This window comes from Nelusetta ayraudi, unplaced genomic scaffold, assembly GCF_046127955.1.
Source record: "Nelusetta ayraudi isolate G7.1 ecotype Tasmania unplaced genomic scaffold, CSIRO-AGI_Nayr_v1 ptg000237l, whole genome shotgun sequence".
In the NCBI taxonomy this organism is placed as follows: domain Eukaryota; kingdom Metazoa; phylum Chordata; class Actinopteri; order Tetraodontiformes; family Monacanthidae; genus Nelusetta; species Nelusetta ayraudi.
This window is the reverse complement of record NW_027466286.1, coordinates 1-50,638: the sequence shown is the minus strand read 5'-3', so window position 1 is coordinate 50,638 and position 50,638 is coordinate 1. Positions and strand designations below refer to the sequence as shown.

At 44.0% G+C, this 50,638-nt stretch overlaps 5 protein-coding genes and 1 long non-coding RNA gene across 8 annotated transcripts; 3 read left to right on the top strand and 3 right to left on the bottom strand.

The window, feature by feature from the left end:
* The first annotated feature begins 469 nt into the window (after nucleotides 1-469).
* Nucleotides 470-22,464, top strand: LOC142882188 (semaphorin-3F-like). 2 transcript variants are annotated; one of them, XM_076016764.1, is made up of 17 exons: nucleotides 470-626; nucleotides 737-799; nucleotides 3,766-3,885; nucleotides 5,314-5,403; nucleotides 6,381-6,474; nucleotides 7,479-7,598; nucleotides 9,538-9,677; nucleotides 11,993-12,107; nucleotides 16,522-16,591; nucleotides 17,896-18,040; nucleotides 18,213-18,435; nucleotides 18,780-18,868; nucleotides 19,054-19,095; nucleotides 19,629-19,786; nucleotides 19,929-19,996; nucleotides 20,152-20,285; nucleotides 20,535-22,464. In XM_076016764.1, the coding sequence occupies exons 1-17, from the start codon at nucleotides 537-539 to the stop codon at nucleotides 20,961-20,963; spliced, it is 2,190 nt and encodes a 729-aa protein (XP_075872879.1). In that variant the 5' UTR covers nucleotides 470-536; the 3' UTR covers nucleotides 20,964-22,464. The 2 variants fall into 2 exon arrangements, with proteins under 2 accessions (XP_075872879.1, XP_075872880.1); XM_076016765.1 differs by lacking the exon at nucleotides 5,314-5,403.
* A 2,842-nt stretch (nucleotides 22,465-25,306) lies between these two features.
* Nucleotides 25,307-27,927, top strand: LOC142882192 (guanine nucleotide-binding protein G(t) subunit alpha-1). Its single transcript, XM_076016770.1, has 9 exons — nucleotides 25,307-25,436; nucleotides 26,191-26,233; nucleotides 26,317-26,458; nucleotides 26,543-26,700; nucleotides 26,815-26,943; nucleotides 27,023-27,152; nucleotides 27,237-27,390; nucleotides 27,505-27,721; nucleotides 27,798-27,927. Exons 1-8 carry the CDS (start codon nucleotides 25,331-25,333, stop codon nucleotides 27,693-27,695), a joined length of 1,053 nt encoding a protein of 350 aa, XP_075872885.1. The 5' UTR covers nucleotides 25,307-25,330; the 3' UTR covers nucleotides 27,696-27,721; nucleotides 27,798-27,927.
* Nucleotides 27,928-28,528: 601 nt separating this feature from the next.
* On the bottom strand, nucleotides 28,529-36,198 carry LOC142882189 (ER degradation-enhancing alpha-mannosidase-like protein 1). Its single transcript, XM_076016766.1, has 12 exons — nucleotides 35,287-36,198; nucleotides 34,659-34,731; nucleotides 33,968-34,071; nucleotides 33,248-33,419; nucleotides 32,950-33,133; nucleotides 32,675-32,849; nucleotides 31,752-31,872; nucleotides 31,488-31,658; nucleotides 31,030-31,103; nucleotides 30,852-30,948; nucleotides 30,471-30,659; nucleotides 28,529-30,324 (listed from the first exon to the last, which is right to left on the bottom strand). The coding sequence occupies exons 1-12, from the start codon at nucleotides 35,757-35,759 to the stop codon at nucleotides 30,235-30,237; spliced, it is 1,923 nt and encodes a 640-aa protein (XP_075872881.1). The 5' UTR covers nucleotides 35,760-36,198; the 3' UTR covers nucleotides 28,529-30,234.
* A 671-nt stretch (nucleotides 36,199-36,869) lies between these two features.
* Nucleotides 36,870-41,499, bottom strand: LOC142882191 (ADP-ribosylation factor-like protein 8B-A). Its single transcript, XM_076016769.1, has 7 exons — nucleotides 41,364-41,499; nucleotides 38,859-38,939; nucleotides 38,707-38,780; nucleotides 38,496-38,589; nucleotides 38,327-38,394; nucleotides 37,958-38,028; nucleotides 36,870-37,768 (listed from the first exon to the last, which is right to left on the bottom strand). The coding sequence occupies exons 1-7, from the start codon at nucleotides 41,484-41,486 to the stop codon at nucleotides 37,719-37,721; spliced, it is 561 nt and encodes a 186-aa protein (XP_075872884.1). The 5' UTR covers nucleotides 41,487-41,499; the 3' UTR covers nucleotides 36,870-37,718.
* A 42-nt stretch (nucleotides 41,500-41,541) lies between these two features.
* On the top strand, nucleotides 41,542-45,336 carry LOC142882193 (uncharacterized). Its single transcript, XR_012925750.1, has 2 exons — nucleotides 41,542-41,658; nucleotides 42,956-45,336. It is a non-coding gene; the product is annotated as an uncharacterized LOC142882193 (long non-coding RNA).
* On the bottom strand, nucleotides 42,589-46,052 carry LOC142882190 (tumor necrosis factor receptor superfamily member 3-like). 2 transcript variants are annotated; one of them, XM_076016767.1, is made up of 7 exons: nucleotides 45,915-46,052; nucleotides 45,438-45,563; nucleotides 45,198-45,329; nucleotides 44,281-44,386; nucleotides 44,126-44,196; nucleotides 43,864-44,004; nucleotides 42,589-43,419 (listed from the first exon to the last, which is right to left on the bottom strand). In XM_076016767.1, the coding sequence occupies exons 1-7, from the start codon at nucleotides 46,030-46,032 to the stop codon at nucleotides 43,268-43,270; spliced, it is 846 nt and encodes a 281-aa protein (XP_075872882.1). In that variant the 5' UTR covers nucleotides 46,033-46,052; the 3' UTR covers nucleotides 42,589-43,267. The 2 variants fall into 2 exon arrangements, with proteins under 2 accessions (XP_075872882.1, XP_075872883.1); XM_076016768.1 differs by lacking the exon at nucleotides 43,864-44,004.
* Nucleotides 46,053-50,638: the final 4,586 nt, after the last annotated feature.

The following is a 50,638-nucleotide window of genomic DNA, read 5'->3' as shown; positions in this document are numbered from 1 at the left end:
CGTTGAAAATGAAACGCACTGTACGCCTGGTACAACCTGTCATAACCACATTTAGACTCTCCAGAACACCATAATGGCAGGATGTAATTTTAGCTCTGCAGACGTAAAAAAAAAAAAAACAGAAAGAAGAACAAAAAAAAAAATTGGGAGAGTCCTGGAGAAGGGCTGATTTGAAGCTCCATTATCATGGCATGAGTCATGATTTGATTATTAACATGTGTGGTTTGAATTTTTTTCTTTTTAAATAAATAAAGAGGAAATCACCTGTGGGGCAGACAGAGTGAAAGAGCTTTTGTTAACCAGAGGGCAACTCTGAGCCAGAAACAAGCAGCCGCGGTTCGTGTTTCCCAATTCTTATTGTGTATTTTTCTGCCTCAGGCACAGAAGAAGAAAAAAATAATAATGAAAGAAAATGAAAAAAAAAAAAAAGATTGATGCATCCTTCGCCTTTCTTTTAATCAACAGAGTTGAAGTCCACCGGCACCGCTCACCACTTCTCCTTCCTGCTCAACTCCACCGACTACCGCATCCTCCTCATGGACGAGGACCACGACCGCATGTACGTGGGCAGCAAGGACTACATCCTCTCGCTGGACCTGCACGACATCAATAAGGAGCCGCTCATTGTAAGATACGGCTCTCACAAGCCGTAATGGTGGCGCTAATAGCTCAAGGTTCTGAGGCTATCAGCGACTAAACTTGTCTGTTTTTTGTTTTTTTTCCATCCTCTGGTCAGATCCACTGGCCCATCGCCACCCAGAGGAAGACGGAGTGCATCCTGTCAGGGAAGGACACCAACGTGAGTATTTCATCAGTACATAAGTACAATATTATGTTATTACACGTAATAACATGTAATTACACACTTTTAAGGCCCTTTACAGAACTGTCTTTTTTTTGTTGCCTGGATGTGACTATCTGCTCAAAATGCAAATGAAGTGCTGCAAAAAAAGTGCCACATTTATATTTTAAATTCAGACGAATTTAGATGAATTTTGGATGTTTTGTTTGAACTCTCCCCAAAAGCTTACGAATCGCATTATCTGGATCTCTCAGCCTTGTTTGACGTACAAATTATTAAGCAATGATAATGACCATGTTGTGCAACAGCTGGAAAAGCGTCTCCTGCTTCCCCACAGACGACCTAAAACGCATGCAGAACCAGCCGAGGTTTCGTCTCCACTCTTGTGTGAGGGGGGGGGAACTCTCCCTCTTTGCCCCGACTTTGTGAGAGGGGATGCAGCCAAAACCTCAAATTGTATTTAGTTCACTGGTTTTCCCATCGTTCTGTTGCTAGCCCATGTCCCAGCTGGTCGGAAGAGATTTTGATCCGTCGTTTTGCACGTGAAAAAACGCTTCGGAATTAGTTCCAGGAATCGTGATTATTTAATGATGAATGTTTCAGCCCTGCTAATTAAACCTGATAGCTGCACCTAAAATGTATTTTTTTTAATGTGTTTTTTTGTTGTTGTTTTTTTTAATGATGATGTCGCAGAAAAGGGTTATAAAGATGTTGCCATGTAAGCCCTACACTCACTGTTTTTTGTTTCTGTCAGGCTTACTGCAAATCCAACAGCAACCCCCCCCCCCCCCCCGATTAAAGCCACTGTCTCTACCTGAACCCACTTTGACATCTTGCTCGCTCAGACACCCTCTCTCCTGCTGAAAGTCGCCCCGCGACACTCTCGCTTCGCGTTTTGGCAACAGCGTCGTTCTTGTGACACATGTGCCTCCGCGTCCGTGATTGCTGATTGCCGCAGCTGCCACCAATTAAGCTCCGGCGGTGAGCTTGGAACACGTTCAGCCGCCGGCAGTCACCCTCAGCGACAGTTTTAAAAAAAAACAACATTTCCCCGTTGCCACATCACCCCACCAACCCCCCACCCCTCCCTCCCCCCCGCTGCCCGTGCGGCGTGCGTCCCTCCTGGAAGCGACAGATTTCCGTCTCGTTCGCCTCGCCCGGAGTGGTGGGGACAAATGACGACAAATGTATCGTTTGGACGCTAATTATTCTGCCCTCGGTTGGTCCAGGCGGGCGAGGAAAGAATGAAATAATCCGGGAGCGACAGGCTCGTCTGAAGTGTTAATATGATTCAGACGTTCGAGACGCGGCAGCCACCAGCGCGGCCCCCACAAAGAAACCCTTCATTAAAATTCACTTAAAAAAAACAAAAAAAAAAAAAACGGATCCTTTGCTTTTGATTTTGTTCACACATATTCTGACCCCCCCCCCCCTTCCTCCTCCCTCCCATTCCCTTCTTTTGAAACACACACACACACACACACACACACTCACACACACACACACACACACTCCTCCCGCCCATGTGAGCCAGCGACGGCTAATAACGCTGCTCTCCCCTGCTGGTAGGCAGCGCAGGCTGCTGTTTATCCAACTGGAATGTTCATTTATGCGTGTTTGGTGACCCGCGCCTTTCCCTCCACCCCACCCCCACCCCCGCCGGCTACGAACGGCCTCCGTACGTGCCCCGCCGCGTCCTCTCCCTTCTGCGTTGTGCGTGCGCGAGAAGAGGCGGATTAGAAATTTCATCACTAGAGTGAGAAATTTAGAAGAAAAAAAAAAACAGAATTGGCGGCGCCTCTCTTTAGGGAATGACGGATGAAGACAATTCCAAAGCAATTCGGCGGGGGGGGGGGGGGTTCATACAGGGGGAGGTGGTGGTGGTGGTGGGGGGGGGGGTCAGAGGCAATCATCCCCGCCGCGCTCGCTGTGGGGGAGCACCACTGCTGGGCTGAATAATACGCACGCACACACACACACACACACACACACACACAAACGCGCAAACACACACACATGCATCCTCTCGAACCTTTGACTCGTGCATCTGCCGTGTTGCCAAGATCTGCCAAAATCCCCTCCCATCCTGCATATCATTTTTTTTTCTTTTTTTTTTTTTTAAATGCTCGGTACATCCTTTATTTTTTGGCCAGCTGTCACGAGCAGCCAGCAAATCTTAACAGATATGACGAGCGCGTACATGTTGCACCGGTTGGGGATTTTTTTATTTGGGTGGATTTTTTTTTTTTTTTTGGCAAAGGCAGCTGGTCGGACCAAATTTTAAAGAACATATAAATAAATAAATAAAAATAGGCCAGATGAAGAGAGCTGCAGACCTCTGTTCCGCCTTTTTAAGGAGAATCTGCCTTTCCAAAAATAATTGCAATTTAGGAGATAATGAGATTTCTGGAAAAGCCAACAGCGTGTCTTTATTTTGTCTCCGACAGTAATTGGATTTTTAATTCCGTCGCCTCTTTTTTTTTTCAAAACTCGGCAGCCGGCCGGCTGCGGCCTGACCAAACTGTTTCAAGTCAAACACAACACAACTCGGCCCGGCTCTCACCCACAATCCTCACAGCAAACACGTCCGAGGCGCGGCTGTTTCAGCTCTCCGCCGCGCGCCTCCACCGTGTTTGGAAACATTTTCCTGACAGTGTGGTCTGAAGCGGCCGAGGAGGGAGACGCGCGCGGAGCTGCCAGGCGCAGCCGAGTGAACACGGAGCTGATAGATTTAAAGCAAACAGATGGCTGCTAACAATCGCTGTGTTTTTCGTGGGGGGGGAGGTTCGTTTTTTTTTTTTTTTTTTTTTTTTTTTTTTTTAATAAAGTGCAGTTGCCAGAATTGTCAGAGTGATTTCATTTCGTCCCTAATCTCCTAATCTTTTTTTGTTTGTTTGTGTGTGTGTGTGTGTGTGTGTGTGTGTGTGTGTGTGTGTGTGTGTGTGTGTGTCTCCCTCCCTCAGGGCGAATGTGGAAACTTCATCCGTCTGATCGAGCCGTGGAACCGCACCCACCTGTACGTGTGCGGGACGGGCGCCTACAACCCCATCTGCACCTACGTGGACCGAGGACGCAGGTCGCAGGTAACCCCCAAAGACGCACCTTTGACCTCTGACCTCTCCCAAATCCTCACAAATCTCCGGCTAAGAAAATCCTCCCGGCTGCCTCACACTCTGGGCCTTCCAAACTCTCTTCCATCATTTTCCGCCCGCGGCATTTTTTTTTTTTTTTTTTTTTTTTTCATTGATTGACCGTTTCACAGTCTGGGAGACTCCGGAGGGGGGGAGGTTGCTCGCGGCCAGTCTGCTGCAGATCACTGTTATTATTGCTGAAATTGCTGCCGGCGAGGTACCTGGCCGCCTCTTGCTCGGTTATCATTTAGCCTCCAATCTTCTCTTACTTTACTTTTGGGAATGGACCCTTTTTAAAAAAATAAAATAAAATAAAAAGTGTGCTGCAAATCTCACGTCGCGCTGACTCGCTGGAAATCACCCCCCCCCCCCCCCCCGCCACCTCCAACCTGTTTATAGGCAGCGTGGCCTGTGGCCCGTCTTCCTCTTCTTGGCTGAGAGCCTCTGAAAAGCCATCATTACTGATGGAGCCTCTCATCCATCATCAGCCTTGTAGCTCACCCCTCCCTCCCTCCCTCCCTCCCCCCCGCCCCCCTCCTCTCTCTCTCTCACTCTCTCACTCCCTTCAGCAGGGCGAGCCACGCAGGGCGAGCTGCAGCAGCTGCCCGCCCTGCCTCGCCTCGCCCTGCCCGCCCGCCCGCCAGCCTGCCGCTCACTCGCTCACTCGCTCGCTCGCTCGCTCGCTCGGCGCACTCGCATTTTGCGCTTGTCTGTTTAGTCTCAGCGCTGAAATGAAGGGGTTCAGATTTCATCTCAAAGGTCACGTCCGCCCCCTCCCTCGTCCGTCGTCGTTCCGGCCGTCTCTCCCGCTCACGTCACCTCGCGCCGTAAGGATCTTAACCCCCCTCCAGTCCAAGTGTAAACACCGTCCCTTTGTTTAGAGACGGCGTTCGCCCTCTCCCAAGCTCTTCGGCCGCCGGTCGCTCTTCAAGTTTGGCCGTTGCAGATGTTGCGTCCACGGAAATTTATCCAAAGTCCCCAGAATGGCCGTCGCCAAAAAGAAATACGCCCTCGTGTTCGTGAATTCGTCGAAATGCCATTTCCCTTCACTGTGTCTGATACGGAGATGAACGTGACGCATGTTTCATTCCACTTTCCTCCTTTGGTTTTCTCCCCTGCGACTGCATGACTTTTTGCACAGCGGCTGCACGTCTCCATGCACGAACATCAGCCAGCAGGACTCCCCGACTCCTCCTCCTCCGCTGCTGCTCTGACGTTCTTTTCCCCCACTTTGCAGACGCTGCTTCTTTTCTTCATCACATTCCCCCCCCCACCTTCTCTTTGAGGCATGGTTGCCATCAGGTTAAACTGGTTTTGTTGTGGTAACGATGACGATGGCTCCCCCCCCCCCCCCCCACTGTGCCGTGTCCTCTGTTTTAGGGCGCCCACTACCTACAGGCACCCCAGTCTGGAGGGAGAACCAGCCGAGCGGCAGACTCCGGCACTACGTCAGAGCACCTGGAGGTGAAGGTGGGCTGAAGTGGAGATTTTTCAAGACAGGCTCACTGCTTTCGTGCCTGCCGCCGATTTCTCTTTCCAGGGCAATAAATCACTGCGGTTCTGTCCAAAATGGAGGGACGTTTTTTGATTTTGTTGCAGATTAATCAACCGTGCTGCCTGCCAAGCGAGGGAAACAAAAAAGACTTTAAATACCCTGTGTTTTGGGGGAAAAAAACACTTTGTTCAATCACTCTTCTCATGCCAGTACGTTCATATTCGAATCACAAGCAGATGTGCAGCAATTAATGTGCATTTAGCACAACAGCAGAACTCCATTAAACTCTCGTATATCTCATATATACATTTATACTCATTATTCCGTGGTGAGCTGCTCCCACAGCAGCAAAGCCGACCCAAGGAGCCTGCTTTCAGGTGGATTTATAGGTGTTTTCAGATAGCGACGCCCCAGCATATACTCACATATTTTAAGGCACAATTTGTCTTTTTGATTTAACACATTATTCTGTTTTAGCTCACATATTTCTGTCGGACGCAAGCGGTCGAAGTTTGAAGTGCCTGACAAACAGACAGAAATGTCCACGCAGAAGCCGAGCCAGTGTTGACACAGATGTTCAAGATGTCCTCTTGCACTGAGGGATAATGAGTTCGTCTTCACTAACATCAGAAGCGCGGTTGGACGGGTTTTGGATTGCTCTCAGCGTTTTCCGCCACCTCCACCGTCGCAGAGATAACTGGCTTTGTGTGCTTTTTTTTTCTTTTTTGTTTTTTTTTTTCTCCCCCTCAGCAGATCCCGTAGTGCTGTGAGAGTTTTTCAGCCGCAGCTCGCCATCGCCACCGTGTCCCTGAAATGATCGCGTTGTCAGTTCTGATGTGCTCAAAGTGCCTTCTACACAGGGGATTCAGAGACCAAACACCCACTTTCCCACAACCAGGGGAAAAAGAAATGGCATTTTCTAACGACGTCCCTAAATCTCCTGCTGTTTCAGGAATACATCTTCCGGCTTGAACCGGGCAAAGTGGATTCTGGGAAGGGGAAATGTCCCTTTGACCCCAAACTCAACAGTGTCTCTGCTTTGATCAGTAAGTGTGCAAAGGCAAACGGCTTGGCTTGTGTCTAAAAGTTCATCAAAATGTCATAAAAATAGCAGTTTTATTACGCTTTATTAAAGGAAAGATTGTAACCTGAGAATATAGTAAGATATTATGTGATCCCTATATTTGATTTTTAATGCACTTGACTTTCTATTTACTGAACCCTTTTGCATGTTAGTTATAAATTTCACTTGGTATCAAATGTTTAAGTCTTAAGCTAATTATTTTATGTAAACTTTTTTTTAACCAAAAAAAAAAAAAAATGTTGCAAGCAAGAGACTTTTTAAACTGATTTATCCAGAGATTTATATGTAGTTCCTGACCTTTTCTGCATGTGTGTGTGCTAAGTGTGTGGCAAGGGATCGCGAGCAAGGCAGGCAGCTTTTATGCAACGGCAAGTCAGCTCATTTCCTGCTGACCCAAACAGAACAGAAAGAAAATCAGCTGCAGGTCGCCGTCATTAACATACCACACTGAGAGTAACGGGGGACGCAGGAATTTCCCTGGTTTGGAGTGATGACATTTAAAACATCACCCTCCTCTGCCTTAACAGGCCCGATTGTTTGCCGATGCTACAGGGGCAACACAATCAAGTGCGACTGACTCATAATCTCAGCGCCATGAATCTACCTGTCCTCTGAAATTACACTGATCTGTTGAGTGATTCAAATATAATTGCGGCAGAATTGCCAGGTCAGATATTTAAACGAGAAGGTGACATTTCCACGTAGATAGGATTCGAGAAGTGTGATTTATTCTGGCCTCGAGCTTTGTTTTTGTTTTGTTTTTTTTACTGGCAAAATGAATTCTCATGCAGGAGATGAAAACCCCTATAAACACAGCTGCCGTCTAAGTCGCCACCCAGGCTGTCAGTGCTGGGAAACGCCGAGGCGTTTTGATCCAGTGCGTTTGGCAGCGAGCTTCTTTCTCGAACCTGAGAGCGTTTCACCCCTGTAACACCGCGTCTTCTCTCCTGTGTGACTGACTGGCAGATGGGGAATTGTACGCCGGAGTCTACATCGATTTCATGGGGACGGACTCGGCCATCTACCGCACACTGGGGAAGCAGACGGCCATGCGCACTGATCAGTACAACTCCAGATGGTTGAACGGTAACGTCCAATTTTCACGATGCATTCTCCATTTTAAATGCATCGCTAATGTCCGGATGTTGCTGTTGATGCGATGTTACCTTACTTTCCCATGTGTTCATAAACTGGGTACACTGAGGTGGAAGATTTAGTGAAGCCTTTGGATTTATTCCCTGTGTTCATCTGGTGGAAAGCGGCCAGAAAGTGCTGCAAAATGGGCGGTCAAACTTGAAAGGGGATCATGTTTTGTAACAGCAAATTTAGCTTGGTAGCGACAACGTACGGCTAACTTTATGGATTGACCGACATTAGCCAAATGGCTGCCCTGCAGGCTGAAAGCATTTCAAAAACCTCTTTCAGTGCAAAAAAAAAAAAAAACATCCAATACTGATTAAAGTTTCATCCCTGCAGCGTACATGCTAGCTGCTTAGGCTGCCGCTAGCTAGTTGCTTTCTTGTTTCTCTATTTACTAAAAAGGTTTGGATGGTATTTTGGACCGACTCAAAATTGGCAATGTATGTATGACAAACACGTGGTGTCCAACCTCTCTTTTTTCCCACCACTACTCACACCCGGTGTTTATTTGCCATTTAAAGGGTTTGTGCCCGCTCGAAAGTTCTGCGTGCAAAAATGCCAGTTGTTGAGTCAGAGTTCAGCAGTGTAGCGTGGTGGCAGATGGGGGGGAAAATGTCAATAAAGACTCAGGGGTGGTTCCACTGTCTAATGATCTGTGGTTGCGCTGCTGTGGCGCTCTGAGTTGATTTTGCCAGGCTGACGATGCCTCTCCCCACCACCACCACCACCACCACCACTGTTGCTAGCGCCCAGATTTTCCTCTGACCCTGTTGCCCTGACAACAGTCCCCTGGCGATGTCAGGCTGAATGGAGACACCTGAGTCCTGCTAATCAGCCATGTGGAATCCCTCTGATAGTTCCCCCCCTCCCCGCGTTTGCAGATCCCTGGTTACCCCCTTCCTGCTCTGCTTTTCTTTTGGGTTTTTTTTCCTCCTCGTTTGAGACTCTAGTTGGCCGCAGTGGGGAGGGGCGCTCTTTGTTCCGTGCCCAGCAGTGACCCAATAAGGCAGTCAGTGGGAGCGCGCCATGGTGCCATAATGACAACTGTCACTAGGAAGATTTTGAAGGGGTGGGTCAGCCAAAGTGCCGTCTGAAGCCCCAGGCCACTATTATTTATGTCATCACGGGCGTCGTGGAGAGTAAACAATGGGTCGCCACGTTCACTCTAATGGCCTGAAGTTTGTTTTTGTCCACTGGAAGCATTGAAATGTGCCACAGGAGTCACATACCTCCACACATTTGACCCAGTATTTTTTTTTTTTTTTTTTTTACGGTCCACTGCTTTCAGGGGCGGTAAGGACACGTGTAGAAAAAATGAGCAATTTCTCAGCGGGAACTTGAACTTAAATATTTTTGATTTTCTTTGCTGTGACAAATTCTTCCACTGTTACTTGTTCAGATGCGCAGCACAGCAAAGAAACTCTGTGCAGAAAACACCAGGGAAGAAAAGTCACTTTTTGCCTGAAACCAATGCTAAAAAAAATAGAAATTATCTTTTTTTAAAAAGAGTCATCATTGCTTTTTTGTTGCCTTGATATTTAATCGCAAGTAAGTTCAGTGTCTTTGACATTGAAATAACAGAATAAATAGCCATAAACATGAGAACATAAAGAGGTATTTTTTATGTATGTCTAGTTTAATACTCTGAGTTATGGTAAAGCACTAAGTAGAGCCAAAAGTCAGCCTGCAAGTCTCTCCAAAGAAGGCCAACTCAATGTTTGATTTAATGACTTGGACTTTCAGAGGGTTTTTCTGTTCTCTTTTTCTTTTTCCCATTATTAAAGATGCTCCCTCCAGACAGACTCGCCATCCCTTGAGGCGGCGTGCGAGCGATGAAGCCGCAAACGCTCAGCCCGTTCATTCTCTCTTCCCCTCCCCCCGCCAGATCCCACATTTGTCCACGCGCACCTCATCCCAGACAGTGGCGAGAAGAATGACGACAAGCTCTACTTCTTCTTCCGAGAGAAGGCCTCCGAGGTGGGCCAGAGTCCCATGACCCAGTCCAGGATCGGCCGGATCTGCCTGGTGAGTTTATCACAGCAGTCGGCGAGACCTGCCGTTGATCATCGGCGCTGAAAGGTTTATACGTTCCCCATGATGGTCAGTCACGGCCCTGCGTCTTTCTCTCAGCAGGAAGTTTCCCACTGATAGCCAGTAATTGCCGAGCACCAAATTGTAACGCGCACCAGCAAAGAGGCAGAAAACAAAAATCTGCGCTGTCCGCCTCGGCGGCTAAGTTTGGATCCGGCGTTCTGTTATTTCAGCTCCTCGGGATGAAATGGTCGAGTGAAAGAGTTGCGAACCCGGGGCAGGCCTGCCGGTGCGCACCGTGGCGCCGCTGCCTGAAGTGGCACTTTAATAGGGAGCGATGTGCAGATATGAGCTATCGGCACAAAAGAGGTGTTTTTTGAAAGAGAAAAAGGCCTTTTGTTGGCATTGTGCTACGCCTCGCAAACTCTGTGCTGTTAGGCAGGAACAACTGCCACGATCGGCAGCGTAGTTTGGCGTGTCGCTAAACCTTTTCAAAGTTTCAGTCCCAGTCAAAAATACATTTTGCTAGGAATAAAAAGAGTGCAGTCATTTTGCAGCTCTTTCAATATTAAACTTTTTTTTGGCCCAAATTTTGGCATTTCAGTCTCCAAACTCCAATCTTCTTTCGACTTGGTTCGCACTGAAAATCCTGCCCTTAAATTGATACAAGGTTAAGAAAAAATGTTGCTGTGTCACTGTGGCAAATCTGAACCCAATCTGCCATACACAGGATCACAACAAATACAATTCAACAGCTGTCACCAAATAAGAAATATTTCTCTCACACTAATTGGAAGAGCTTGAAGAGGAGTCGTGACATCATTAAAAATAGGTTTCCCCCTCTGGGAACCTTGAGTGTCCCAAATATTATGGCAGTTCTTCCAGTAATTGTTGACATGTTTGATGCCGGACAGACCGACGGTTCGCAGCGCCGGCACTGACTGGCAACCTGAGACTCTTGCGGATTTAACGAGCGCACATGTTGTTTGCGTGTGATGACATAATCCCCCCCCCGTAGTAGCTGTTTAATTGTAGTAAGACCATTGTTTGAAATTTGAACTCACGTCTTGCGATCGCGGGGATGATAGAAGCCCTGTGCAGTAAATGAGGCTGTTCGGCCCGTTGTAGAGATCTGCCAACAGGCAAGCTCCAGATGTTGTCGAACAACTGCTGGAAGTACAGTTTCTCCCAGGAATTTCCATATGTATGCCAGTTCATAATGTCATATAGACACTGTTGCCCAAAAAGTTGAAATGTTTTAGTTTTCAGCCACAATCCTCTGTTTGTTCCCGTCAAAATGCATCAATATTCACTTTTGACCTGATTTCCCAGCTGTGAAATGGCTTTATGTGAAATGGCTTTGTACATGCAATTTATTTGAAGCCATTTTATTGCAACTTTATGGGCAACAGTGTAGATTTATGCTGTATATATGGATTGATATATTTCACCACAAGTATCTTGAGGCATGTGCATGAATGATACCTCAATACGTCATATATAAAAGGATGCAAATGCGTGAAATGGAGTGAAACACACGTGCGTGCATTAACTCTATTAAGTCGCTAAAATAAACAACTGTTTATTCATCATTCATTGACAACAAGCATTTACTATTCACATAAAGAGGAGGTGCATTTGTCGGGATGCCACCACGTGTCTCCTGTTGCCCAACACTTCTTGAGGATTTGGCAAAGGAAATATTTTAGATCACACCAGAAAGCCACTCGTTCCCCTAATTTGACTGCAGTTTAATTTTTTCAATAGCAGAAGTTAAAGTGGCAACATGACCCTGGGCATACATGTTAAATTACCGGGTGTTTACGAGATGCTTCCCCACCACTAGATGTTACTAAATGTCATTCGCTGGGCCTTTAACTGGTTCATTTGAGTATAGTGTTCATTCATTCATTCATCTTCTATACCCGCTTATTCCTATACAGGGTCACGGGGTCTGCTGGAGCCTATCCCAGCTGTCTTAGGGCGATGAGTATAGTGTCTATTTGAATATTTTAGTTTTCAAAGGTGTTTGGATTTTACAGGGTTTCAACAAATAAAAATCTGTCACAATGTCTAAAGCTGTCCATGAGAAACCAGTTTTCCCGCCTTAGAGCTGAATCACTGAATAAATGTTTCAAGAGAAAACACATCAGCACGTCCCCTCCCTGGTGAGAAGACCACCTCTGTGTTTTATCAAGCTGATGTTCACAGGGCCGTCACCACCTCGTTGCCCGGTTGTCTCAAGCAGCCGCTTGTTCAGTTTGCGGTTCGGCCGTATCGCTGACCGCCGTGTCATTCCTCCCCCACAGAACGACGACGGCGGACACTGCTGTCTGGTCAACAAATGGAGCACGTTTCTGAAAGCCCGACTCATCTGCTCGGTGCCGGGAGCCGACGGCATCGAGACGCACTTTGATGAGCTGAGTGAGTGCGCAATTTATTATTTCCCTGTTTGAGATTTCTCCCATCGCGCTTGAACCCTCTCGGAGCGTCTGCGCCGCTTCCTTTCTTTCATCTCTGGACATTATGAAGCGGATCCCCCTCGCCAGGCGGGTGCGTGGTGTGAGACTGAAGCGTCAAACGTCCAAGCAAAATATTTCAAGTAATTAATGTGGCCTTTTTTTTGGGGGGACACGTAATTAAAACGTCTGCGACCTGATGGGAAAAGGGAACAAAAAAATGGCAAATGGACGGCTGGGAATTCTTACATGAACGCCTTTAGTCCATTTTCAAACAGAGGCCTCCAGATGGACTCGTTGTTGACAGATTCAGTATCAACAACTTTCCCCATTTTCAAGGTTCTCACCATTTGACCTCCATTTGCGTCGCATGCTTTCGCCGTGATGTTACGCCGCTAAGACTCTCAGCATTAGCATCGAGGCAGATTTCAGGGTTTTTTTTCTGCAAAGTGTGAGCCAACGGCTTATAGTACCATCGACACACACACACACACACACACACACACACACACACACACACGCACGCACCACAACGTAGTATTTATAGAAGTACGAGCAGCAGCAACAGTGGGAAGGATCCCACGGAGGCTGCGGCTTTAGATTAACGTGTCAGTGACTCGTGCATGTAAAGCCTGACATGGCGCTTCCTTTGAACGTCAACATGGCTCCTACAGGTAAGATCCTTCCTGCCAGCGTTCCGAGCAGCGTGCGCTGCAGAAAACACGCACCAGGGAGAGGAGGACGGGGCGGGGGAGGGGTTGGTGGTTGCGTGCAGGCGGCACACACACACACGCACACGCACACGCACGCACACACACGCGTGCATACAGAGAAATCAGAGTACTGAGCAGCTGGTATCTGTCCGAATCCCTGTGAATCATTGCGGCCTGTCCGTCACCAGCATGACTGACAGGATTATGGGGGGATTTGTCGTGTGCTTGAAATCATAATGACTGCGGTTATGAGCAGCAAGTCTTTTGCGACTTTTCTCTGTTGCATCGCTGCAGCTTAAAATGTCCCCCTTTTTTTTTTAATTTTTATTAAAAAAAAAATTAAAAGAAATAAAAAAAAGAGAAAGAAAAACAGCTTACAAAATGCTAAATGCTTCACTAACCTTGCAGGTCTGAATGCACAGCATAACAATGTGGCGTTGTAATTCATCATAAGTATTGTTTTTCTAATTAAGACTTAATGATGCTCTGTTGAAACACTAATGTGTTGCTTTTCAGAATAAGGGCTAAAATTAATTTTGTAGAGGAAAAAAAATATTAATTTTGTTCATTATACTCATTATAGTCAATAATGAGTATAATTAAAAAAAAATCAAATATGTCAAATTCACCATAACATTCAGGCCAAACTCTGGCCAAATGAAACTTTGGCTGTGTCTGCTTTTAAGAATGTGCCAAAATACACATTCTGGGAAGTCAGTGCTTTGTGATGTCACGTGGGGCAGCAGCGCTACCTGTCCCAGGTTAGCGACACAGAGAGCAGCCAGATGTTCGTTGCTCACCCTGAGACCAACCTCACAGTCCAGACACGTGAGAGGTACGACACAGCATCAGTTGTACCCTTCAGTTAAAACTGATCGTGAACTGAACTGTGTGCCCGAAACTATAAAGCAAACATCATCATCATGCATTTTGCACACTTAAAATTCTCTCTATCATTTTTAAGTAGACGTTGGAAATGGTTTTCATTAGATGCTAAAATGGTTCCACACTTGTTCGGCACATTTTGACTGATTTTCATGCACTCATTATGAAATCATTATTTCATAAAAACGGGTTATACTGGAGTTGAATGCAGAAAAAATGAGCAGGTGACCCCAAACTTTTGAATGGTAGTGTGTGTGTCTATGTAGTGTGTATACAGTATATAGCTGGTGTTTAGTTCCATGTATTAAAAGTCAGACAAAAGTCAAACAGAATCCCGCTGCACGGACATCGGCCCTTCGTCGTCTCCACTGATATCGTAATTTGCACAGAGCTGGAAGCCGTCAGCGAGCGTGACACGAGAGCACTCGTCCGTCAGCGCTAACCGCGCTGCTATCGCTCTGTCGTCACGGCGGCGGGTCAGCTGCGGTTGCAGCGCAGACGAGCGCTCACCGTGAGGTCACGGCGTGTCCCGAGGTGCAGCGAAACATCCCACAGCTCCTCGGGCGTTCTCTCGTCCCTTCCCCTCCCCTCCCTGCTCTTGTCTTCCTCTCGGCCCGCGGGCTTTCTAGGTTAAGATTTTTTTTTTTTTTTTCAATCTCCGTCTCCAGTCCCGCCGGTTCCTCGTGGAACCCGAGCGGAGGCTGCAAAGCATGAGAAAACTGGAGAGTGGGGAAGCAAATAAATGACGACGTCTGCCAGACGGCAACTGCAAGAAAGAAATGCGTGGGCGATAAAGTTTTATTGCCACTGCTGAAATGTAATTATGCAGTGAAACATTGCATTTTCATTGAGGTATTTTCTGCCGCCGCCGACCGCAAGAGAATCTAAAAAGCATGTTACGATATGTAGCCGCAAAACGTCTCCTCCGTGCAGTTTTCTGGCCCTTGTCAATCATCACCGTCCGAAGCGGACTCTCTGAATGCATACGCCGTATGTTGGAAGTATATATTTTGCAGTCGGGGGGGAGCCGGAGACGCAGCCGAGTTATGCATACTGAGTGCCTAACCTCCTCCACTCAGGGACTCTCTGCTCCAGTGCGTCGTGCATTTGAACGCGCTCCTTAAAGCCCGGCCTTATTTCTGGCGTCTCTTTGTGTTCCTCCCCGGCGCTGACAGCAATCAGGGATGTTTCTCCGCTGATGCGACGCCAAGATTGCCTTAAGGCCTGTCTGATCTGACACATCAGAAACAAGAGTTGCGGTGACACGTCGTGTTCCAGCTCTCCGCTGATTTATTTCTTTTCTCTCTCTCTCTCTCTCTCTCTGTCTCTCTCCCTCTCTCTGTCGTTCGGCAGACGGGGAGGCCTGTCAGACTGGCGTCAGAGGGGTTATGGATTTTTGCTTTGTTTGCCAAAAGTTAATTTTTTTCAGCTGTTACCTTTTGTCCCGCCCCCCCCCCCTTTTCAAGACGCGTTTGCGGCCCGTGAAAAGTTGTTTGCCTGAGATGATTTTTTTTTTTTCTTCCCCCCCCCTCACCAGCTCATCACCTTCCGACTTTCTGGTCTTAAAACTTTGCACTCACTCACGGATTAATTCTTCCACGGCCGTTGACAGCAGATGCCTGTCGCACCATATATGTGTATATTCGTAAGCAGGCATTTTTATTAAAAACCTGTCCCTACTCGTTTTATATTCATTTTTGCTTTTTGTCCATTTGAAACACGCTACCTGAGCGCTGATGGCTTCTGGTTCGTGGCATTAAACCTGCTCTTAAATTCATCTTTTAATCTTCCGTCCACATCGTTTCCTTCTGTCGCTGAAGCTGGATGATACGCAGGCTTTGAAAGTGCCTCAGCCCTGAACTCAGTGGATGCATATGGCTCCCATTAAAGTCGCCCTGCACCAAAGATCTCTATTTTGCTTCCATTCCCCACTGACACCAGAAACTGCCGTCTTAGCTTCGCAGGAGTTTTGATTCGGCTTCTCTCTCGAGCTTCGCTGACCACAATTCACTTTCCCTGCTAGAAAGGAAGCAAAACGTTTCACAATGTGCTGACGTTGAGTTATGGGGGATGCAGTGGGTTGCGGATAATAAAACCCTTGAAATTATTATGATTTTATGAGGCACTGACACCAATATTGACGCACCTTGTTAATTTTTCCGTGACTCTTTGGCACAACAGCCACAAAAAAAAAATACTTACTTACCTACCTAATTACGGTTTTTATCCTTAATGAAGATTATTGGTTGTGTTTCTGAAGTAAGATTTATTGCTGTGAACGATGTGACGCTGGGTCTTGTCACTGCATGTTGCAGACGTTTGATTTTTCCATCAGCCGCACTTGAAAAGTTTTCACGAGCACAAAGACGTTGGTTGTCTGGTGTGTGCGAAAATCAGTTCATTTTGAACAAAATTTGAGCCAAAGTGATGGGACAGAAGTGCTCAGAGTGAGTTGTCCACTAAGAAAATCCTGCACTGACATTTTTATGTTCTCATTTCTATGTGAAAATGTCGTCCACTTGAGATTAAACTGTTGGTGTGGCACCAGCGTCATCCTCCAGCAGCAGCTGTCACTGTTTAAAACTCACAGCTGGACCTCCTCTTGGCCTTTTTCTGTGGTGGAGCAACTTGGAGCTGATTAACTGGGCAGGGTCGCATATTGGCAGAAGTACTGTTCAGTAATCAGGAACCATCTTTTCCCCCTTTTGCCTTTTGAGGTGTTGTCGCCTGTGTTGCGCGACGTGATGACTAAGTTCCCTAAATTCTGCCTCCGTCTCTCAGGGAACGTGTACATCCAGCCGACGCAGGACACAAAGAATCCTGTCATCTACGGCGTCTTCTCCGTATCCGGGTGAGTGACTGACAGCTGTCTCAGACTCCTTCTTTCAAGGTGTATTTTGGGTTTCCTCCTGCAGCGAGGCACTCGGCGTTCTCTAATGTGTGTGTGTGTGTGTGTGTGTGTGTGTGTGTGTGTGTGTGTGTGTGTGTGTGTGTGTGTGGCCCTGTCAGTTTTGCGACAGTTACAAAGAAGCAAACAGTGCAGTGTGGAGCTCAGCGGGGATACGCCCTCCTCCTCTGAGTGACACCAACTCAGTCTCCAGTTCCTGATAGGCCAGATTTGAAAACGAGCTGCCATAATGGGCGGAGCTACGTGGTGGCCAGTGGCGGCTGTAGGGATAATTCAACTAAAGGCCTGACACTTCTATATTGTCCTCCTTGAGGTGTAGCAACCGCAATTTGACAGCTAGCCAAACTCCATTCACAGAGACATGAGAGTCGGGATATAGCGTTGAAGCTCCTTTAACGCAGGCTCCAGTTGCATGATGATGTGCGCATGGAGGTTGGCTAGCTGTCAAATTGTGGTTGCGATATATATGGATTTTGTTCTTTTTGGAAATAAGGCAGTCCAAGAAGAAATTTTATGTAACACTCACTCTGACCCTAGGATAGTTGGAACAAACCCATACAAGTTTAGAATTAATATTAACATTGGTGAAGATTTGCTGTCTTCTAATTCATAGGAAAACATTTAATAAATACGAAAAAATGCCTGTAGCAGGTTAAGTCATGTAGTCGTTTCAGTTATCTACTTATTGCCACCCCTGTATGAGTCGTGACCTCGCCCTGTGGCCTCCTCCCCCCAAGGAAAGTTTTTTCTGGCTCTGCCAGCGGCTGCCACAGCCGGAAGGAGAGGCGAGCCAAGCTACGATAAACATGTCCAGATTAATGCATATGAGAAACAAATACTGTTATTGTTAGCGTCTTCTTTTAGGCTCCGGCCGTGTTTAAACCCAAACTGATGAAAACACACGCGGCGCTAATGATAGAGGCCAATGACAGGAGTTACAAACACAGCACACCCACCTCACAGCAGCAGGAGCCTGAACGGAACGCTACGCTGCTGCTCTACTGCCCCCCCCCCCCCTCTCTCACCAACGTACGTGGGTGTTTGTGTGTCAGTGTGTCACACGGCTCCGCTCGGCCCCGACCCTGGTGAGCCTGGAGCGCGTGTCGTGACTTGTCATGTGTAAAACGTGAGAAGGAGGTGGATTGTGCAAGCTAGCAAGCAAGGGATGAGCCATCAGAGCAATTATCCAGGCGAGGGCTCGATCTCAACACCTTCTCTCCTTCCCCCGCCTCCCTGCTCGACTCCAGGGCCGTGTTCAAAGGCTCGGCGGTGTGCGTCTACTCCATGGCCGACATCCGCATGGTCTTCAACGGGCCCTTCGCACACAAGGAGGGGCCCAACTACCAGTGGGTGGCATACACCGGGAAGATCCCCTACCCACGGCCTGGCACTGTGAGTGTGTCTGCGCTAGCTAAAATTATTATTTATTTATTTATTTTTCTTCTTTTTTTCTTTTTTTTTAAAACCCCTTTCTAAAACATGTATTTTAGTCCAAAATGTACGCAGAAATGACGCATTTGACTCAATGTGGGGTATTTTTTTCACGTCTTCTAATTTTCACCAGTGTCCGGGCGGCACGTTCACCCCAAACATGAAGTCCACCAAGGATTACCCAGACGAGGTGATCAACTTCATGAGAAACCACCCCACCATGTTCAACGTGGTTTACCCGGTGCACAAGCGCCCCCTAGTGGTCAGAACCAACGTGGACTATGAGTTCACCACCATCGCCGTGGATCAAGTGGCGGCGGCCGACGGCAACTACGAGGTGCTCTTCCTGGGCACAGGTTAGTGGTCGAAGTGAAAATGTGTCGTCTTACTATTATTATTTCTAAGGTTATTTTCATTTCTTCTCTTCTTGCTTTCATCGTTCTCATTCCGTGCACTATTGCCACACCCGCATTAACTCCTGCACCTGCTTTTCTTCTTTTTCTTGTTGCCTCATCTACAGTCCACAGAGAAAAAAAAAAAATAAGTCAAATTTCTTGTTTACATGTAGAGACTTGGCCAATGAATTTGTCTAGGCCTCTGATCACTGAGCTATTGTGTCAAAAATGAAAAGCTTTGAAGCAGATTGACGCTAGGGCTATGATAAAATGTCCGTGATTAAAAGATCCTGGTGTTTTTGCAGATCGAGGTACAGTCCAGAAAGTCATCGTCCTGCCCAGAGATGATTTGCAGACAGAGGAGCTGGTCTTAGAGGAAGTGGAGGTCTTTAAGGTCAGATCCAATTTCTTTGTTTTGGGTTGTTGTTGTTGTTGTTGTTGGTTGTTTTTTTTGGGGGGGGGTTTGCATTGTATCATAATGTGTGACTTTTTTTCAATGAATGTTTTAGGGTTTTTTTTTTGGACTGGCACATGATACCTTCTACTTTTTAAACTTGAAGTTGCTCTCTTTGCTGGCAGGTTCCCACTTCAATCACAACCATGAAGATTTCATCTAAAAGGGTGAGTTGCTTTGAGGTGTTGAGGACCAAATAGTTCAGTGAAACAGAAAGTTGATGATGGCGGTCAAATGTAATTTAATGTGAGCAATATCATAATAAAAAAAAATAAAAAAATTCTATTAGTAATTCATTACTCCTACTGACTACTTTTTGTGAAGAGGGTAAAAAATGAAACTAAATTCTCGCATTGAACTGAATGTGTGGCAGGGAACATTACCTTACTGAAACTAGCAGTTTTAACCTGGACAGAACAGTGCATGTGCAGACGGGAGCATGTGGGTGATTGTTTGGACTAAAAGAAATTGCACTTGGACTGATTCTTAATACAATACACCGCAAATGCATTGGGACGTCCATAAACATTATCCATCATTGCATAGACACAGTGGCAGTCTGAGGAAATCCTCACTGCCAAATGGCTGCTGTTGAGAAACGATGAACAGATTGCTCTCCGGTGAAATAAACCTGCCACCCAGCACATGTACGTTATTATATCCAATCATGTCTATTTTCTGATCTTTGCCTCTGTTTCAGCAACAACTGTATGTGGGATCAGTGTCGGGCGTGACCCACCTGGCTCTCCACCGCTGTGACGTGTACGGAGAGGCGTGCGCTGACTGCTGTCTGGCCAGAGACCCGTACTGTGCGTGGGATGGCAAATCCTGCTCCAGATACTCCAACTCACAGAAGAGGTAATTATCAATCTACTAATAAATATATACAGTATATTATTACTTTTAACATAAATGTTTGACAAATTATTATTATTGTTTTTTTTTTTTTTTTAAGAGAAATACAATGACACATTTTTATTCGTTTTTATTTCTGTTTCAGGCGGAGCCGTCGGCAGGATGTGAAGTATGGCAACCCGATCCGACAGTGCAGAGGCTACAACTCCAACAGTGAGTGTCAATAACTTTGCATTGCCCTCATCTAGCACACACCCAAACCAAAGAAGAGTATATATCATATTTCCTTTGTGCTGTAGTGTGTGTATTTATTTGGGCCAGATATCGTGACTGCACACCACAATGTTATATGCCTCATGTTTCTCCAGCCAATAAGAACACTCTGGAGACAGTTCAGTACGGGGTGGAGGGCAGCACCACCTTCCTGGAGTGTCAGGCCAGGTCGCCTCACATGTCTCTCAAGTGGCATCTGCTCAAGGAAAACAGCGACAGGAGAAAAGAGGTGAGTAGATTAAAAAAAAAAATGCTAACCAGAAATTCGGAATTTGGAGTGACTAAAAAATAGACAAAATTTAGACAGTGTGAAGTAAACTAACACAAGATCCACAAAGATTATCCAGAACAGCACATTTAGCCCTCTGTTTACTGCTTTCCCACAGTTTTGTTGTGGGAAGCCATTTGGCAGAAGAAGTCATAGATGACCAGCATGTGTACATCTATCCCTGTTAAGACTTTACGTTTGATCTTGCAGATCCGCTCAGAGGGCCGCATCCTGAAGACGGACCAGGGCCTCCTGATTCGCTCCCTGCAGTCGTCCGACAGTGGCATCTACCAGTGCACGTCCACGGAGAAGAACTTCAAGCACACGCTGGTCAAGCTGCAGCTGGTGGTCCTGTCCAGCCGCACCGTCAACAACGTGCTGGTGGAAACGGGCAGCCCGGCCCTCCCGCCGCTGCAGTCCAGCACCTGGACTCCCAGCGCCGGCCAGTACAAGGACCTCCTGACCATCCTCAGCCAACCCGAGATGGGCCTGATCAACCAGTACTGCCAGGATTACTGGCAGCTGGGCGAAGGCGGCCTCGGCGACGGCAAGGCCAAGACCTTGAAGGAGCTGAAGGAGCAGAAGAAGCCTCGCAACCGCCGGCATCACGACGAGGAGACGACCCCGGCCGAGACATGAGGAGGCGGATTTCCACACGGCCCCCTGAGCCCCGCCCTCGACCCCTCCAAACCCCATGTCTACCTTTTCACGACTCGCTGCAAAAAAAGAAAAAGAAACCTCGGTGTAGGCGGGAAAATGACTCCAGATAGAAAAAAAATCAAATGATCCGAACGGACACGACACACAACTGCAACCAAAAGCAGCGGTTCTGTACAACTGCTGGGGGGGACACACACACGCACACACACACACACACACACACACACACACACACACACACACACACACACACACGCACACAATATTTATTGTAGGTTGTAAAAAGTAATTCTTTGTACCTATCTAGAAAACATGTTTTCTTTTTGTGAATAGGTAAATCTGTGAAAATATTGTCGTCCTTATTATATTATTGTTAGTGTCATTGTTTATCACAATGTGTTATTATGTTGAGAATATCTTTATATTTGGTGTTTTTTTGAGAAAGCCCCGTCAGCGTGCTGGTGGACGGGGGAGCGTCTGCACGAGGACTTGGACCGAGGGACGCCGAGAGCGTTTAGAGACTGTGGAAGGCAACCCATCCCTCGACTGCAGGCAGTATTCAGTGTCTAAAGCTACAAGTGGAACCTCTCAAACTCTTCCCCTGACTCCGGAGACATTTTCTTTTTTTATCGGGCTGAATGACGGGGGAGCGGAGGGAAGGAGGCATTTTAATGGGACCTGACATGGATCGAACAAGGAAATGCACCCCCGGACTGCCGCTGTGACGTCGTGTCAACGTTTTATTTTTTTGTTTGTTTTTTTGGTGGCCAGTAAAAAAAAAGAAAAAGAAAAACCTTCATCCCTTCACGTTGCGGTCCAGTCTGACCTCGGGTAACCATTTCACCCACCGCACGCAGTTCTTCCAAAAGTCAGTCGCCGCCGAGTGTTTTTGTTGTTGTTGGGTTTTTTTTTTTCCTTCCTCTGTGAATATCTCATCTTACCGTCGTGTCCTCGACAAAGGCAGTGGTTGGGCAGAGGGTGGGATGATGGCGTTGTGTGGGGGTGCAGGTGAAAGGGTCACCTAACGACACAAATTTAAGAAGAAAAAAAAAACATTGCCTCATTTTTTTTCTCCTTTTCGAGATTAGAAATTCCAGCAGGCAGCTACAACACAGAGTTTGTGATCGTTTGTGATGAATATTAAATATTTAGAGATAATGAAAAAAAAAAAAAAAGCACCTTCTGTTGCCAAACTAGTCATCCTAATAAACGGCGAACGAGCCACCTTTATCCGTGGCCAACTAGACAGTATTCCGATTTTCAGCTCTTTCAGCGTGGACTCCACATCCAAAAAGTTGGAGGAGTGCAATCTGCACCTCCACTGGATCCCACCAAACTGCGCTGAGCCCCAGCGACCCGATTGACGGGCCGCTGCGGCAGGATTTTCACGGCTGCTTTTGTTTTGTTTTGTTTCGTTTCGTTTCGCCAGCCCAGTTCTGTGCCCTCCGGCCGCCCGTGTGTGCCGCCGCCGCCGCCGCCGCGGAATAAAATTGTTCTCACTGCAGTCAGAAAAATAAGCATCGTGAACAGAACCACTAAGACGTGCAGATCAACCACCAGAGCTGAAGAGAAAAGCGTGTACCTAATCTGTGTACCTAATAGTCTTCAGCGGTTGGCTTTTTTTTTTTTTTTTTTTCTTGTGCATGGCATGTACAGTGTATGTATATGGTATTTGTCTAAAATGGTACGTTGCTGTGGATGTCAGTGAATGTCTTTCTTGTCGTGGGAATATGGAAGGGCTGATAGCAAGGAGGACGTGCTTCAAACCTGGTGGAAGCACAGAAGGGTCAGATAGTGATTTTTACTCATTTTCTTTTCTTTTCTTTTCTATTCCCTCTTTCCCTTTCTTCCTCTTTATTTTCCTTCCCCCCTTTTTAATTCCCTCTCATTCTTTCCTTCTTTCTTTCTTTCTTTCTTCCTCCCTACCTTTCTTTCGCTCTGCTCCTCAGAAAAAAAAAATCCTTCATTTTATCCTGTTTTGCTTTTTTTGTCGGGCGAACTTTGCTCTGGGTCATGACGATATATGTATGATATAATGCACAATTTATGTTACTGCAATGACTTGTAAAAGAATATTATCTTTTCTCTTTCCCATCAATGTTGCTGACTAATAAATTAAAGCTCTATATTTTATAATAACAAAGGTTTGCTTCTCTTTGATAAACGGTTAGCTTGTAAAGACAAGGTGGCGGCAAAGCAGTGTGAAATCATCTGCGACAAGAAAATATTTTGCCCTGAAGCATCACTTCACTGCTTCATACGGAAGTGGATTAGGGCCACAAAAAGAGAAAAAATTCAGATTGAAAAAAAAAAAAAGGTTTCCAATTTGAGAATAAAGTTGAATTTTCAAGATTAAAGTTGAAATTTTGAGAATAAAGTTGACGTAAAAAAGAGAAAATTTCGTGAACGTGAAGTAAGTCAAAATGTTGCGAATAAAGTCGAAAGGCTCTGTTGTTGTTGTTTTTTGCTTTGCTATTTTAAGCTTCAGCTTTTTTTGACGATTGCATTTACTACAGGGTAGTTTATATGTTGACAGTGGTAACGTCGTAATTAGGGATGGAGACCCAGCGATAGACCAGCTCCTTCATAGGCAACACGGTTGTGCATTGGTTAGTGCTGTCACCTCACAGCAAGAAAGTCGTAGGTTCGAACCCGGGCCTTTCTGTGCGGAGTTTGCATGCTCTGCATGTGTGTGCGTAAATCAGTCCAAAAACATGCTAAACTCTAAATTGCCCAGAGGTGTGTGTTTGTGTGTGAATGGTTGTCTTTCTATGTGGCCCTCCAGGGTGTCACCCTGCCTTCGCCCCATGACAACTGAGATAGGCTAGCAGACCCCGCAACCCTGAGTGCAGGAAGAAGCGGACATAGAAAATGGATAGATGTTTATTTCTAGTCAGCCTTTGTCCGACAAAATGCTACAATACTCATCAAATTTGGAAAGCAGGTTAGAACTGGCGCAAAATCTCAGAAAATGGGAGAGAAAATAGCTCTAAAATCGGCTCTATAACGCCCCCTACATACAGCCCGAAACACTAATATGGCCCTAACTGCCACTAGGAAGGTCGTAAAGACAAAAAAAACCATGCGTTAGTCTCATCAAGACCTACATTTCATACACTCTGACATCTGAAAAAATGTTAAATATTATGTACAATGTTCTTGTGTTCGAAAAAACAAAAAAAACAAAAACAACACTCTTTAAAACCGCAAAGGTCCCAAACCATAGGTGTAAGTGGCTTTACATTTTGTACAAGACAGACAAGTCCTTGATGATTTAAAAGTGGTTTTAAATGACACCGTGTGTGTGTGTGTTTGTGTGCGTGCGTGCGTGCGTGTGTCTGTGTGTGTTTACTCTATAAAATGTAAAAAAATAAAATAAAATAAAATAAAAAATAGTTGTAATAATAATTTTAGAAACTTTTCCTTTACCCTATCATGGTGACACTTTTATCCCACAATGATCCAGCAACACTTAACCCCAGGCAATAATAATACTGAACAATAACAACACTAAAAGCAAAGTTTTTTTGGCCACTAAACTTTCTGCATGTTAAAAGTCACCGTCTGTGTTGGGAGGCCGTGGAAGAGGACGACTTCCACACAAAGTTGGTATACATTATTGAAAGTAACTAGATTAGTATCCTTAACAAGCTTCAGATTAAGGTCAGTAAGATGTGTCATGGGAGAGTGCAAAGCTCTTTAAGCACTTCAGAGCTCACCCCTCAGTCTCAACATATCCCAGTAGAAATATTAAAATAGCTGTCAACCTCTGCTGACGAGCATGGAAGAGGTTTCCTGCTTCCATCCACTTCCTGCGATGTTCACTGTCAACAAAGTAGACCAAAACATATCGCTTTTATTTATTGTTCAAGTCCTTTGCCCTCCTGATTAGTAGTAGCATTAAATTTCCCACTACTGAGACGACTTCTAACCCAATTTCCCATATAGTCATCGTCTCTCCGAATCGTCTATGTTTGCTGTTCCACTTCTGAAGGCGCCATCCAGAGATAAGCGCTTGAGCCGATGTTCATCTTCCGCTGAGGCAGCAAAGTCCGCCTAAATGTTAGATCACTCCTACATCTCCTTGCACCTTCCACTCTGCCCTAAACATCCCTGTCCTTGCTGCCTATTGGCTCTGGTCGGTCAGGTGGGCAACGGATGCCCAAAATCCTCTTCTAAGACAGGAAAACACCCCCACCGCTATCCAGTGTGCTGATCCATCAGCCGCGCACTTGACGCCACCGGTGGGAAAGTGGGAGACCTACTGTGAGACCAACTTCTAGCTTCTTTTTTCTTTGCCACTTGGGTGCCGAGCAGAGGGGTCTCGAGCCGAGAACAGTAGGAGGATGGGGGCTGGAGCAAGCGCAGAGGAAAAACGCTCCAGGGAGCTGGAGAAGAAGCTGAAGGAGGACGCTGACATAGATGCGAGGACTGTGAAGCTGCTGCTGCTAGGTAAACACAGCCGAGGTGGTTGCAATGATGGGGGGGGAACTCGTAGTGGTTCAAGGGCCCCATAAGGACCCATGGCGAGGCCTTTGGAAGAAATAATATTCAACATCATCCATTGATGGCCAATAACTGGGGGGGCTGCTTTTGTTCAGGCTGGGTAGGGTAGGAAAAGTTAATATTTGATAGATTTGTAAGGTATAAACACACAAGGATGTAATTGAATACCGTTTTTATGCTCTGCACGACCATCAAGGACTATTGACAACGAATCCCTGTCACAAAGTGAATCTAATTAAAGCTTAATTAATGTCCTGTGTCATTGGAACCCAGAGACACTTTGGTAATCACTTAAAGCAATCCCTGGTTAATCCTGCAACACACGGAGAGCTTAAGCCTGAAGGACACACACACCCTCCTACCAACACCAGGGCCCGAGGCTATTAAAATAGACTGGGCTGGAATTAATTGGTCACGATGATGATTGAGATTTCAGATAATGCAGATTGGAAATTATTAATATGTGTTACGAATGTGCGTAACAAATATTTCCGGTTCACACTCCTCCAAATGCCGTCGCAACAGTTTAGGTCATGGGGTTTTCCCCCATGATATCCACCTTGGGGAAAAAAAGTACCACTCACAGAGTTCATCTTTTCAATGTCAACCGAAGGAAGTAAAAGGACAAAAAAAGCACATTTCACAAACATTACGTGACAGAAATATCTTATCTTTTGTTTTTCTTTTCCGTCTGAAACAGGCGCTGGAGAGTCGGGGAAAAGCACCATCGTCAAACAGATGAAGTGAGAACATTCTTATTACAAATGCAAATGCCACGCCACTTCATTTTCCATGTCAGACACTAACTGTGCTCGCTCCCTGTTAGAATTATCCACAAAGACGGTTACTCGCTCGAAGAATGCTTGGAGTTCATCACCATCATCTACAGCAACACCCTGCAGTCCATGATGGCCATCGTCAAGGCCATGGGCACACTAAGTATCGGCTTCGGTCACACTGATCAGCAGGTACAGACCGGCTGGGAAAGCAGACAGAAGTGCTTTTTATTAGCGGACTGGTTCCAACCTGGCAGCTTTGTTTTCCCTCTGCAGGATGACGCAAGGAAACTCATGCATCTCGCAGACACCATCGAGGAAGGCACCATGCCCAAGGAGCTGTCCGATATCATCCTGCGCCTGTGGAAGGACTCTGGGATACAGGCGTGCTTCGACAGGGCCTCCGAGTATCAACTCAACGACTCAGCTGGATAGTAAGCAGCCGCTCTCGGGTTAAAGAAAAAAAAAGTATCAGCAAGCTCTGCTTCAGGGTTCAATCATGGCTGTGGTGTTGTTTTTTTTGTTTTTTTGTTTTTTTTTTACTTCAGCTACCTGAGTGACCTGGAGCGACTGGTCCAGCCGGGCTACGTGCCCACCGAGCAGGACGTGCTGCGATCAAGAGTGAAGACCACCGGTATCATCGAGACCCAGTTCTCCTTCAAAGATCTCCACTTCAGGTAAAAGACTCGGCCCGCGTGCCGGAGCGCATGCAATCCCGGCAGAGGTCAACCAGCTCACGTCCCCCTCCGCACGCAGGATGTTCGACGTGGGCGGCCAGAGGTCCGAGAGGAAGAAGTGGATCCACTGTTTCGAAGGCGTGACCTGCATCATCTTCATTGCCGCCCTGAGCGCCTTCGACATGGTGCTAGTGGAGGACGACGAAGTGGTACGCTGGCGCTTTTGTTCTCTCTGACTCGCCATTTTACCCTCTTCAAAAACCCAAAACCTTTTTTTATTTTTTATTTTACAGAATCGTATGCACGAAAGTCTGCACTTGTTCAACAGCATCTGCAACCACCGCTACTTCGCCGCCACCTCCATCGTGCTCTTCCTCAACAAGAAGGACGTGTTCGTGGAGAAGATCAAGAAGGCTCACCTGAGCATGTGCTTCCCAGATTACGACGGTAATCTCGTCGAGAGAGAACGCGCGCAAACCCCGTTTCGGAACGGGATTTTCTCAAGTGACAGACTCACGGAAACGTGTCCCCCCCTTTCCCTTTGCTCATTTCCCCATGAAGGCCCCAACACTTACGAGGATGCCGGTAACTACATCAAGGTGCAGTTCCTGGACCTCAACATGCGCAGAGACATCAAGGAGATCTACTCCCACATGACCTGCGCCACAGACACGGAGAACGTCAAGTTTGTGTTTGATGCCGTGACCGACATCATCATCAAAGAAAACCTGAAAGATTGCGGACTCTTCTAAGAGCCGCGCTGAGGCAGCGGGTGAAAGTGAGTCAAGTGCTTTGCACTGCTTTGGTTGTAATGCAAGCCTGACTGAACAGTGTGACCTTTTTCTTCTCCGTAGGTTGGCGTGTCTGACTGCAAATTCCTTCTCAATTCAAAAGCGATGAAGAGTGAAGGTCTGCTGTCCCCTCAAATAGCCAACCATTAAGCTGAAGAACATTTAAAACCATCAATTTGAGATTTCAGATCGGAAGACTTGAGCTATAGCTTTGACCGAAGACAGTTTCAGAAGGCTTGGGGTCATTTTTTTCGTTTTCAAATTCACTATAGTCAAGCTCATCAGGACTTTGAACTGTCTTCGGAGGCTCCGCATATCAAAAGTTTGTCAAGACAAAGTTTTGTCCAACATGTGCTCATGTAAATAGGTCACATCATCCCAAACTAGCGCCTCCTGCCACCTGCACTTCAATATGACTCACATGCATTGAAAGAAATGGCTTCTAGAAGTATGTACATGTTGAGGCAATCCACCACCCCCTCTCCAAAAAAATAAGTATTAGAAAACTTTTGCATTAGCTGAAGGATCGGTGTGTGTATATAACTCAATCTTTTCTAATGGTTAGTTCACGTTGACGCCACATGGATGTCTATGACCGCTTAGGGGCAACGACCTTCAATCAAAAAAGTCCTTGTTAAAAAAAAAAAAAAAAAAAGACAAATGCTCTGAAGGCAACGATCCTTTACAGAAACCAGTCACTGTAAACCTCCACCAAACCTATTAAAGCTTCAGTAGGTAAATGAGCAGTTTTACATGTTGTTTTCTCACAAATAAAAACTGACACAAAGCACCACTTTGCTCAGAGTCCGTCATTTATTCGTTTCACAGACCTTTCAAGTCTCTTTTGTAGGAAATGTGAATCCAACTATGTTAATACCCAATTCCGTTTAATCGCTTTAAGACATAATCTACTTGATCACAGACGGTAAACTGTTAATATCATCATGTAACAGGTTTTTACTTCTGTGTAAGATACTCTCTGCATGTATTTGGCTTTGGGAAACAGGTGTTCTGGAAGTCTTTGTGCTGAACAATGTTTGCCAGTGGCACCAAAAATATTAAAAAGAAAGAATAGCGTTTAAGACAATAGCTTCACTTTATTTTGGGAAGAAAAGATGAAAGTGACTGTGTATAATTGTTGAATTATCAGGCAACTGTCACCTGGATAGGGAAAACTCTAAAACCCAAAGATCACAATGTGATTTTTTTTTTTCTCAAACAAATAACAACTATGACTTGTGTCTGAGCATCAGTCCTGCAGGAGCAGCCAAATGTAATGAGAAATGCCACAGCTCCGGCGCAGCTGAGATAACTGTCTCCCAAAGCCAAAGAAGAGGACAAAAACTCCAGCCATGAAGACTAAAGATCAGACGGTTTGGTCACAAATAAACCATTCTTAAAAAAAAAAAAGAAAAAAAAAGATCTAGCTAGAATGTCACAGTAGAGGGATAATCATCCTTGTTTTGTCTGTGCTTCAGTGCAGTTATTCTTTGATCTCAGATGGCTAGGCTAGGTTGCAGCACTTCATATAAATACCAAAGAGCACCTGCAGGCATCGCAGGTGACATTAAAACCAAGTTTTTCTTTCAATACGAGCAACAATTGATTTGTTTGTCTTTAAAACCCTGAGATCTCGCCACATAATTGAGAAAATGACAACGTGCAATCGGAAGAAACGCAAACAGAGGAGAGCGGCCGTGTACTGTAAACAATTGGTACCTGTGCACAGACAGTTGGACAGAAAATATGTGGGAAAAAAGCAAAATCAAAATGTTCTCATTCATTAACGTTTTCTGCAATGCATGTTATGGCTTATTATTTCACATCTAAAAAAAAAAACAAAAAAAAAAACACAATTTGACACTGAACTGATCTAAATGGTGTTAAATTGTGCAGACAGCTGGAATGAAATCGAACATCAACCGGCGGCTCTCCACAGTGATATGCACGAACGATGCTCTGTATTGCACCCGGAGGAAGAGAAATGGCGAAGGCACATTGCGACGTCAACATCAGTGAACGTGAAGCCCTTAGTAGCACTGCTGTGTGGACTGCTGGAAGGCACTAATCATCATGTTCCGAGTCCTCCTGTCAGGCATGCACGCATCCGACGCACGCCGTCGTGTACGTGCTGCAAGGTGGCACTTCGCTCGCAAACGCAACGTTACGATACACAGCTCAGCTGCGATCTCAAATACGCATTCACACACAAAATACGCCCGTTCACATGCCTCATTGAATTACAAATACCTATTTTTTATTTTTTTTTTTCTACTCACACCGTCTTCTCAGGATGCTCAGTTTGGAATTAAGGCTGCTCCTCTTGCACTGCAACCCGCTGACCTTCTCAACGACCCCAGGTTTGCTTTAGTGTTTGTTTCCTGAGCAACAAGTATCTCAATCAGGAGCGGCTCCCCTTCAACCTGACCGCACGTGGACCTGAAGGCGGCGAGGACGAAGCCGTGCTCGTACCAAAGTCCCCACGGGGCCGTCCTCAGGTCTAGGAGAGGCCCACCATGTGATCTATCTGCCGCATGTAGACGCTCTTCAAAGGCAGCGCGAAGCGTCGCTCCACCGGGATCCTGCTGCACTGTTGAGGGGGATGAAAGGCGAGACGCAAAGTGTCAAAAACACCGTGCGAGGCGCTTGGTTTGGTGGCGAAAGAGAGAGAGAGAGAGAGAGAGAAAGAGAGAGAGAGAGAGAGAGAGAGAGAGAGAGAGAGACGCCAGGACGTACGTTGGTGAAGTTGCTGTGCGGCTGCTGTCCTTCTGCCTCCTCTCGTTCCATCAGCAGTCCGTCCTCGCAGGGGAAGACGTCGCTCCACTGCTTCTCCCTGAAGCGCTTGTCTATAGGCACAACGTGACCCTCCGTGGTGAAGATGTACTTGTTGTCCGACTTGTGAAGCGGATTGTCCTCATCGAACAGCTGCAATTCAGAAAAAACAGAAAGTCAGTTTTTCCTTAATACAGCACCTTTTGCAGATATTAAGTCACTTAAGTGCTTGCACAAGTGCTTTTACATTAGCGGCAAAGTCAGCTTCAGCAGGTGCAATGATGACGGCCTGCGTAATTAAAAGACGTTTATATTGCAGGGTCTTAGCGGTAAGAGAGCATTTACCAGGTAGAGGTATTTGCACGTCTCGCTGAGGAAGAAACTCTCCATGCGATCCTCTTTGGACTTGTCCACCACATGGTGGAGTGTGGCGTAACCACACCTGCAAACAGCACAAAGTCGCCTGTCAACACACGCGCACACACAAGAACCTCACCGACAAAATAAACCACAAGATCCTCACCTGACTTTGGCATTTTTCTCAATGCTCTGAAGAATATCCATTCCCACGTGCAGATAAAACGGATTTTTGGTTGCCTGCAGAAAAACAAAGTCGATAATAATAATAATGATCAGAACCTGAAATCAATCACAGTGAAAACACGGATCACACACAAGCTCAGATCCGGCGAGTGAAATCACGGCTCTGCCCTGCACAATTTATATAGGGTTAGCCTAATGTTGCCTTCACCATCGGATTAGTATCAATTTGTAGTTGACATACTTGTGCTGTCCTAGTTGCAAACATTGACTGTATACAATGAAGGACGAAGGTTCCAGTTTCAAAATAGAGCAAAAGTGGTAAAAACCTGTATTCTATTGATTAGCATTCCACTCTAGTACTTTCAAAGCAGAACAGTGAGGAGCAATGGCAGCATTCTTGCAGTAAAAACTGGAAGAGGGTTTGGAGACAGGAGCTACCTGGTAGAGAAGATACGTGGACTCCACCAGCTCTGGTCTCAGGGGGTAGAAGAGCACATCGGGGGCCTGCAGCTGCCAGTTGTACCTCTCTGGCAGCGCCCCGAAGCGCTTCCAGATGGCATAGTAGAAGGCGTGGAGGCAGATGGCGTTATCTACGTCTCCGTTCAGCACCTAGTAGCACAGCAACACAAGAAACACGACTGTTTGGCTGAGCCCCGAGGCTACAAACCTCTGTTGTATCTTCCAGGGAGTGAGTCATCTGACCTGCAGCCCTGGGAAGAAGGCCTGCAGGGAGTCGATCCAGGTGTTCATGATCTCGCCGCTGCACATGTTCACGTTCACGTAGAGGGGCGGGTCGCCCTCTCCCTCGTTGCACAACTCCCTCCTGAGAGACGGAGACAGGGAGGCCGTCGCTCAGGATTCATTTCAATGAAGTTGCCCACAATCGGCTTTTTACGACTTCTGCATTAATGGGTCAATAGCGCATGCGGAGGAGCACTGTCACGTTGTATCGCGCCTCTGTAACTCACATGATCTATTGCCAATCAGAACTATCCTGGATAATGTCACTTACAGACAATCAGAACGAGCTGCAGTACCTCAAGTGGCCACTGGAGAGAAAAAAAATCGGCCCGCCGCAATATTGCCAGTCCGGTATCCAGTTTTTACAATATCTCCATGAGCCGAACGTGGCCATTCAAGTCAGTGTGCAGGTCCACACCAGGCGCAGCGCGGGCACGTTTCAGAAGCGCCCCAGAAGCGTTAAAAACGCGGCGTCCTGGCAAAGAACACCGCTGTCTATTTTTTGACGCTTCACGTATCGCTACTGTGCATCCGGTAGACTTTCATCATAATACGCAATGTGCTGGATTTTCTTTTTCTATGTGCTGGATTTTACAGTGAAACGTAACAGTGATGCATCGGCTTCGACGCTGTTCAGTTCGGCCGTCAGATGCTAAAGCACTTTAAATCTGAAACTATGATGAACAAAATCCACGTATACTTCAAACCTGCATTTTGTATGATACCAGCAGCTCGGTTTATTATTGTTTTTCTTTTTTACACACAGCGATATTTGGGGACACAGTTGGGACGGTCAAAAGAGTTCTGTTTCACTGTTGTTTTCGTTAAATCTTCTTTAAATTCTTGCGTGAACCGATCGAGCCGCTGCACGTTTGGGGACTCACCCTCTCCTCATGTGATTCTGAATGCTCCTATAAGCCGCTTGGAACATCTTGTAGTCCTCCTTCTCACCGAAGAGGATGTACGACTTGAGCAGGTACTCGTAGAAAGAGTCCATGCCAGCACCCAGACCGCTCTGCTTGCCAACCCACTGGCCTGTTTGGATGTTCACTACGTTCCCTGTAGAATTTCACAGAGAGAAACGCTTGTAACGTCCTGTCTCACATCCGACTCGTTGCCTGAGCTGCGCTGCAACGCCGGCATGAGAAGCTGCACGTACCCAACAGGCCCGTTTCGTTGTTCCTCAGGCTCCACAGGGCTCGAACAGCTCGTCTGGCCACCCACTCGAAGGTGGAGTCGCCGATCAGGCGGCTCAAAATCCCAAACTCCACCAGCAGGGAGCCTGCACCTGCCGTGCAAGTTTCTCTGATGCAATCAGCAGGAACCCCCGTTTTCAGGTTCACCTGGAGTTCAGATAAAAGATAAAAGACAAAAGATGAGAGATGAGAGATGAGACGTGCCTACGTTAGAAGTTTAATCCGTACGCCTTACTTTACTGTGCAAAGCGTGCTACTCACCCTCGGGTGAGGAATGCCAGTGTGTGTGTTCTCGAAGGCTGGTAGTAAGCGGACGGCCAAGTCGTGGGCCAAGTGGAGCAGCTCGTTATCGTAACCTTCAAAGCCCACCTTCCCAAAAGGATGCTTCGGGTCCGTCAGCAGGATGTGAGACGAGATGAGGCTGCCAAGGATTCTTTCAAGGAAAGGAGAGTTTGGCATCAGGATTGAACAGACAGATGCAGAAGCGTGCCAATGTCTCATGCTTTTGTTCCAAAGACCATATGAAAGGGATTTGTGTTGTTGCTTCTATAAAAGGCTGACCAGGCCTGGTTTTAGTAGTTATCATGATCACAATGAAAATTCTGACTATTAAAAGCTTTGGCAACGACTGAATGCGGACATGAAAAAGGAGAGTTGGCCGTTGACATGAAGCACAGAGGACAAACTGGAACTGCAACTGATTTAGTTTATGGTCTGATCTGTTTGCTTTTTTTATTACATACTTTATTTCAGGAAGTGAACAAAATTAACAAAGGCAGAAATTAAAAGTGCCCGGGCAGAGTCCGGCAATAATACGGTATAATAGAAGAATGTAACGCAGATAAGTCGTTCTCAGACTTCAGAAACACTGTTGGAGCAGTTAGTTGTTATTGAATATGAATGTTAAAAGGTACAGATCACAAACTGAGCTTGTCATGTACTGTTTGCATAGGACCAAGACAGCAACACCAACATTGGTACCTGATGTTCGCCTCAAACACCTGCACAGTGGAGTTCTTGTCAAAAGATACTGTATCTATAACCAGCTTGACAGCTCTCTGGAATTCGGTCACGTTGCCAAGCACCTGTCAAGAACATACACTTTATGATGTGACCACAATATCAACTGCAGAAACAACTCCGTTTGCTTTCATGGAGGGTACAGGGGGTGTTGCAGGTGCTAAGTTCAACGCTATTTTTAACCAATGAAGACCAACTTTTTTTTTGACACAGATTTTAAGAAACAGATCATTTGAGAATTTCAGCCTGGTGAGGGCATTTAGTGCAATCAATAATAGGCACAAAGGTAATTTGGTGTCCCCGACACCTCTTATACACCACACCATACTGGGCCATGCATCTTCCTGAACACGAAGCAGAGGAAAACAACATACACTCTTCAAGTGGATGGGCTTGTTCATAGAGAAAGGAACATTAGAATATTCTACAAAGCTCACATTAAGAAGTGCATAGCAGAAAAAAAAGGAACTTAAAAAAAAAGAAAAGACTGCGACAAAAAGAAGAACATAATGTGTTGGAAGAACTCTCTTAACTGCACATTCTAGTACAACACTTGACCAACTGTCACTCTGTACTGCAGTCAAGTAGTTACAAATGTGGATATTCTTTCCTTGAATAACGTTAAGGTTGTATGAGTTTCAGTGTGACTTACCAGAAGGGTGTCTAACGTGTCGATCAGTGTCAGAGAATAGTTGCCCAAGACGTCATTGATGTTGATGTTTGACCTGAAGGGAAAACAAGAAAAAGAGTAATAATCAGCTAAAGGGGGGGTTTCCCTCTTCAATTTTAAAAAATAAAATAAAAATAAGGTTGTTTTATTTTAACTAATTGTTTCAGTTAAATAATGTGTCAGATTAGACCAGTTAAAAAATACAGACGATCTTCACCATGTGTGTGAAAGTATTTCTGGTATTTGCATTAATACAGTAGAATTTAGCATATCTTCAGAGTTAAGAGTTAAAAAAAAAAAAAAAAAAAAAAGAAGAAGAAGAAGAAGAAGAAGAAGAAGAAGAAGAAGAAGAAGAAGAAGAAGAGGTCATTTGTGATCTTCAAATGGGATTAAAGTGGAGCACTAGAGGCACCCAAGAATCCTCTCCCTCGGGACATTAGCACCCATTGCTTTGTTCACAGTTTGTACTGACTACTCGAAGACTTGAACACTGGCCAGTAGATTCAGCAGCAGCAGGAGTCAGCGTGACTGTATATTTGCCTGTACTCGAAACGGCCCAGTTGATGCTTCACAGTTAGAATCTTAACAGTCACGGACGAGATGGACTTACGGGTTCAGAACGTCTGGTCCCCTCCCCACACAGTCAATGGGATTCAGCTCATCTTCTGGAAAGGCGTATTTCATGTAATTGTCATAGCCGAAATAGAACATGTCTTTGGCCATGCCCTTCATTTTTGCCTTTAAGGAGTCCGGGAAGGTGCTGTATCTCCGGACGTACTCGTCCTTGTTGCCATCGAAGAAACTCAGGTAGGACCGCCTGAGCGACTCCTCTCCCACCGGGGGGCAGGTGCTCGTCGACTCGTCGTCATACTTCTGCTCGTGTACTTGCTGTGACCAGGACTTGCCCCCCTGCTCAATCACTCTTCCCTCCCGGAACAACAAGTCCAATTTGCGCAAACTGAAACTGAGGGGGAAGTTGAATCCCCAGCTAACGTTGGTTCCGAGTCCGAAGGCTAACCACAGAACACAGCTGAGGGACAGTCTCAGGACGACCAGACCAACTACGAGTGACCTCCATTGCATCTTTGATCCGTGACGAACTTAAAACGCATCATTTAAGTTCGCACACGGGCGACAGGTGAGACTGAAAATCCTTCCAAAGCCAGACTACAACCGGAGAGGCAGGAGTGATTCAGCCTGACAGGCTTCCTGTCAACAGACCCGCCTCCTCGGGATGCTCAGCGGCGATTGGTTCCTTCGTGGCACGGTACGGGAAAAAGCAAAGGGCGCTGGAACTCTGATTGGCTACTGAGTCGTCGATCTCCTCGGCGTATTACTTACGTGTCATACCTTAACTTCTGCGCCAATAGATAACGGACACAAGAAGATAGATTCGCACGCCTTCAAACCCACGGCGTCTTAGCTTCCTGGCTTATCCGGCTAGGTTTCAAGTTCGAAAGTCTATCAATGAGACTACTTCTTGAATATAATTCCCTTCATTTAGTAACAACAAAAATGGAAAAGCATATACAGTATGTGTGGCCGGCGCGCTGTTCCTCGCTCCTCCCAACGCAGCGCCCAAGTTCTCGATTTCACTATTTGCGGTACGGTGCCCCGCACCTTTTACATACCGGACTAGTCTCACCTGACCAGTTTTTTTGTTTTGTTTTTTTCCGGTTCTATTTCCTGCGGCGGCGGCTGCGGCTGCGGCTTCGCGCGACGTTGCGTGACAAGAGTCGGTGCAGCAGGTGCGAAGGACCTCTGCTACTTTACTGTGGCTGTGAATGCACCGTAGCGCTGGTTGTCAGTTTCCTATTGTAGGATGTGTTTTGCCTTTGTCGCCGTGTTTGAACTTCCTTGCTGTTCCTTGTTTTTGCGATGCTCGGGTTTTATTGCTTTTTTCTGCATTTGATAGCGCTGCGCGCGGAGGCTTTGTTTGTTTTCATCATTTTGCAAATTTTCTGATGCGTCCCCCTGATTATTTTGGTTGTTGATTTCTTGATTAATTTGAATCATTAATTAGTTTGAATATGGATTTATTTATTTTGTTTGTTTCAATTTGGTTCATTTTGTATTTATTTAGTTTCTGGGTTAATTTTATTTGAACAATTACTCTGTTATTTTGCATATTACTTTATTGTAGTTTAAGGTGTGTGAGTGTGGGGACCACGACAAACAAAACGGACAATCTCGTGCTTAAAAAGCATGCCTTCTTTATTTCTTGAGTATATTGAAGTGGTCTTATCTTGCTTTTGAACTCTACCTGGAGAGGATGACCCTGCACATTGCTTTCTTCAGAGTTGAGAGACACTGCACAAGGCACTTTGATTTCTGCCACTTTCAGCCTCGAGACAGCTAAAAGACATCATTCCACGATGGCTGCTTACAAAACAGAAGCCAATACGCACCACACAATCCTGTACAGCTTTACTTTAAGTACATTCAGACTTTTAAATAGGATCATATTCATACACCACATCTTACATGAGTAAAAATCATATGAGCTTGACAGTTTTTATAAACCTGCTGTAATTGACTTGCATGAAAGCACTTTTTTTTTGAGAAAACAAGTGGCCTGAATAGGAGAAAATCCATTAAGACTTTACAGATAATCAGGCAAGTGAGCTTGACAAAAGTCTGAAAACCACGTTGTCCACATCAGCCATCTCCTTGCATCATGTCAGCGCAAAGAGCATCTTTTCTTTACACAAGACTATAAGTATACCCAAGATTAGCATTTACAACCACTGGGTACAATTAAGTATAATTCCTGAATAGTGACAAGGAGAGCAAAACAAGTTTCTTTCTGCAGTTTAGAGGAAACAATTAACAAGGTCACAAAATGCAAAACGCATCTTTAGATTAGTCGTCAGATTCATAGTTTTGTTTTTTACACATAAATCATTCTCAAGAGGTGTGAAAGAAATGGGAGATATGAACAGTGCAGCGTGTGAACTGAAGACTGTACATCATCACAGAGTGCTGGGGGTGTGGCTTGATGGTAACATGGCAAACACAGCTGGAAACCAACTTGAGCAGATTTCAGCTCCTCCGGGACTTTGAGTGCTGGATGAGCCACTGAAGTGTGATATCTGCAACAACACGAGACACTTTGTCACACCTGCAGGAGAAACTATCACTGATCGTGCTCGTGCTAGTGCTAATGATTAGTATTTGAGTGCACCTCGGATGAATCTATAATTCAGTGAGTCTTTCTTTATGACAAATGAGTTTTTGGAAGTGAACAGTAAGAAGACATGGTTAGAAATGGAACACATTACCAATATTGTCTTTCTCTTTGCAGGAAATCGAGTAGCAGCAAATCTCCCTGTCCTGAATGGCTGCGAGATTCCTTTATGGGAAAGAGAAGGAAAACTGATGTGAAGTGAGCCTGACACGCTTGACACGCTTTTCCTTGCCAGGAGAGGGCGCCAGATGCATAGCCAAAAAACTTCTTAAATTGCTTTAGAAATGAGGCAAATAAACCAAATCAACATTTATGTACATGAATGTAGCAGAGTACGCCACGTGTAGATCGTCTCAATGAACAATAATTTTCAGATATCAACAAAAACAACGATGAACAAAAGCCCTTTTTCGCGCAGTGATGAAAGTGTTTCATGAGATTTGCATACCGTACATACACTTACATTTTCTCAATGAGTTGCTTTTCATCTAAAGCAGTGGGAAGATCCCTTTTGTTACCAAGAACCAAAACCTGAAATCGCAACAGAGTTAAGATAAGAAGTTTAAGTGATGGGAAACCCTCACATTGCAGTGACGTCGACAAATGAATACTGGTGTATGTAGAACACTTACCGGAATTCCTTGCAACTGGGGTTTATCTAATAAGTTGTGAAGCTCATTTCTCGATGCTTCCACCTTCTCTCGGTCTGCTGCATCCACCATGTAGCTAAAAAAATCACCAAAAGCAAACAAGAATAAACACTTTGCCTTGAAACGTTACGTTATGTTGACTCTAACGCTAAATGCTTATTCAATTTTGGCCTTCAAACAGTGGAATACTTACACAATTGCATTGACACCCCGACAGTAACGCTCCCACATGCTCCTGAACCTCGGCTGCCCTCCTATATCCCAGATCTACAGACCAATCAAACATCAGTGGAGTCGTCAGAGACGTCATTTCCTCTGTGCAAAAAGGTTTCTATCTTTAATTACCTTTATCGTGACGTTTCCTTTCGCGACCTTCCTCATATTGAACCCGACTGTGGGGATCATGTCTTCACTGAAATGCCCCGACTGAAAGAAGAAAAAAAAAAAAAACATAACTTTTCTCGAACCGGAAGCCTTTAGAACAATTACAACAAATGCTGTGATGTAAAACCACCTCAACGATGCATTAAAAAGAATGCATGTGATCCACTGATTTATATAACTGCATGATTTACAAAAAAAAGAAAAAAGCAGATATGATTGTAACAGTTTCAGAATATGTCAGGCTCTGCCATTTGTTTTAGAAATATTGGTTTCTTATTGGATGTTTATTCTACCACTGAGATCACCATTAGATTCCCTTGCATATAAATGTATTGGATTTTTTTTTCTCAATGTTATGCTGTTTAAATGCTGATAACATTTCCATCTGCAACCCTTTTGAGCGTTCAACATCTTCCGCATGCGCATATCCCAGCACATGATTAGCCAGTCACCTGATCAAGCAAACTGGAAACGAGTGCAGTGGTCTCATGACTACTGCGAAAAGAGGAAGCACCGCACTAAACTAAACACAAGCCTTCACTTGTGCTCATGGTGGCTGGCAGGGTGCACCTTTTCCTTGTTAGTGTGAAGAAAGGACAGGACCTTGTGTTTCAACCACAAACAACTTCCTTCTCAGAAAACCGCCACATGAAGGCAAATTTAAAAAAAGAAAAAACTAAAACAAACTGTTTGACGGCGTAGAGACAACTTTCCTTATAGGTTGAATAGGAAAGACTTTTAACTTGACGCCGGTATTTTCTCCTGAGAGAAATACAGATACATTCACTGAACACTTGTGCTGCAATCTGTAAACATCTGCACATCATACAAAACTGAACAATAGATCGTTATAAAGATATAGTACTACGAAATAAATACTTTTCAAGGGTCCAAATGATGGTTTACATGAAGATAATAACATGGACGAACAAATCATATCACTCTACCTTAGAATATTATATTAGGATGAAAGTATTAAGACTGGCGGCTTCATTTAACGGATTTACAATGTTTTCAAAAAGCCCCTCAGACACTTCTGGCAGTGGATTCATATATTCCTCTGAGGAAATAAACTGAAGAGTGGCAGTTTGAGAGATTAAATATAATTAATAAAATGTATTGATGTCTTTAATTTATTATCTATAATTATATAATATATAATTGATATCTAAAGTAGGTATTTTGACATGTCATTGTTGAAATTGAAATTAATTTGAAAAAAAAAACTTAATGAACTTAATGTTACCAAAATACGTTTGAAGTGGTGGTGGCAACTAATGTCTCATCATTTCACAAGCAGTCAACCACCATTTAAAATGATGTGTAACAGAACACCATATTTTCAGTTGTGTCATAAATAGGTTATTTAAGAAAAAAAATTTTTTTTTTTCAAACAAGGATAATGTTGCCAATTACTCGACTTTTATTATTATTTATTATTATTAAAAAAAAAAAAAAAAAGTAAGACACTTGACAAATGATGCTGCTGTTGCACATACTCAACAAATCCACTTTAAGAGTGTCCACCCATATCATTTGGATGCAAAACGTAACATGGTGCCTCTTATTCTCTCCAGGATGCTTCACCCTTGCTGGCATTAGCAAGTCAGCATCTCCGAAGCCACAACAGAGTGCATCATTTTACAAAGTTAGCTTTTGTTTCATCATGACTCAGAAGAAAACCCAGTTTCGAGAAACCTCGCAAAGGTTGCATCAGATGAAACAGGCAGCCAGGGGGCAACACTCTGGTCAAGCGTCAACCCCTGCAGAGGATAGAGAGGCTGTGCTCCTTTATCCAACGTATTATTGGCATTTGATAACGCAAGAAAGACAAAATGTTAATTAAATATCTGTATCAAATTTCTGTATCTTCCCAGAATAACACCTGCCCGTGCACCCAAAACAAAAATGCACGAACACATAATATGCATTTGAAAGCTAAATATTAAATATGCACGGGGCGTGCATCAAGTGAGCGAACCCAAGCTCCACAGCACGCGCTGTCTGGTGATTTGCAATGGTTTTTTTGTTGTTTTTTTTTCGAGCAGGTGGGTGCAGGTCTGTGTCACCCTCTTCCCGTCAGGGACGAGGTCGTAATGTGCTCTTGTTTACGTGGGGGTGGTTGTCAAAGTGTGTTTTGATAGGATGTCCCTTGAAAAGGAAGCGTGTTGACCTTTGGGAAACGTGTCATTTTACACCAAAGCGTGATAATAACAAAAAAAAAACACACCACGGCGAGTATTTGCTGGGCTAACTTTAGCATACTACACATCACGTTCGGTTACGCAAAGTAGCTCAGCTGACTTGTTGACCCAAAGAACAGCTACTCATACCCGGGGTTGTGTCTGTGGAGACTTTATCCAAAACAAAGGAAAACAGAACACGTTGGAGCAAAACCCTTGGTTGATACTCCCAAATCCTAGCTTGGTAACGCTAGCAGTGCTAAGTAAGCAGCTGAAGACTTACAGCGATGACGTTAACGAATGTTGTTTTCCCCGAGTACTGGAGGCCGACCAGCGTCAGCTCCATCTCCTCCTTCCAAAACAGAGACCTGAACCAGTCCAAAAGCCGGTTTATTAGAGCTAGCATCTTGATGTCGCTCTTCTAAACTCCCCTAAGCTTGCGTCTGTTTCTCCCTTCCTGTCAGATGTGGCCTTTTCCAGTGGGGAAGGGAAGTGGGACGCTGGCAACTGTCATATGACCAAGCTGCAAGAGTGTGCTCAGCAGCGCCCCTGTAGGCGGACGGAATAATTCTGCCCAGGTTTATTGGGACTATCGCAAAACATAACCAAATTTTCGAGAAATGTCTTGAAAATGTTTCTAGAAAAATGGAAAATCAATACTGTTGAATGTAAGCTCTGTTGATGTTAACGTTTTCAAACTCTAGAAACCATTACATTAGCTAGTAATATGTGCAACAACAACAACAAAAAAAGAAAGAATAATGAGCTTTAAAAATAGGATAGGCTCCAGCAAAACCAACGATATTGAGTGCAATATTCGGTGATAAAAAAATAAAAAAAAAATGTTGATGTAATTGTGAGTATATATAGTAATTTTAAAGTTATCTTTTCAATTATCGCAATTGCTGCTCAAGCCTTAAAATGAACACATGGTTGTTTTTCACGCGAACCCACGCCAGGTTCTAAAACATGTCTAAACGTACTGAACTGTCTGTCTTGGGGCCCAGGGGAGGAAAAAAAGAAGAGGAAGAAAAACGGGACAAAGACAGAGGTAACGTTGCCATAAAGATAATGACATGACAGTATTTGACAGTTCGTTGCACAACGACGTATCGTCGTTAATCATTAGCATAAAATGGTTTGCTAGTTATCAATAAATATCTACCGTTAACAGTTTTAATGTTTTAACGTCGAACGAACGAAGCTGTTATGGAAAAAACAAGGAAACTACTCCCACCTTACTTTCCATAGGGAAATGTCTAAATATTCGAACCATTCAGCAGGTGTTATACATTAAAATGTGTTGACATTTTAGTTATCTGGTTAGCGCATGTTTTCTTAGCTTGTAAGAGTCGATCAAAATGCTCCTCCTATTCTACCCTTTTATTATAGTTGTAAGCATAGCTGTATGACGTGTTACAGTTCATATTGTCTACAGTGTGTTTACAGCGTTAAACTTTACATCAGTGTCAAAGGGCACACTAATTCAGTGCATTCTGCTAATCACCATTTCGTTGTGACAATAACATTTAGTCTTATATAATTTGCATTTTAAGAAAGAGTATACAAAGTATATATTTACAGTATTGTGAACATCATGCATATGCCTATTAGATTTTTTTTTGTGTGTATATTATTTCATTTCATTTTATTCTTGAAATCATATTATGTATCTCATTCATTCATTCATTCATTCATTCATTCATCTTCTATACCCGCTTATTCCTATTCAGGGTCACGGGGGTCTGCTGGAGCCTATCCCAGCTGTCTTACAACATACAAACTCCACACAGAAAGGACCCAGTCCCGGGCATATTATGCATCTCATCATATGTATTATTAGACTAATGTTTCATACTCTTCTTCTCTCTTCAGATGCGTTCTTGAGGTTTCTCAGTCCCAGCCGCGCAAATCTTGGCCAATTTACTGCATCAAGTGCTCTTCCTGTCGCCTCCACCTCAACAGCTCAACATGTTCATGTTCGTTTTATATTTTTTGTATTTCTTTCTAATTCGTTCAAAACATTTTGATTGGGCTATTGCTTTCTGTTAATAAAACAATGTTCAAGATAAAGTTATTCAGTTTCATTTGAGTAGGTACACCAGCAGTGTAATTTACTGCAATGCATGGGGGGCACCGCCTAGGGCGCCACATTGGTTAGGGCTGGGCCTGAGTAAAGCAGTTGTATCATCCCAGATGTGTTATCCAGACATGGTCTCCAGCTCGAGATGCTGTGTCTTCGCCATTTATGGATTCGTCCATGATGATGAGCTTCATCCCACACTCCTCCTGCGACAGCTGAGCGTCACTGGCCTTTGTAAACACTGTGGGGTTGTTGTCTAAGGCAGAGGTAACGGATGAAAACAGGCATTTTAGAAATCACGTCAAATCCATCCTTACATTTTCTGTCACTGCTTTCCTAATACTGCACTCAGGCAACACTGCTGACCACTGTGCATAGCTGTCAACTATCAACAACATATGTCAATGGTTTAATATCTTTAAAAAAAAAAACTTTGTTTTTTAACGTGCAGACTATATTATAAAACTCTCTTGATTATGTCGAATTGCAGATTAACATTATTTTCAGCCAATCTGTTATCAATAATTCACTTGCTTCACAATAAAATCAGTTATATTTACTCAGCGACTCAGAATTTCATTAAAAAAATAAAGCTATGAAGCAAAAGGTTGTGAAGCAGTGAAGTAATATTATCATCATGCTCAAAGCTATTAAAACATGTAAAACATGTAATCTGTGCAGACAGATCTTTTCCATTTACCGTGAAAAGTATGTGTCTTGGACAAGTTGCTTGCTGTGTTTTTCATGAGGTATTTTATAAAGCTGTGTGTCATAAACACAAGGAGGGTGAAAGATAGCAACACAAAGCCAACGCCAAGGATCCCATGAACCAAACTGATGCCTGGTAAGACAAGGGATGCAAGCAAAACAAAACATTCATTACAAACTTTCATCCATCTCCTGCATTAAAAAAAAAAAAAAAGAGACCATGCTTTCTCAAAGTACGCTGTATGTGCACCTACCAGGTGAAGTGCAAATTGAGTTATGGGTTTTATTTCCTGGAAACTCATCATTCAAGCCAAGCGCACTGCACCTGTTGACCAGAGAATGCAGCTAGAGCGATATGGCCGTTCATTTGCATTATACTTTTAATGCCGGAGACGTATTGACTTCTTACTGTGTTCGTGGCTTGCAGACGTATTGTTTCTCATCAAAATATTCATGTGTCGCGCACATGGGCTCGCATTTGTAATTGCGTGTTGACCTCTCCTCGTCCAATGGCTCTGCAGGGATTGACAGATACACGTAGAAAATTCTGCATTACAACAACAACAACAACAGTTACATGGGAGTCAATTTTCAGCAAAACTGGTTAACACTACCCTGCGGTGTATGAAATAATCCCCTACAAATAACATCCGACTTTGGGTTTGCGCAACTGTTGCCACAGTGCGCAAACTCCACACACTGGAGCCACTGAAAATGTTGTGCAACCTCTTTTTTTTGCAGGTCACTGCAAACACGAAGATGAGAACATTTGTGGCAGAATCAGCAACATGTACTTGTTTTTCGAAATCTGCTTGCTTACTATTAATTTTTTAATAATTTTAGCTAACTGTGTTTTGTATTTGCTGCTGCCTATCCTGGCCAGGTCTCCCTTGAAGACTGAATCATCTCAGTGGTATCTACCTGGTTAAAAGAAATCTTAAATAAATAAATAAACAAACTGACACTACATACTTTAGAGTCTAAAGTATGTACAACAAGAAAGTGCCACAAGTAGCTATGTCTACATTTATGTTACATTACGACAGACCACAGAAGTGTCTGGAAGATGATTTTGAAACAGATCAAATCTCAGAACGCTAAACCTGTCCGATAGCGATGTGAGCCGTTCTCCTTCCAAAGGTTTACGGTTGCTCTAATACATTTATGAGAACTTATCTTCTATGAGTGAATAAAGACAGAAAATATTGAATTTAAATACTGAAACAACATTATTTTTATTTTGGACAACATGCTGCAAAATGTATGTCTGTATGTCTTTCATAAACAAAAGCATGTTACCTCTACTTCTGAGAGATACTCTCCTACCTGTCCACTCCATTTGCTCCCACGCAGGGCATTTGCTCTCCTCGCACTCTGAGCAGTCTTTATTGGAACACAGGAAACCCTTCCTGCACGAACACTTTGCGTTTGTGGTCGATGTACAATTCTCAGCATATACTGTTGGAACCACAGCCTTGCATGTCATCGCTTATTTTCACCCCAACCACGTCATTCAGCCTCTGCTTTCTTGTAATGCATCAACTTATCAGTATTTTTCCATCTTACCTTGTTGGCAAGACCGACATTTCGTACATCTGTCAAACATGTTGTGCAGTTCTGCAAAGTGTCCATCCATACACCATTCGCACTTAGTTTTTTCAGACTCTGTGCACATCTTTCCCAAATATTGCCCTTTAAAACACAAGAAGAACAATGAATACTAAATTGTTGTATTGCGCAATGCATATAATATACATACATACATACATACGTAATAGATGTTGTAATAGCAACATTTTTTTCATTTGAAAAATAGCTTGAAAATAACATTACAGATACATACAGATGTTTATCAGCTTTGCAATACCTGGATGAGCCTTGGGTAAGAAATACTTTAGGTACACCAGTACATGAAAACTGTAGGCATAAACCGATTTACTTTCATTTTTTACTTCAATAAATACAGGAAGATAATAAAACAGTTGAATTGATACAGTAAGACACGTTTTATCTTTAAATCTTACGGAACAATTGGGGTCTTACCTGGGAGACACTTGTCACAGCAACCATGATTTCTTTCCTCCTGTGTTGGACCACACCGGGAGTCAGCCCAAGCATTTAATACACATGACAGCAACAGACACAAACTGAGAGGATTCATTCTTACCAGTGCTTTGACAGTGCCTTTGAGGTTTTATCCTCTTTCCGTTTGCTGACGTCAGGTGGCCACGTGAGCGCTGCGCTCCAGGAAGTGAGAGACCACTGATGCAGTTAACAGTGTAGTGTAAACTTAGTGTTTTGCAATAGGGAGCTGTGGATATTTTCATTTCACTCTTTAATTTTTTTTTTATTTACTTATTCCCTTCGTGAGGGTGGACAACATAATTTGCACATACACACTCTACACCTTCAAATCAACACCGACCATCAACATCAACCCCCAGCCAACAACAATAATAATGGGGATAATAACCATGGTAATAGGTAAAACGTGTGAAACATAGAGAGACAGAGCGAGACAAACTGTGACGACACTAAACAGCTGCCGACAAGCGAGAAAATAAGATCGACAAGATAGTGAGTTTGAAGGAAATGAGGCACCCATCCAGCGAGCAGAAACAACAGGTGGCAGTACATAAAGACAAAATATTGTTGCTGCCACATCATAATGAAAGCACAAAAAGCAAAAGGCAAAAAAATATATTTTCCATGGCATATTAGATAATATCATCACTCTCCCCATCCCCCTTTTCTCATAAGATTGTACATTTCTTATGTAATAAATAAGAACTTTTACTGAACTTTTCTTTCATCTTTAACCTTCATTTGCACTTTTTTTTTTTTAAATGAACATCTAATTCTGGCTGTGTCAATGCCATACCTATATTGCGCTGCTTTTCATCGCGTTAAACCTACTTTCTAACTTTATTAAATGGTTTTAAGTTCTGGCCAGTATCAGAGGAAACGAAAAGGACTGTGCATCTTTGAGAATGATTGTTGACTCATGTGCATTGTGCACATGAGACAACAATGTAAGAATAGAAAAATACAAATGGAAACATAAGCTCATAAAGAGACACTGGTTTAAAAGGCTGCACAAGGATTTTGATGTCTGCATTTTAAAAGGTGAACTAAAAAAAACAAAACTATTCATTTCAGCTACACACAGCTACAGTGTTATATGGGATGTTTTCGATATTTTGTCTTCGACCTTTAGAAATGTTATGCAAGGATGGAGCCGCATTGAAGAAGGTTGATGAAATGTCAACACACTTAAAATCGCTGGTCTTTGTAAATGTTTGAAAGGCGGCAACTGTAAGTCATGGCACTTATTACTTACTGTTTTGTTTGTTTGTTTTTAATTTGTGATGCTCAAGACTGGGTAGAGCCCAGTACTGCTTCACTTTGCACGATACTTCAGTTTTGCCAGCCCTGCATAATATTATGACAAATACTTGATGGCCAATTTCATTTTGTCTTCTTAATGACAAATAAACATTTTCTCGGTCTTCAGTTCATCTGCTTATGACCAGTTGAGGTGAGAATGAAACACAAAAAATGTAGAGTGAGAGAGAGACAGACAGACAGAGTGAGTGAGTGAGTGAGTGAGAGAGAGAGAGAGAGAGAAATAGAAGTAGCCAGAGTGAGTTGCAGAGTTGACAACAAAGCTCTCACAATATAGACGAAGGCAAAGATGAAGCGACGGCACCGAGACTCCCAGGACTGCACTCTCCGGCTCTCAGGCGTCGTGGTCACCACCTGCCAGGGACACACAGAGACTGCGGCAGTCTCGTGCATATTGAGATGCTTTTAGGAATGCCCGTCCGCACTTTGAGGACTCTGGAAGTCAAATTCAGGTTCACAGGGAGATTCAGTGCAGTGTCGTCAAGTAGCGTCAAAAAATGGTAGGATCACTCAGTAATGTGATGCGGTCTGTCTCTGTCCGCTCACACCACACCTGCTCTCACTCGGCTAATCAACACAGCTGCAGTCCATCCACTGTAATCAACCCCAGTATATATTCACACATTACTTTGCACATTGCAACACTCACAATCTTTACCTGTTTATTTACCATTTTTATAGTCCTTGATGTGACCTCTCATACCAATACACCCAGAGTTGGCGAGTAATCTGTTACTAAGTAATCCACTACTGTAATTAAACTACTTTTTTAGTTACAGTAATGTAATGTAATTACTCTGGCAAAACTGGTAATTATATCATAATTACTGTACTTTATCAAGTAATGATTCCATTACTTTTCTGAAATATTTTGCAAGCTGAAAATGTCTTATTATCCACAAAATGTCTGAAATTTAAAAAAAAAAAAACAACAACCAAAAACAACAACGTCGCAGATTGATGATGCAGCCGTGCATGCAATGTCATTGATATGCGACGACGCACCAAAGCAAGCATGGCGGCGGCAAAAGAAAAAACAGCGTTTCATAGCCAGAAAATACAAACATTATTTTGAGTTCATCTCGTCAAAATCAAAGAATATTGCGGAACGTTTTTACAAGACGTTCTCAACTGTTACTTTATCTCTTTTAAAACTAAAACAATTAGTCATAGATTGCTTATGAAACAAAGTAGTTAAAGAAGTGATGAGATTACTTTTAAGGGCGTAATCAGTAGTTGGATTACTTTTGTGGAGTAATCCCAACAACACTTGATATGCCTATTCTTTAATCTTCTACAATTACGCTCCCCACCTGATAAGTGAAAACGTTGTCGTGTTTCAGTGCGCACGTGTGTGGGGGAAATGCTACATTAAGAGCCAATAGCAGCGAATGTACAGTCACTGAGTGGGTTATGAAAATCTGTGACTAACCCCCACAGACACCTCGGACATACACACGCGTCATACAATGTGGCTGCACCACGTGGCGTTTACTGCTCTCTCCCACCCGTCACTATGGTCACACACAACCACAGGCTCGCTTCTATGAAACCTCCGTGACATAAATTCAAGTCTACTCACTGATATGTCACGGAATTCAAAAGTTGTGACAGCCACAGAAATGCCATAGAGTGACAAGAGGAGGAGTTGTGGTGATCAGTTTTGTGTGACAAAGGTTAAATTGACTCTGGAAGCTGCAGACTGTACTTGAAAAGGGCCAAATTGCCTGAAGTATTTTCTCACTTCAGGGCAGAAACCACAGTGGCAGCCCAGCTCAAAGTTCTTGCGAGTTGCCACTTACAAAAAGGGAAACTCCACATATGTAATACTTATAGGTGTGCTCCAAAGGTCTTGAGGTGCTGACTGAATTTCTGACAAAAGTACATCCCTGAACGCAGCCGAGCCAGTAAGCAAGAAAAATCCTAAACTAATATTCATCACCACTTTAGCATTCGTCGTTTAAAAAGAGCAGCACTGGTTTGGGTCGTGTGTTGGGTAACTCCTAGTCATAGGAGCTACCTTGCCACTTCCTGGAACAATGCACAGCAACTGGTAATGTTGTGTTTTGTTGTTAAAAAAAAAAAAAAAGAAGAAGAAGAAATTTTGTTCATAAAACAGTGTCTTTAGAAAGCCTTTATTCACATACTCTCAGGGGTTTACAGATCACATACACAACAAAGGAAAATCAATGCCTTACTTGCAGGATTTAGACTTTTTTTAATCCTTTGAAGACAGTTGAGTAGAAAAACATTTTTATTCAAGTAATGTGCATGGAACTTGCACTTAATTTCTACATTATAAGTAGTACTTTATTGTCACAGACAACCCTTAAATGTCTTTGAATGAACAGTTCAAGCCTATTTATCAGTTTTTCACATTCTTTGTTTTATAACAAGTAAGAGTAAACATAACATCGTCAATCTCATAATTTCTCGATTCACCTTCAAAAGAAAAACTTTTTTAACACCTTCAATATAGAAATATATATGTACTTATACTAACTACAGAGAAAGAAAATATATTTTTTTCATTAGCAAAGTGTTCAAAATAACAATATGTTACAATATATTACAATCAATGATAATAGGTTATCATTGTTTACTGTGAAATAATACACTTGCACTTTTGATTTTCTTTCCCAATATTTTAACCACTGACAATTAAAAAAAATACTAACTATATAAGAAATATAAAATATACAAATACAAGACACAGTCTTTAATTCATTTCCCAGACCTATTAAAACAGGGGAAGTTTCAGGAGTTGTTGTTGTTTTTTCCACCAGACACCACAGACTGACTCAACTTTGCGTTTGTGTTTGAAATAAATAAAACGCTTTCAAAACTCCTCTCACTGCAGTGCTGAGGTGGAAGCTTTTCCTGTGAGGTTTTTAATAATAGAATGGTACATGAAAGCAATCAAAGAATAATTTCCAATCGCTGGTGTGAAAAACTGACAGGAAGTCACTTTAGTTTTGTTTCTAAAGGGCCTTTCCCCAACCACACTGACGACTGACAACACATCTATATTGTTCTCAGTTTAAGAGACGTACTCATGATGTAATAAAACATTTTTTTTAACAAGTATTGTTTTCTGTGTATAGTTCTCAGAAACCTTTGTGGTTTAAAAAATATCACACCGAGAAACGGTGTAAGACAGAAGAGCAGCAGATGTGCAGAGTTGCATCATGGCAAGAAATATATTTAGTGGGATGGTACTTCTTCGTGGGCTATGTACTGTTCAACAAAATACTTAACTCAACTTTAAAAGAGTAAAATGATAACAATGAGGTTATCAAGCATTACATGGAAATCTGACATGATTTATCTAACACTCTGAAAGCCAAAGTCAGATATGGACC

What these genes read in the sequence shown, in the direction of transcription:
- LOC142882188 (XM_076016764.1), top strand. Translation starts at nt 537, where the DNA reads ATGGACGAGGACCACGACCGCATGTACGTGGGCAGCAAGGACTACATC. An exon ending in ACCGAGGACGCAGGTCGCAG is followed by an intron (nt 3,886 to 5,313) that starts GTAACCCCCAAA and finishes CCTCTGTTTTAG; the next exon opens with GGCGCCCACTACCTACAGGC. An exon ending in GGATCGGCCGGATCTGCCTG is followed by an intron (nt 9,678 to 11,992) that starts GTGAGTTTATCA and finishes CCTCCCCCACAG; the next exon opens with AACGACGACGGCGGACACTG.
- LOC142882190 (XM_076016767.1), bottom strand. Translation starts at nt 46,032, where the DNA reads ATGAATCCTCTCAGTTTGTGTCTGTTGCTGTCATGTGTATTAAATGCT. An exon ending in ATGTCGGTCTTGCCAACAAG is followed by an intron (nt 45,330 to 45,437) that starts GTAAGATGGAAA and finishes TGGTTCCAACAG; the next exon opens with TATATGCTGAGAATTGTACA. An exon ending in GTCTGCAAGCCACGAACACA is followed by an intron (nt 44,197 to 44,280) that starts GTAAGAAGTCAA and finishes TCTGGTCAACAG; the next exon opens with GTGCAGTGCGCTTGGCTTGA.
- LOC142882192 (XM_076016770.1), top strand. Translation starts at nt 25,331, where the DNA reads ATGGGGGCTGGAGCAAGCGCAGAGGAAAAACGCTCCAGGGAGCTGGAG. An exon ending in TGTGAAGCTGCTGCTGCTAG is followed by an intron (nt 25,437 to 26,190) that starts GTAAACACAGCC and finishes CGTCTGAAACAG; the next exon opens with GCGCTGGAGAGTCGGGGAAA. An exon ending in TCGGTCACACTGATCAGCAG is followed by an intron (nt 26,459 to 26,542) that starts GTACAGACCGGC and finishes TTCCCTCTGCAG; the next exon opens with GATGACGCAAGGAAACTCAT.
- LOC142882189 (XM_076016766.1), bottom strand. Translation starts at nt 35,759, where the DNA reads ATGCAATGGAGGTCACTCGTAGTTGGTCTGGTCGTCCTGAGACTGTCC. An exon ending in CAACGAAACGGGCCTGTTGG is followed by an intron (nt 32,850 to 32,949) that starts GTACGTGCAGCT and finishes GAAATTCTACAG; the next exon opens with GGAACGTAGTGAACATCCAA. An exon ending in CGCACAGCAACTTCACCAAC is followed by an intron (nt 30,325 to 30,470) that starts GTACGTCCTGGC and finishes CCCCCTCAACAG; the next exon opens with TGCAGCAGGATCCCGGTGGA.
- LOC142882191 (XM_076016769.1), bottom strand. Translation starts at nt 41,486, where the DNA reads ATGCTAGCTCTAATAAACCGGCTTTTGGACTGGTTCAGGTCTCTGTTT. An exon ending in CATTCGTTAACGTCATCGCT is followed by an intron (nt 38,940 to 41,363) that starts GTAAGTCTTCAG and finishes TTCTTCTTTCAG; the next exon opens with TCGGGGCATTTCAGTGAAGA. An exon ending in AAGGAAACGTCACGATAAAG is followed by an intron (nt 38,781 to 38,858) that starts GTAATTAAAGAT and finishes ATTGGTCTGTAG; the next exon opens with ATCTGGGATATAGGAGGGCA.